Below are 72,089 nucleotides of genomic sequence, written 5' to 3'. Positions count from 1 at the left end.
AAAGCAGATGAATGTGCAGCGACGACGTATTCAAACACCGTGCAACGTCACGCAGTCCCCGTCTCGCGCATTCTTCTCGGACGTGAGCACCACTCAGCAGGAACCGACGGTGGGGGTTAGTATATGCAGGGCCGCCGAGACCCCCATCAGTTAAAATACTTAATTTCTCCGTTTTTAGAAGACAAATCAAATATTTTAAAGACTCATTAACCAGCAGAAACTGTTATTAATTTTAATATTTCAGTAGACCAAAAGGAGAGGGTTTTGTGACAATGACATAAAAACATACATACATACTATACATTGGCTGAATTGTAATATAAACAAAGTTAGGCAGTACCAATATTGTAATTTTACCTGCTGACTTTAAGGACTTTGTAATGCTATATTTATGAGCTTTTCTCACAAACTTCATTATGAGTCAATATTTTCCAATAAACAGAAATCATAGAAATATAAATTAAAAATAATAAAAATACTGTACTTACAAACTAAGTACAGGATATCTCGGCTTTTTCGAGTATAGCAGACAGCATGCGACAGGCAGGAGATCTCAGAGTGAAAAGATGTTAAACTTAATGCATGACTTGTAGCTATCTCTAAGGTCCAACCGTCCAAGCTTTTTTGGTTCCAAGGACTCCGAGCAAAAAAAAAAAAAAAAAAAAAAAAAAGGGGGGGGGGGGTAAGTAAGTGTCCTGGTCAAACATTCGGCAACTTGATTGCTGATTCGTTTAAATAGCTCCATAAAGATGTCTATACCTCCAGACCCAGTTCCTATGAAGTCCCATCCCGTAGAGTCTTCCAGAAAATATTACCCCCTTCACCTCTTGTCAGGTGGGCAGCAATAATGCATTCCGGCGCATGGGTGGAAGTTGCTGTCATCATAGACACTTATACCTCTAAACCAAAACAGGGCCAACATAATCTGCCTATGCCTGGATAGTGAATGTCAAGAAAAGGAGCAGTTTAATAATAATAAAAAAAGCTCGACAAACTAAGTTAACATGAGTTAACATCTATAAGCTTTTCCCCTCCTCCCTTCCTCATGATGAAACAAATAAACATTACCCGAAGCTCAATCCTTAAAAACGACATTAAAATATAAGCACGTGATTATTCGAAAAATAAATGTAGCAACCACCACAATTAAGCTACATATACAGCAGCATATGTTGCAGCTTCCTTGAATACAACTAGTGCACGATAAGAACGGTTCCGAGGTGGCATTTGAGGACGCATGGTGAGCAGAGATTATCTCCTAACCCGGGTGCTGCTTGAGCGACGAGGAAAAGGTCGGAGACTGGAAGGAAAGATAATGACCTGCCGGCCGATGTGTTATTGCATGGCTATGTCGTCATCTTTTTTAGCTACGGTTGTCGGAGGGCATTAACTTTCCTCCCTACCTCCTATCCACCCATCCATCTTTCACTCTAGTTTAAACTTAAATTATCTTTCTCATGCTATATAACCTCCTCTTTTTCATCCTCCTCCGGCTCCAATCTCCCTTGACACAACTGTGATCAATTTATAAGCCTACTTTCGGGACAGCAGTTTTAAAAATGTTTTAGCAATATATATATATGTCTTCTAGTTTCCTGGCTGCGATAGTATTATAGGTTAATATAGTATCAAGGATCTATACTGTCTTCGATTCAATTGATTGCATTGTTCAGATCAACTGTACCAACGAGCTATCAGTCACAACATAGGATGTGTATCGTTTATCAGTGAACACAATTCACTATCAGTCTGCGAGCGTACGGCTCACGTGCGACGTCATGCACCAAACGTAATGTCAAAGATGAAAATCGCCTTCTCGATCCTCTCCCTTTCAAAATAAGAACTCTTCCCAGGTTGAGCAGTGATATGCTCGCTGGAACCGTTACATTGAGCGTTAATTGTACAGTTGTAGACCTCTACGACGCATTCTGCTGCCTCAGCATTGTGTCTGCGCCGGATTTTTGACCGCCAACTGTCTTTCAAGCCACGGTGAGGTTATAAGGCTACACAATATCATTTCATGCGATCTCCTACATGACTGCTATCCGTCGCATGTTCTATATTACAACACAGCATAAGTATCGAGTGTTATCTTGGGTACAGCTCTAATATATGACATCACATCAAGGCAGGTGGATAGCCCACCCTGACTGCTCCGTGGCCAATTTTGAGGGCTGGTCATCTGATCGTTTTCAGATTTATAACAACTTCGTCTCCCCTGCTTAGTGCGGGTAGTGGGAGGCACCAGTGACTACGACTTCTCACCTACAAAATAACAGGTTAGAACCACTCCAACCCGTTCGTCACGGTTTGTGTCTTTGGCGCTATGCTCATCTGGAAAAGCTAAAGTCGCGCTCTTCTAAACTCCGGTACTCAAGTGTGTGATCGTCAACACACGTGTAACGTACAAGTGACGTTGAATCGAGATGGGCAGGGCATGAAAGTAGAGTGAAGACCTACTCCTAGTCTCTACCGTTGTCAATTCTATCACATGTGCAACTTAAATAGACAAATTGAGTTTGATGTAGCTGGCTGATCCTGCTGGTTTGTCCTGCCTATATATATATCTCGCAATGCTCCATAGGAATGATATCGATAATTTTTAATGTTATTATAGTATAGTAAATTAATCCACACACATACACGAGCAACTGCATGGGGTGACATTGGCAGACGTAAGCCACAAGCTCATGTGTGTGCTTGTTAGCTTTTCCTAGTTCAAGATGACCCGCTAGAGGTATACAGACGTGCGTGGGTTGGATAGTTGCCCCCACCCCTTCAAGTGCTTAAAGTTTTTTTTCCTTTGGTACGCTTAAAGTGGTAGAGCTTATCTGCTCCATTCTGATCTGTATACATTAATTATTACACGTTCTTGGACTTTGGGAATGCGTGTAATGGTTATCTGCAACTGGGAACATACACAGTATATAGTATTATTACGTACTTGACTATAATCTCCAAAAATGATAAACTTATTAATTCATTACACAGGTTTTATAAGTGTGAGCTGTGCCTCCTCTTTCCTTAGAATTCCTGCTCCTCAAGCTCGTCATCATAAAGAAACTACATAGACATTTTCTCTAACTTCTGGCGTTTAAACTGCGTTTATCTTCCCTATCGTAGTCCGCAACTCCTTCTGCATTCCAAATGCTTGATTGCTGTATGTGCATACACAGACACACGAGAGTAGAACGTGGAAGACAAGTTTTCGTTGTTTGTCACAGTTGGCGATGTATGAAAGAAAGCCTGTTGGCGAGTCTTCCAATTGTGCGAAGTTCGCTCTCAACGGGGAGACTGTTTTGACGCCTGCTGCATGCCACGCCCTGCCGTCTGCACAGGTGTAAACCCGAACACATCAGGTGCGTGAAGTACGCACATCACCTCTGAATGCACCCGTATTAACTTTGCATAACTAGTTCAACAAGCCATGGGCTTTCAATTCTCTCGGATAAGAGGCTCCTTTCCTTTACCCCGCATACCTGTATACGTAACTTGTAAGCACATTAGACAGTGACTTTCTCAGAAGTCTGTTTAATATATCACTATGCTTCACACACTCCTTAATTCGTGCTCTGTGCAGCTTTGGTGACTGCATGAGACAAATTTCTCCCACTAAGAAATTGCACCTATATATATCTCGATGCGCAGGGCACAGAGGAACTAGTGTCAGCGAGTTGCATGGGAGTCGACGGCACATCTCAACCGCCGGCTTGCTATACGCGAACAACACGAAGAAAAGGTGTAGACACCTGGAGTAGGAGTTGTCATACCGGTTATCAATGCAAAGGTGTATACATGTATATGATTAGGTTACAAGTCTTCCAGACGATACGCTAAGTGCCTTTATATTACCCCTACCGAGATGACGATAAAGGTGAATTTGAACAATCAGCATTAAACCAGCCCCACTGTGTCTTTAAATCGTGCGATTGTACCTTTAGTACCTCTCAGTCAAACATCAATTACATCGATTTGGATAACCTCCAACACGTCGAGTGCACAGTCTCTGATAAGCGCACTTGTGGCTGCCGTGCCGTTGTTGCGGCTGCCCTAGTTTTATTTCGTGCAAGTCGGTGACGTAATACCTGGCTGTATCCCTCCCTGTACCCGTGACCCAGTCAACGATAAATGCTATTTCTGGAGAATGGCTGGCTTGAGGTTCACTTGGACCCTACGACGTATAGGATTGTGAACGTTATGCTACATACCCACCTCCCCCGCAAGAAAAAGTCGATGCATTCTACATAAAGGTCGGCGCACTCTCTGCTGGACGCATTTAGTCGGTCGGATGGGGAAGGAGAAGGGAGTAAGAAGAGAGTAGGAGGCAAAGCCAACGCGCCGGTGTACACCGGTTTATCTAGAGTACAGACGTCATTGGCACATACGTTTGCTAACCCAGTAACATGTATGTGCCCTGACTACCTTACTTGGCATTTACAATACACAGGTCAGCAAGTCGTCACTGAAGGTCGTTGCCGGTGTGGTCCGAACACCTCAATGACAATTTCACGGCGGCCATTTCTACTTGTCGATTCCACTAAAATACAGTTAACAGCTGTTGCAATCTCGTTCTATGTCTCTCTCACAGAGATTTAGCAGCACACAAGGAAAGGTCTACAGAGTGACCGACAACTATAATATTGTCTTCCTGTTAATCAGGCATCTATACCCATCCCTTTACACTCACATACAGCGTGAAGAACACGTGACCATGCTGAGGGTCACATTGGCGGTTGTGCTAAAGTACATGCACTGTCACGGGGGAAAAAAAACCCGGATAGAAAGGAGTCAGGCACACACACATTTCTTACCAGAACATAACATACATTTAACTTTAAAAGCAATTCTGACAAAAGAATGTCAATGCGGGTGCCTTCACAAGACTACAAAAGGTCAAATGAAACTCATTTCATTAGGTCTCACTTTGGCATTCTTTCAATTACGAGGACCTACTGCGTGAAGTGCAACTTTGTTAAGGGGAAGCAATCTTAATTTCATTTTTGCAAAAAAAGATAACGACAGTATTTTCCCTTTAATCGGATAGTCTATGATAGTAGTGTACATGCAATACATGATCTTTTTCAGGCTTCCAGTAAATTCTTCTGCATATTGCTCAACATATCAAAAATAATGACTTTCATACCCAATGACTATCTTTCATTTTCAGAATCCATAACCTGTAAATTATTTTTCTTGAAAATTAGAACTATCCTTCACTCACTAATCTTGCAGCTGTTATACCGAAATGGAACAGTGGAGTCATCCGATTTTCAAACCATGTCAGTTTAAGATCCTCAGAAAAATTACTTCGAGAACTGAAACCTTGCAAAAAATGAAGCATATAGAGTGCATATATGAGACTGAAGAATAAAAATAATTTTACTAAAGTATGTAGCATTGACTGTTTTACTCTAATGCAAACACACACACACTCTCTCATACAGAGAGAAAATAATTAAGTTTAACTCAGAAACAAACTAGTCAGAAGAGTATTATTCTTTTGTTTGAATATACTAAAAACAATAACATATCAGACAGTATTTAATCCACAAATCTGTTTGCACACAATATCTTTGATACATTTTTATCAACCACAAACAAACAGATTTCTTTCCTGTTTTACAGTGACTGGGTGATTAACTTGACAAGCGTAACAGGACACTGGTGAAAATGTAAAAGTTTTACAATTTTGGTTTAAGTTTTCATTTTTTTAATTATTTTTTTTTTATCTTTACACATACAATCTGTGATTACATTGATGAGAATGCAAACCTTTATACTCACTGAAAGTACTAAAACATGAGGTCTCACTCACAATATGTTTGCTTCAGAAGCAGCAGCATTATCACAGTTACAGTGATAAAACATGTTTTCAGAGAGTCATGATGAATCAGTGAATTTCATCCTTAGTCTTCATGAGCTGAGAGCACTGTAACGCCACTGAATGTACAGAGCCTGGAACTTATCAAAGCCAGCCAGTACACCTGCTCCAGCAATACCTCGCAGAATATTCACACCACCTCCTTTTAACAAGGACATGAACCCCTCATTACTCAGGATCTGCTTGGCACAATCAATAGAGCCCTTGTATTTGATGGCTTCTCCAGAAGTCATCATCATACGTCGGCGGATGGTGTCCAATGGATATGTAAACAAACCACAACATACTGTAACACTATAACCCAAAATGAATGAGACAAAGAGGGAGGCATTTTCACCTAGCAGTATAGGCTTCAGAGAATCATAGAGGCCAAAGTAGAGCCCACGATATATAGCGGTAGTTATGCAAGATATTACAAAACCACGATACAAGCCTTCAATACCATCAGATTTCAGTGTCTTTATGTAGACGTCAACTAGACCATCAAACTGGCGTTGGGAAATCCTCTTTCCAGGATGAATAGTATCATTGGCCAAACGGGTACGTGCATAGTCGAGAGAGTACACAAAACATAGGGACAATGTTCCAGCTGCTGCTCCTGAAAAAATATTTTTTCCAAATGTAATTGCATAAGATTCCCCATGGGAGGACTTGAATGTGCTTTTGATGATGTCTTTAAAGGCAAAATTGAGGCCTGTGTTGGAAAGTAACGAAGACAGTTGGCCAGGTTACCACGCCAGAAGGGCAGTAATCCTTCTGCATGAAATGTGCGAACTGTACAGTCAATGGCACCATGGTAAGGCTCTGACAAACGTCCAGCCTTAATCATTTCATTCTGATTTTGCATCAGCAACTTCACACGCTCAACAGGTGCTGCAGCTGTCTTGGAGATGATGGCTGCTGCGCCTGAGAGAGTGAAGTTTTCCACAAATCCAAGTTTTACTGTCATCTGAAACACAAACATTTTAAGGTATCATATTAGAAATAATCGTATTTTACGCTGAAAAGAGTTTTGTAAAAAGTTTTCCATGTGAATAATTATGTTTCTGTATTACAGGTTTTACATAAGGCAAGTCTACTCTGTCTTTATTCTAAAGTATTTATTAAATAGTAAATTGATACATTGCTTTCAACAATTAAATGTCCTTCCACAGATGCATGATGTTTCTTTGTCATAATACTATTTTTTCTGCAGTAAGTAAGGTGTCTGAATTTCTTCTTAATAGACATCAACAGCATGCTTTAAAAAACAAATCTATTTCGGAAATACTTTCAGTTGCATTCTTCATTGAGAGCACAACACTGATTAATTTAAAGGAATTCATTTTAACACTATTTCATGCCATAAAAATGTGCAACAGACTCTGACCATCTCAGCCATTTCTAAAGGTAGTTGCAGTTAGTATCACAATCTCTTGGATTAAAGAAAGGCTGCCCCATGTTCTCATTACCCTCCCCGTAAATCTTCTCTCTTACTGAAAGTGTGCACACCATTGCATCTGGCAAATAAAACTAATTCACAAAAATTAACTACAGACAAGTGATGCTTGTCTCTGTATTTCTATTGATGATGAATATATGTAGAGGTGTGTGTGTGTCAATGATAATGAATATATGTGTACGTTCGTGTGTGTATCAGTGATAAAATATATGTATAGGTATGTACTTTAAAAACTAAAATTATATTACGCTTATTACTCTTTATATATATATATTTTCTATTTAGATTCCACTTGTGACCTTAAGGATCCAATGTCATGAATACAATTACGAAATAATTAATCATCATGGCATCAAAGGCTTAGAACGAACATAAAATAGAAGAGAGTCAACCATATTACCTTTAAAATATATGCGTACTGAGGCTCATCGCGAATTGTTATTGCAGCACGAAGGTATCATCGATATCACAATGATCTTTGATGGCTGCCAGGTTCTGTAACCGTGTTGTGAAAAAAACAAACCTCACAGTACCCGCGTTTCCACGTGTGGCTTCTGACCCGCTGACACGGAAGTACTAAACTACAATATCTGATGCAAGCATGAGAGAAGCGGGTGATCACTTCACTTTCAGTCGCCTCCTATAACTTCGCGTCATTTGTGTTGCACGTGATCTGCTTGAATTATACTTTTTATATGACATAATTATAGTACTTGCTCAGCTGTTGCCCGAATTACTCAGCAAAAGAGTTAGGTTTGATTTAATATTGTCACAACACGCACCTGCAGGCTGTACAGGTATGCCTTGTGCAAACACACGTGAAGAAAACCTATGTCTACGAGGATATTATTGCTTGAGATTTGAGTCAATGGTATTTAGATCACTACTGCATGACACAAAGATATTGTTACAGAAATTCAGTAATGTAAAGCTTATGAATATATTGGCTCATTTCTAATAGCAGTGTCAGAGGTCTCTGTGGCGCAATCGGTTAGCGCGTTCGGCTGTTAACCGAAAGGTTGGTGGTTCGAGCCCACCCAGGGACGGTTAATTTTTTTTTCTGCTGCTTGTAATAATTATTTTTTCTATTTTTCTTAGACCCACGCAAATATACTGTAGCTATCGTCATGTTGCACACAAGTTTTTACGCCTTGCAATTCGTTGTTTAACAACACAGCAGTCGTTATAACTTTACTCCCACAAGCCGCTGGATTCTGACAGTGCGTGGAAAATAATTTTCCTCGTTGAACTCTATCAAAACTTTCTATATATCATTAGGTATTAGTGGTCACACGTACTAAACCTAATGTTTTATATCTTCTGGCTTTGTGATTGCTTGTGAAAAGTTAGCTTTCCTTTTGGAAAAGATCAGCGATTGTGCAGGAGAAGGATTTGATTAGTCCCGTGCACCTTCATTTGTAATGATCAGTTGATCACTACACTTGAATTGCCGCAGCTGACGAATGTAACCATGCTCAGGTATCAGGAGAGACTTTTTTTAACGAGCAAAAAGCTATGTTTTCAATACAGTGGACGTCTTCATGAGTATCATGCAAATAAAATCATAGAGTGTCCAGAGACGAGATCCGAACCCTGATCGAGCCGCTCACTGCAGTGGTGAAAGGCGGTCGAAAAACTTCAGGTATTTTCAAAGGGCAAAGTATACATTCCTTCTAGATTTCTAAAAGGATTCGATATTTATTTTTATTTATCTATCAAGACTGTCATTATAACGCTTCTTTCATTTCAATCAATCTAGTCTTCATTTCTCCGACATTCTTCGTCTTGTTAAAGCATAGACGTACTGTATATAGATATTAGTTCGTGGTTAAAGGTACTTAACAAGAACTTTGTTCCGAAGTAGGGGAGAAAGTGCGTTTACCTCCCTTGCTACACGATACTTTTAAAGATGTCCCTCATAAGCGCTTGATGTGTACTTGTTCTCTTGAGGTGCTCACACTAACATGCTATGGGACTCCACATAAAGCTACGAGAGTAAATATATACGTGCATTTTATTCCCTTTCGTCCAACACTCCATGTGAGGCAGGATTGATAGTGATGTCCCATGGCCTAACTTGCTAGAGGCGATTAGCTCTCCATCGCTTTACTTCTGTTCCTGTTAATCTGAGCTCAAGCTTTTTGTGCAATATTGATCTGTGCATCTATAACGCAATTTCCTACATATTCCTGGATTTAATTTTGTGCCTGTGCTACTTTTCTTTTTTTTTTTCTACACCATTTTATTTTACCACCACGTAAACGCCATCTTAATAATCTTATTGTTTTTATATCAACGTTCATTATTGATGTCAGTGTGTTTTTCTTTTTTCTTTCTATTTTTTTTTTTTTTTGGTAAAGCCCTTTGAGCCTGCCTTTCATGGTGGTGTAGAGTGCTATATAAATTAACTTCTTTATTATTATTATTGTTATTGATATTATTATTATTGTTATTATTATTATTTGATAGCGATGCCCCATGGGCTAACTGTCTAGAGGGGATTAGCTCTCCATCGCTTTTCTTCTGTTCCTGTTAATCTGAGCTCAAGCTTTTTGTGCAATCTGTGCATCTATAACGCAATTTCCTACATATTCCTGGATTTAATTTTGTGCCCGTGCTACTTTTCTTCTTTTCTACACCATTTTATTTATACTGCCACGTCAGCGGCATCTTAATAATCTTATTGTTTTTATATCAACGTTCATTATTGATGTCAGTGTGTTTTTCTTTTTTCTTTCTTTTTTCTTTCTATTATTGCTTTTTGTAAGCCCTTTGAGTCTGCCTTTCATGGTGGTGTAAAGTGCTATATAAATTAACTTTATTATTATTATTATTATTATTATTGAATAAAAGATGCTGACAGTCTAATCAACGTACCTGGTATGTTTTTCACCGATTTGTTTCGCCTATATTGCACTCAGTACATACATGATTAGGGAACTGCTGCACAGGTACACAGAAACTAATTTGTACCAAAAACAGTACGCATGTTTGTTTAACATTATTAAAGTCTAATTCATTTATAACGACAATCGAAAATGGCGTATTTATGGCCGGGAAATTCCTGGGACACCTTGAAACGCTCGAAGTTCGATTCTTCTTTGTTATTTGAAAATGCAAGGCAAGCTAGTCTGTTCTTGGGATACCATCGGTTCTGTTACCAGTTTCTGGTAATAAATTACATTTTCACATTCACACACTCTGCTCTGCCTGTCTTTACCGAAGGAGGATCTTAAGTAGCGCTGCGAGAAAAGTCTTACCATTGATAAAGTCGCTTTGGAGACCAAAGTAGAAGCAGTTATTCTAGTTTTAATCATGTGAGGTGTTTTGTTAAGCCTAGCGAGCTGTGACACTCAATCTTTGAATGTTATTTATAAGTGTACAGGAAACAAGAAACGTACATCGGTCCTGTATCCTGGAAGCACACAACAGTTTTTAGTTTAAACGTACTTATGCTTTTATGCACTTGTGGAGACTAAGTACACTCACCTGCACGATTTCCCTATTTGAGATTGTTTCATGCAGTCCAGAACTGCGTTAACGCCTCTATCTCTTTTCCCCAAACATTACTTGTTACTACAAGCTTGATGGACACATTTATCTGTATATGCTTATCTATGCTTCAGACAGACAGTGTGCGTGCGTTCGTACAAGGTGAAACGGACAAACTTTTTCATTTTTCGCTCAAGAAATGTGATGGTCTTTTGAAGCAAATGGTACAGCGCATGTTATCTGCGAGCAAGTCATAGTCGTACATATAACAGTCTCAGCGTGTCATGTCAAGGCGGAACTTTGTTTTCAATCAGCAAGACCTTGACTGTTAAAACAAGTCACTAACATAATTTACTTGACAGCAACAATTTCTCACCTACACGACAGCAGCAATAAATACAAATTTGTCGTCAACACGACAGGGAAATATGAACGATAGTTTGGTGCTTTCGATATGTTGTTTTCAAAGCTAACGGCTTTCTACATGTTTACAATCTTATTTTTCTGACAGAGAGGTACTTAAGAGAGGCATTAATAAGGCCGAAGGCTGTCACATATGAACAGTGTTTACTATCATTTTGTATAACAGTGGATGGCGTCCTCACGTGTTCGTACACAACGGGTGAGCACGTCCTGATTGCCTTGTCTCAAGCCTGAAAGTATGGGCATTTCTGGTCAGCAAAAACGGACATACTACGAATGATGTGCGCATGATAGCCCAAGTCCTACGCTCTCCCGTAAAGGCCCTTCTTCAACGAGCAAATGTCGAACATTTGACCAAGTTCAGCGAAGTTGTGTATGAGCGTCACAGGAAACTAATGGTTTTTGGTAAATGTTTGGGATAGTGAAACTTTGGTCAACGTGCTACGTCGAAACCTGTTTGATAATACACTGCCAATACAATATTACTGTTGGGAACTTTGGATGTTTGACGCTTCAGCACTTTGCCCTTTTAAGAATTGCCTTTTGCTTGTGTCTCCAAATGGACTCTCATTACTGCCTTCATCTTGCACGTGTATTTTGTTTTTGTTTTTTGTCTTCAGCTACGTGTAGCATGCAAGTAGCATAGAAAATGACTTGTCTTTAGTGTGAGATCGCTGTTGGTCGCGAAATTGTCGCGCGGACTTGCCGGCGCCTTGACATACTAGTTTAACTAACATGTGGGTCGAGCTCGACGGAATAAACTCTGTGTTTACGGAAACTATTTTAAGCTGCACTTGTGCCAGCGCCGGAAACGAGTTCAAGAATGTTGAAGAACAAGGAAGGAAGTGAGACGAGACAGTATCACTGCAGGGGTTGACAATCCGGGAACTCCATACGGAAAAGTAGTGTTCCTTCTCGCAAAGTTACTATTAATTATATTGATATTACACCTTCGACCTTAAATCATCTATCTTTTAACAAAGATCAAACTAGATAATGTGTTGATCACACCCATCTGCAACCATATCGTTGTAAACACATAGATGTTCACGATGTGAGCTCCAACACCTAAAGGTATCAGAACCAAGAGTGTACTATTCAGTGTACTTCATTGTGATATATACGTAGTAAGCTAGCTGCTCATCAACACTCACCCACATTAGCATAAAACGGACCGCCTTAGTGAACTATACTGACAGCTCAAAATAGGAAATGGCCTTTGTGACCTAACTCCACAAGCTAACGGGACCAGTACCATAAGGAACGCATATGGACAACCCTGGTCTTCAGCACGATTACCTGAGATCTACCATGGACACACTAGAAAAAAATCGTTTCAAACCTCTGTACTAACCTCATGACTGAAAACATTACCATTGACAAAGATGGTATATGAATGGCGCAGACGTCATCAGTGGTACAGCCGATGGAAATTTGGAATCTTGATTAAGTTCATTAGGAGAATACTATATCTTGACCTCTTTCTGTATGTACATCGTGTACTTGTAAGCTGGTACCTCGAGAGTGAAACGGGGGTATCTTGCACGGATCTTAGCCCACTTAGCTGGAGGGGTGAAGGATGAGAAGAACCCATACATATTCCGACCTTTGAGTACGCAGAAGCCCATGATCGTTTCAAGCAATTGTTACTTTTCTTTTTCTTCACTTCTCTCTTTCCATCAGCCGTTCATGCTCGCTTACAACTCCCATTGCTGGGAGAAGAGAGAGAAAAAAGAAAAGTTTCAGTTTTGAATGTGTCCTCATAATTTGTGACTAGACCTGTTTGAGAATTCGTGTACTCAATGGCAGAGGAGCAGCAGGGCCAACGTGTCCTTGACTTGCTTACGCGTCCAGTGGCTGTGCACGTGCAGGGCGAGATGGGCGGACTATCCGGGTCCAAGGCACAGGTGACGTGTCCTTCTCTCCAATGGCTAGCGCGGGCGCCTTGAGTTGGGGGCGGGGGTATAGGGTGGGTTCCGCAGCTTGCTGCCGGATGCTGCTGCTCGGCCTACGTTTGTTTTTCTGTCCAAAACTTCACACAGTAGTGCCTGCCACCATTACGACGCAAGACCTCGCATTTTAAGGCCTCTCGGTTGACTTTGAGAAGGGTTTGATACTGATTAAAGTGAGGAAGAAAGCATTTGCAGCCTGAATTACTGCTTTTTCAAATGGATTGTGCATGCTGGTGCATTCCGGCTACACAACTTTCATCTCATTTGACAATAGACACTAATTTTGTGTTTTCTGTGTTCGTGTGTCTGTCTGTGAGCGCGTGATGCGTGTGTGTTGGTGTGTTTTGTGTGAGCTTACCCATAGGGTCAGGAAATGACGCTAAGTTCACATTTTTATTATTAAGTGTACTCCTGTGTACTTTAAAAAAAAAGTTTACCTGTCTGTTCATATGTGTAAATTAGTTTCCTTCAAACTAATCCTACATGAACTTTAAAGATAATAATTGACTGTTTCAAGGATTATAAATTTAGGATTTTCGAAGCTATGTTTCGAAAATGTCTTTGTTTATATCTAGGTTTCTCGTGACAACGGTATCTGTTAGCCTGATGTTTCTCTCTGAATCTTACTTTGTTTGCGTTTGAGGATTAGGTTATTTACTAGACTGTGGTAAGAGTTCTGTTAAGAAGATGGATTGGTATTTAGGGTATGTGGCAGACAAACAGCGGAGCATGTTGGGAACAAGCACTTTGTCCTTCTAACATGTGTCACCGTTGTACCACGTGAGCCATTTTTGCAGATGAACTCATGGTTTTGATATGCTCCTTTGCTGGTATTTTGTTGGTGTGTAACACAGCGTTGATAGATGACACATTGCTGTTTCTCCTAGTGAGGACTAATACGTGCACCTGTGAGTTGGTGTCCATCCATTACGAGTATCACGACTTGCCAGTAACAAATCACGTGTCAGTCAACACGTTTTGTTAAATACCCAGTTTACCTTAATGCAACATCTTTCTGCCTAGTCAGGTAGGTATTCATCCAAGCAACCAACTAAACAGTTATTTTCCATGATTTCACTCAATTATAAGCAGTTCGGTGTGTGTGATGCTCACACACAGGCAATCACACACAGGCAGTAAATTAACACAGAGTAACATCAGCGCACGAGTAATATGCATGTAAAATTAGGGGCGACAAAGAGAAGAACTTGAATGCTTGCGAAAAGTACTAGATGTTAATATGAACATTAGACACGATGTTCCACAACCGAATCAGAGAAAAATTCAGGATGCATAATCGAGGTTTTCGGCATCAGAAATCTACTATTGAGGTAAGTACGTTAAGGACAACAAAACAGTATGAGGTTGGGCTTGCTTCAGGACTATTCAGTCTTTTGTCACTGTCCAAAGTTGTTTTGAATGTTGTCCCTTCAGCTGGCATAATCAGTCACGCATAGAGGTAGATTATATTCATACAAAGCAACACACATAGAGCTTGAGATGTTGTGAACACGTGGAAAGGCAACAACCATAAAAATAGCCAATTACTCACGCGCTGTCAGCTCAGATTGAAAGCTGTATTAGCATATTTCATATTTCCGTTTAGCACGCTCATAATTGTGACGTCTGAACACACGACACGTCAAGTACCTGGTTACGTCAAAGCAAGCACAAGTCACGACTCAACTTTTTTTTTTTTTTTGTAAACTGACATCAACCGGACGAAGGTATTCATCCTTCTTGACCGTAGATTCCTGGTGTTCAGGAAGTCAGTGTGGTGTTACCAGTTCTAAATCCGTAATAGTACCCGAATTAATATAAGGTGTAAAACGGAAACTGAAGATAATAGCTGCGATAGCGTCGTGACACTTGACAAAACCAAGCATTCGACACACCTGGCGATTATCTAAGGTGTGTTTTTATGGTCGCAATACCCAAAGGAGAATCTTCTCAAATTATCAGTACATTCCGGTAAAGGTGGGCAACTGCACAGTCGTGTAACAGATCGCTCGGTTTTCCAGCAACTCTCTTCTTCAGAAAAAGGTAAAAGCTAGGAAGTGGGGTGGTGTATGCTGCACTTTCTCGGGACCAGCTTGTTAACCCTAACCCTAACCTTCATCAACCTTCCAAGGTCCATTCTAGACAGCATTCTTGGTTGGAGGAACGTTCTCTGCGCCACACGGGGATCGAACCGTCTCTCTTCTGGGTTGGATGCCAATGCTCTATCTACCCAGCTATCCACTTTTACTTTTCAGCGTACACACGCCCCCACAGTGATATTAAATAATAAGGTGGCTTTTCAATGAACGAAACAGATCAGATGGTTTTTGTAGTGACAGATTCCAGTAAAGCCAGCGCCGGGTTAATGATGTATACCTCAGGGAAGTTCACGCGTCATACAAATCAACCTATCAGGACACAACTTCGTTGAATTCGAGCTTCCACTGCGACAGTCGTGAGTCGCCAAGCCTTGACTTGCGTGGAGTTAATTAAGTGCCGAATGCGACTCGAACTTTTCCCAGGCTGGCGCGTGAAAACGTGAAAGGAGCTCCGCGACTCGGTAACACATCCGCCTGACACCTGGGTGCTTCATGCTCGAGCAGCATTACATCAAAATTTACCTGTGCCCCCAGGTTACGCAGGCTTCCTATCCGCATGAAGTCACGGAGAGCGAGGGTATCACCTCTTGCTTTTTCCCGAAAGTACCTTGCGATGACTGATTTGGGGAACATAAGGACAGTTTTCATATACATTCGCTCTGTACAGGTTCAGAATGTGGTCCTCTTTTACTTACGTTTCATGGAATTTATGTTCTTTTAGTAAAAAAAAAAGTAATTAACTAATGATTGTTTAAAAGTCTAGAGGTATCGTATTTCAGTATCTATCTTTAAAGATTACGAAGATACGACACAGTTCCCCCGCCCCTTACTTATTTTGTGAAGCACACATACAGCCAAATGTTTATATTAAGACATTCATTTTACAGTTTACTTCACAACGTGCTCTTATTTAACAAAAATTAAAATTGACAATAATCTGGTGTTTGTTATTTATTGGATATACGCATGACGCAGGTGAAGACCCCTTACTGTGCCTGAAAGCTTATTGAGGTTTCGTCTTTTTCTTCTGCGGAGGACGTTGAATTCGCAATTTTGCACGTACACCATACTAATAAGTCTAAGTAATACTGACAACTGTTCACAGCTACTCAGATCTTTAATAACATAAAGAGAGAGACGGAGGAGGGGAGAGAGAGAGAGAGAGAGAGATGTTTACAAAAATTTCTACTAGCAGTTTATTTTTTCTTTTCTTTATTTACCAAAGACTGCCTTCAGGTTATTCTACTCAGGGATTGGATTGTATACTTCGTAAGAAAAAAAAAATGATTATTTTTTTCTAATGCAAGAACATGCTGTAACGCAACTCTAGATTCAAACTTTAACAGTACAACTTATTTGCTGACATGCAACACAACTTGTGTTGAGGCTATAATTAATTTATGATGACGATTACAATAACTATTGCTCCTGTTACTATTGTTATACCGTTGTATAGCGTACTAACGTTGTAAACATTTTATTTTTGATTGTATATTTCCACTTTCATTATTGAAAGGGGCTCAGGGTTAGTATAACCGTACTGAGATCTGATAAATAAAAGTTTAGTCTCTTATTTTCTCTCTCATTTGATATTGAACATGTCTACTGCCTGAACCAGGAACCTTGCTTATTTAACACTTTGATTTGGTTTAATTTAGTTCTACAATTTTTTCCATTGTGCATTTGCTCATGTGTATATAACCGATGACCTCAAGGCTACGGTTCAGTACGATTCTTTAAGCTGGTATTGATGCTTTAATGGATGATGATGATGATGATGATGATGATGATGATGATGATGATGATGATGATTGTTATTGTGTTTCTTACATGATTGTACATTCAACAATTATTTTGATTATTCACGTTCCAACTTAAAGCTCCAATCTGGGAGGATGATAATGATAAAGATGTTAATAATGATTTTTGCTCAATTTCTGCTAAAAGTGGGATCAGGCCTACTCAATAAATGTTCGAGTTTAAGGGTTTTTTAAATAATTTTTTTTAATGAAATGCCATCCGCAAACCGAACTGAAACAATCCAAACTTCCAACATGTTGTTTTTCTCTTGATGGCTCCATTTCCCGCAAAGAAGACAGTTTTGTGATGGAAAAAGAAAATATTTAGACCTATGGCCTTTAAAACAGTCCGGAGGCGCCCCCTTTCCCCACCTGACATGAGATGGGCTAAAGATGAGAGGGCTTACACTTAGTCCGTATCCCTGCTTCCCTGTGCCAGAACACCCGACAGGCATGCAGCGGAAAAGGGTGCGGAGGTAACGCTTGCTGGAGGCGAACTTACTACCGGCGAGTTACTCCAATCACCAAGACAGGCGGATCGCATTCTTGATTCCATAACACTCTGTACTACAAGTCTGCTTTTAAAAACAAACTATACACGCACTATGATCTCAGAGGAGACTTAAAATAGTACCGGCGGGCGGAGGGTGCGGAAAGAAGATAAAAAAGCAATGTGCCCGGAAGGGCGAGGGAGAAACAGGTTGCTGGATAAAGGGTCAGAAACGCAAAGAAAAAGAACAAAATTCCATGCGGGAAACGCATTCTGGAGACGGCGCCTGGAATGAAAGGAATTTACATCTTGTTGAGAGAGGAATCGGAGAGGGGTGACTGACTCAGATGAGAGAATAAATGGCGGGATGGTCAGAAATGTGGGAACAAATTAAGAATCGGAGTGCAGAAGCAGATGATGTATGTCTTATGTTACGCTATACCTAGCCACCCACACCCACACCCACGCACCATATATGTGACTTCCTACCTTAATCCACTTACCTGTTTATCCTTAGTCATAGTTACACATGTTCAGACGTTTCACAGAAAAACGTATACATATTTATTTTTATCTTGCAAGTTCGCTAGTCATTGAAACTTCATTGTTTTGCTTCCGTATATTTCCTATAAAAAAAAAACTCTTTAGTATCTGGTGTAAAAAGTACGGGCCAAGGTAAATACCATTCTGACCGCAACTCCTTTCCAATGCACACCAGGTCACATGAAGCACGAAGTTAAACGCGTTATATATACATAACATTTTTTGGTCTCAATACAATCCTTTGATGATAACGTAAAAAAAAAAAAAAAAAAAGAGAAACAAATGTTCTCTCTATTCACCTGGAAATGTACCTATTGTAATGACTTCACAGACACTAATGTAAAATGTTGGTTTTGATAAAAAAAAAAAAAGTATCGAGAATGTGGGCATAGAAAGATAGCGGCAAATAACATAAGTGAACATTCTATCCCGCGTGTGTGTTTGGGGAAGGGGGAGAGATTACTAACGAACTCTCTTCTGAGGTCAGAGAACAGATAACATTAGTATCGACAGTTCGAACATTTTTATTGGTTCAGTACACAGGTAACACAAGTATCGACAGTGCGGACATTCCAGTAGGGTGGGGCGGGGCAGACGTAAGGGTGGGAAAACCTTGGGTTTGAATGACGGTTGTGTGCGATGGGATTGCTAGTAGATAGGCTTGCAATCTCATAACGGTCTCTAGTCTGTCAAAGAATGTTAACGGCGCCACTCATTCTTATCTCCGAGCCCTGGAATTTCCCAGGGAACGGAGTGTAGCGTGTGATCGAAGCTAATCGATAAACCATAACAACAAGCTAATGTGTCCTGGGAAAACAAAATCACTCGCCATAATGTCAGACGGAGAAAAGAAGAAAAAAAAAGGAGAGAGAAATACAGCCACGGTTTGTAGTTCAGCGATTTAGGAGATCCTGGTCCCTCGTGTCTCTGGTGTATGGCGGAATAGTGCTAAAAGGCGAGGTCGAACTGCCCCAGACGAGGCGGCGAATGAGTGTTGGTTTTTACATTGGCGAAGTGGAGCGATGGTGTGGGATGCGAAACGAAGCAGCAGCAACTGTGAGGATTGATATGCTTCGCAGTCAACTTGTTCTGAAAGACACGAGACTCTAGAAATTCATCAAATGAGTAGCTGGATCTTGTGAGAGCGCTTGTCAAAGATTTGCTAGAAAAGAAAAGTGTGTCTGGGTGGTGGCTCTCGCATGAGGTTAAAATGGTACTAACATGATCGCTGTCAGAAAGTCCAATCAAGACATCAAACTAGTTTAAAGTTCCAACAGTAATAAATTTTGTCGAGCTTTCTAGTACTATCTTTCAATTATTTTTAAATTAAAGGTTCTACATGGGTAAGATTACATAGTTTCATATATAGTTTATTTTATGTAACTTTATCACATACATTAAAATTTGTCCCATTCAATGTTATATTGCATTACCTCAGTAACAGTAGTAGTAGCAATAATAATAATAAATAACAAAGCTGATTTACATAGCGCTTTACCCCAGCATCAAAGGCAGGCTCAAAGTGCTGCACAGAAAGAAAACACACAGTTACTTTAAAAAGCTGACTATGAGCCTTGTTAGTGTAGCTACTAACGTTGAAAATAGGATGAATGCCAGCAAAGAACTTATATTACTGGACTGCTGGCAGACGATTTTTTCCCAGTTAACTGCTAAAACGAGGCATGAGACTACAAAGCTTCCGGTTTAGTCACATTCTTTGTTAGGGCTCGCCGCGACTAACAGCGGATCACTTCGCAAGAGGCTAAGCGTTGGTCTTGGCAGACCAATCCACCTATACATGTCCAAGCCTTGCCAAACCTTTGTAAGCGACAGCACAGTCACAGATATTGAGATCCTTTATCGTGGGATTTTGAAATAATAAACAAAACATACACGTAGATGACGCCAACGTGGACAGTCAACGACCTTCGGATTCTGAGGGAAATGGAAAGGCTGATGGAATGAATCACTCTGAAGGTCTGATGGGGAATTCCTTTGTCTTCTACCTGTCATTGAGCGTGAAGTAGTTCCTATATCACACCTGCATGACGGACTAGACACTGCTCCAAGTGACATCACCCTGGCCTGTCGCGCGATGAATACGGGAAATGTTTGCCGACTTCCTGGCCTTTTGTTTTGCGAGTCACCCGCGTGACAATCACGCGCACGTGTATTGGTGCCTACGTGGAGCACGCGCGCGTGCAGACTCAGTCTGGAAATACCTGGCATTCAGCCTCGCGAGGTTACGGTCGGCGGCCCATTCATCACGCCAGTCACCCAGATACTATCTCGACGTTTGACCAGAAGTGCCCCCTACCCCACCCGAGAGGCAGGGAGAGGTTAGCAGATGTTAAAAGGCCTATTAGCAGGTATTATACACTTCCCCCACCCAAAGCGCCTTAGAGTTTTCATTATCTGTCCTTCTAGAATCTAGACCATAGTGCTTTGGATGAAGATTTTTTTTTTTACGTCAGAAAAGAGAAGAGCAGTGCAAATACCTACCATATTTCAGTTTCTTTTTCGCGAAGGTATAAAAACTGTCGTGCTTAATGTAGCTGCGCTCCTCTTCAACTGACCTAGAAATGATATAGTTTCAGTTGCTAACTAGCGTAAGTAACCAACAAACTGCCAAAAATCTTTAGGTGTCCAATTTTTATTGTCCTAAATTGTAAGCTGATTTTTGAAGTGTTTTTCCACGTGCGTGACAAGCGAAACATAAGAGAATATTCTTATTCTATTTTTCTGAAAAAAATTGTCTATGCAATATAGCAAGGAATAGCTAGAAATTTAAGTTCATACTGCATTTGTCTCTTGTACATGTGACGGGACAAGGCGTAGATAAGGCACCCTTTTGAAAGTTTTTCGTAGTTCGAATCAGTTGCCAATGTGTATAAATTCTGCTGAAGAATAACTTGCCGAAAAGCAACATCGCCAAAATGGCCAGTAACGTCAACTACGACACACACACACACAACAAATGTTGCTGAACAGAACTCAGCTGTGAAAGAGCTAAAATTTTGTGGGCTATGATTTCGGGAATAATTCTACATCGTGTTGTAGTAACTTATCTCTAATTCTCCTCCGCACTCCCCCTCCCCAAAAGAAAAAGATAAAGAGTGTGATCTATATTGTGCGTCATCAAACCCCTAACTGAAGACAGCGCTGCTTGCATTTACCGATTGGTGGGATGAAAATGCACATCCAAAATCAGGAATAAAAGTTGCAATTAAAGCAAAACTATAAGCTGATCTAAACATTCCTGGTAATGGAATGTGTTTTGAAGGTATATATATATAGGTAGGAAGGGGGTGAGATGTTTATTAAATATTCTTGGTATTCTTCTCTGAGTAGATACGTAAGATGAAATTGTTTAGTGCTTTGTTTTTATTTCTTGATGTACAGTCGTTGCTGATGCCCTTGTTTCTCTTTTTCTTTTTTTGTCTACTTTTTAAAAAGTGAAGACAGTAATGCAAGTCGATTGTGTTTTGTTTCCTCATCTGGTTTTATCTTTCTTTTTTCTTATACTGGAAGGCACGGAGTGAAGATGCTGGTCTAGACTCCCCCCACCTCCACCCCAAGTACAGGTCTCGATCTGCCTGGTGTGACATTTCTGACGTCATCTCGACGTCACACATTTCACTGACTGAAGTGCACGCACGTCAGGAGACCACACGTGTGACGTTTGTGGCTACCATCAGTCAGGAAGCTGTCGTGGTTTGAAGGCCTCGGTCACGGACGAACAGTCGGACGTGTGTACCTGTCAATGTCAGGAGGTGCAGCTCTGGGGCAAGGTTTACGAACAAAGCAAGAGAAGCACATTCTTATGGCCTACTCAGCTCATTCGCGTGTGATGACTGAACTGAAACTTCTCTACCTGTTCCTTGTAGGAATTGTCTCCGTTCTCTTTTACTGTTCTGTCACTGGAACTATGTTCTCATCTTCTGTCTATCCCTTTTCTGTCTTTACTGAAGGTATAATCCATGAAACTATTCTCTGTAGAAATACCTTATATGAGTGAGAGTAAATATGTGTGAGTTGGGGTGTATTTCGCGCTAATCACACGAAGCAGTCATTGTCATGTACAGTATAAGGTATCAAACGCGTTTTATGCCCCTGTTCTTCTTTAATCGTTTCTTTATTAAAATAGATTTGCTACTGCAGTTCAGGTGCAGGCAATTAGGTGAAAGTACTGAACGGATAGAAAACTTTACTTTGAAAAAGAATCGATTTTAATAAGTGGTTGGATCAACGCTTTACTTGAACATGGAGATGATGAAATCAGCAGATTGGGCGACTAATCCAAATCACAAACTCAAGACGTGATCCTGAACCAGAGGAAGGGAAGGTAAGTGGTGGCTGAAGGAGAAAAACAGCCCCAAGCATGCTAGTCCAGGTAGAAGAACAGTTGTTGGCCACAGGCTCCATCACACCAGTGTAATTAGCTCTCATCGAGCCACGTCCGCCATCAGTAGTGGTGAGCTAAGGGCGTGTGTGTGAGTGTGTTTGCGTTTGTGTGTGTGTGTGTGAGAGTGAGGTCGGTGGGTGGGTGGGTGGCTCAGGTGTAGGTTGGGGGAGAGTTAGCTTTACGTAGGTACATTCCAGACGAGTCTCAAACATTGAACTTGTGCAACAGAAGCCGGGCCAACAGCAGGAGCCTTGACACCTTGGCAACGACCTTGGAGTGGAAGGGCTAACAAAACACGCACACGTGACTTGCTGGGAAGCGGGTGCCAGTGGACTGATTGATGGCCAGCAGAAGGCTTCACGATTCCAGCAATGTCTCGATCTTCAGGTGCGGTCGTGAACAATGTGACTGACCTTGAGCAGGCAGTCCAAGAGAAAAGGTTGCATCTCTTTTTGCACAATGCATCCTTAGCAGGTGGAAGGACATGAGAATAAACAATAACGTACGAGATTTGCTCTAATCTCACTTTCAGTTTTTTCCCAGATGCCAGTAGTAATTTTTCTAAATAGAAGAATGTTACAGAAATGTTATGATCAAAACAGACACTGTAGACAATTTGTCAGCATTAGATAGCAGGTCAACATCACAGCTGTAAAAAAGAAACAGCAACAGAACGGTTTCAACCAAATTTCACTAGGAATTGAAAAAGTCTTTCTCCCACTCACACAGAGAGAGAGAGAGAGAGGGGGGGGCAATAAAACAAACCAAGAGCATTTAAGACGCAATAATGAGATGACATTTTGTGACTATGAGTAGTGCTATTACCTAGGAATTTAGCAAAGTATGATGACATTAAAAGTGTCATCATCATCATCATCATCATCATCATCATCATCAACAAAAACAACAACAGGAAATCCAAAATGCGGGTTTTTTTTTCATGCACTGCTGCACGACTTTCTCATGAACAGTTTAATGTGAAACAACAGACACACAGAAACACAGACTGAGGAACAGTTAAAAAAACAACAACCAGATGTCAGCTTCTTCATTCACATCAATAAGATAACTCTCCGATGTGGCACTGGAATGTTTTCCTTATACACCATTTAGAGGCGCATGGTGAAAATGAGTGTCGTATGTGACCGGGGCGCATAGGAAAGGCATGGATGGTGGTGGTGGTGGTGGTCGGGGTGGAAAGGTGGTGCGTCTCGTGGGAGGAGAAGGGTAGACGATGTTGTGCGTCTCACTGATGCCTGGGGCACGTTACGTCCACATGAGCTCATTGACATGCGGTCTAGTCTAGCCAGAACCCTCCGGGGGCTCACCGATTTAGCATCCACCGTTCTAAATATAGCGCCGCGTGCTTAAAATGGCGCGGCGACGGAAGAAGCAGAAGCCTACTAGCAACGAAGATCCTACTGGCACAGGTGTTATGTCCTTCATTGCTGGTTGTCAAACTATAAATTAGGCAGAGAAGACAACAGGAATTTAAAAAAAATGGGTTTGCTCGTATTTCCTGAAACTGCAATTCCAACGAGGAAAAAAAGAGGAGGAGCATGACGAGGACGCCTGCAGGGTGTGCAGATGAGTGTCGTAACGAAAACCGAGAACAGTCCACACAAAGAGAAGCTGTTTAAGAACAAAAACTCTATTGTAGAGATCTTTTTGCATGCGTGGGTAGTTTTAGAGGAAGGCGGAGAAAAGGCAAAAAAGAACCTAAATCTGTGCGCTGTGTAATCATTTCTAGTTCTATTTAAAACCAAAGCATGCATATAAGGCAAGAAACTAATCACGGGACGATCACGGAATGTGGAGACGAAGGATGAGGAAAAACTAGTCTTGGTTTGAATAAAATAGCCGGCTCCATTTCTAGCTTCCTGTCAATTAAAGACGTGACAATAGCAGGTGTCAGATAACAATGAGGATTTCTGTCTTGGTGGAATGGGAAACGCACAGACAGGCAGGCAGAGACAGTGAGTTCAATTCCGGACAGTTTAACTATTTGTGGAGATGTGATACACAGATATAGGGACAAGTAATGATGCGAATGGCACCAAGGCGTTTGGAGACAAACAAAATGAACGGAAACATGATCCCTTCCTTATCAATTAAAATTAATCAGCAGTAAACAAGATGTTACAATTCTCGTCTATCACCTTTTCCCACCACCTCCCTCGCCAACGGACTTGGTTAGTATGGCGCTAGCATCTCAGATAGGAGTTTTCCTGGTATCAGATTATCAGAAGGTATCCTGGTATCAGAAGGCAACTACAACGCATTGTGGCCACTTTGTAGTCGAGGCAAACCCAAACTGGCAACCAGTCCAGCTTACGAAAAAGTTGCTTTTACTCTTACGGAAGACAAAGCTAGCGGCATTGTTGTGAGTCCCTGCGTGATTGTCGAGCAGACAATTAGGGTGAAAAGAAGCAAGAAATTGCAGTCATCAACTGCGAAAAACAACTGCAGTCGGACCCGGTTTAGGGCAGCCCCCCTCAGTTAGGCCTATGTGGTTCCGACGTCCTTTGCCTTGCTCTTTACTGTTATTTTCCAAGTCTGCTTTGGTCTCCCAACTCTCTTTCTTCCAATCAAGTGCCTGCCTGTTAATGGTGTCAGTTTGTTTGCGCAGGGTGTGTCCTATCCAGCCCCATTTGCGCTTTTTGATCTCTTGGCTAGTGGCATTCTTGATGGTTCTTTTCCACAGGCTGCTGTTGGAGATCTTTTCAGACCACCTTATTCCCAGAATATGGCGTAATCATCGGTTGGTAAATGTCTGGAACTTGTTGCTGATGGTGTTTGTCACTCTCCAGGTTTCATAACCATACAGTAGGACTGCCTTCGCATTGGTGTGGAAGATGCGCGTCTAACTGCTCGGGAGTTCCAGATGGGGTGTTGGCTGTTGAAAGCATGCCTGGCCTTGTTGATGCGGGTTTTGATGTCATCGTCCGTTTTGTTTATAGAGTACGTCGTCAGCTTGCAAACAAGTTTCTGTCGTCAGAATATAACTTTCGGTCTGTACCTCTTGTCTCTGTCTGCTTTTCCTTTAAAACAGTCAAACGCCTCGTCCAGTGCGCTGGACCAGACTGTTCTCTGTCAATACTTACATGTCAGACAAGATGCAACATCTGACCTCAGTAAACCGCCTGAAACCCACTCGACTCCCACACTCTTATTTGCATATGGCCACTCGGGAGGGCAAGCTGTCTCCCTCCCCGCCTACACCCGTTCTCTGGTTTTCTTCTCGTTTGCATATTTTGCCCGAGTACTTCATTCACACATTAAGTCTTTCCTCGAGCGCAGAGCTTACTGAATACTAAAACCAGCCTCGATTGAAGTCTGTTAGTAACCATTATAATGTCTGGTTTTCCCTTCATCTTTCTTTTTAGTCTTTCTTTCTGTCTTCCTCTCTGTCTGTTTTGCTCGCTTCATACTTATACAAAAAATATGCACTGTTTACTTCAAATTCCAAATAAATCTTAATAATGCTAATGAAGACATGAGTCAAAAATATTTGTTTTAAGAATAACTATACATTCTCTTTCATCCCCCACCTCTCTCTCACACACACACACACCTTCGCAATTCATGTATACAAACCAACATATTTACATAAGCGACATGCCCAACGGTTTCTTTCTTTTTTTCCGTTGTGCATCGCGTCTCTGAATGTTGTTTGCATACTTACATTGTTGTTCTCAGCATGGAGTCATGCATAACATCGACCCTTGATCGTAGCGAATCTGATTGCACGTGTGCACAGGTGTACACGGGGCTACAAGGAAGTAACGGTCCTTCAACATCAGGAGAAAAAGTACGGTGTATCTCGGACTAGATCTTGGACCATCTGACCCGCTACCACTTCGCAAGATGACAGTGCAGCGAAAATTATATTTTAAAAAAAACCGATATGTTTAAAGAATGTTGTCACTCTAAGGAATAAGTAGGCTTTCAACCGAAGCCACTTCTTCAAATGGCTGAGGCGACAGAATACGATCGCGAAGCACAGTACTCAGAGTTCGTTAGATATATGCGCAACAAAGGCCTCATCAGGAAAGAAAAGAAATTCACGATAAATACAAAAAGAGCGCGTGTGAAAGATTTCACATAACTTCGTGTGGTGAGACAATGCAGGCATTGAGGCATAAGGTATTAATAGAAAAGACGATGATTTTTAAACAATTAAAAGAATGCCGGTGATGATCGTAGCAAAATAAATAATAGCAAATGAACCCAGAGGAAGTACCGGACCTCTCTGCCAGTTTGATTTTCATTTTTATTTGATTGGTTGGCTAAAGAAAAGAAGGCTTACAAGGCTTTTGACGTTTTCAAAGAAACAATCCGGCCACTTTAGTTCCTTTTGTCAACAAATCCTTTGTTTTCCTGTCTTTCTTCTCCCCCACCCTCTTTCAACGCACACCCCTCATCCTTTTAACAATCAGTTCAGTCGTGACTTACAATGAAGAATGGATTCCCTTTAAACTAGCTGAGTCACAGATCCTAGTCTATTTGCATATCTCGTTTATAGCTAACCGCGATTGCCTTATCGATTTCCTTTTTTCCCCTGTTGCTTTATTTAGCAAATGCACAGATGTATACACAGATGTATACACAGATGGACTGTGTCAACGACAATGATAACGACAATGACAATGACAATTCTGTATTAAGGAGAGGTAAAGTAAGCAACAACAACAAAATTTCCCATTTAACCCTCGTCCTTTACGGGGAAAGAATAAGCTAAGTAATTAAAGCAGTTAAGTACTAAAAGAATGAGTAGTAATAAACATAAGGTAGGATATCAAAGAGGGAGTGGAAGCTGCATATGTACAAAAGTGGTGGTTAAAACGGATATTTACAAGGGTCCTGGAGTTGGAAAGTATCTCTAGAGACATCATCTAATTTTCCTGTATATATTTTGGTAATTGGCGTCGTAAGACAGGAAGGCAAGCTGACATTCAGGCTGACATAGATTAGCTGTTTGGTCACACTGTATTAAAAAATGTGAATGGGCGCTCAGGCCATGTTAAACAAGCTGGGTCTCTCATTTGAGACTGACCTTTATAAACTCCCCCGCCCCAAGTTCTCGAATTCCATCCTCTTTTGTGGATGGCAGGCAAGAAAAGGTAAGAGAAAAAAGAAGGGATCGTGTATTGGATTTTATTTTTTGGAAAATGGAGACTACAGTTTGAATCGCAGAATAAACTTTTGTTAAGCTCAATCTCCGTTCCTCCAAAATTTCACTTTTCATTTTGTTCATCCGGTGGGAGTGTTCAGAAGACGTGTTGATATCTTGTTATAAAAATGGTGCTAAATTCCTTTGTAGCGTTTTAATTCGACGTACGCTATCCCCTTGCATCAGCCAATCAGCTTGCAGAACAAAGCATTGTCTGTAGATACTCAGACGGCTCCGGATCAGCTGTTTATTTTCTTGTCCTCATAGGACACCACTGGGATTTTGTTCACACAATACCGGGAACCTTAGTTTCCTGTTCCTGCCGATTACTACTTTTACATGAAGTCACTGCAGGAGGCAACGCCAGAGAACGGTGTTAAGTGGTCGAGTGTCCAATCCGCTCCAAGGCGGATCTTTGGAGCCTTGGATACTACTGTACTCCTTACTGCGCAGACTGCAGGACGCGCCAGGTCACGTGAGTCCTCTCTCATTCAAGAAGCTCCGAGGTCACTATCAGGATATACATACTCTACTCTGTTACTCCCTCCCCGTAACACGCGTACATCTGTTGTGGTCTGTCCGCGTAATTCAATCCAAGGACAAGCGCACGATGACTGCGCATAAAACGCTGGGAGGGTGACATTAGTTTCTCTGCAATGAAGTTCACATGGTCGCTAAATCGAATAGATATATACCACGTCGGCAAAAAAGAATCAGTGTACGGAAAGGTCAACAGTTCCGGGTTGTCTTCCTGTCGGGAGAAGCACGTTTCTCGAATTACCCCTAACTGGTCGTCGTTGTCCGGGTAATTTATTGCCTTTACTTAAAGAGCAGGGCCTAATACTGCATTTCCTATATTGACCCACAAGGATACGTCGAGCTCTCAATAATATCATCTCGGTATATCTTAAGCTTAGAAACAGAGTGTGTGAAATTAAAAACGCAGATAAAACTTGTTACTAGAGGTATAATTTGTTTTTGCTCAGTCCAAGCTTGTAAAAATGGCACTCGAAACATTGTAATTATGGACAAATGCCTCCGGCTACTTGTGCTAGTATCTAAAATGTACAAATCAATCACATTCTAAAAGTTTCAGAGCAGGTCAGCGGAGGTGGGACGATAGAGAGAAAAACGTAATTTTTAGTTATAGCAGATAGGCTTTCTAGAGCATCATGGATATATATATATCATTTAAAAATAGATCATTCTTTGTCAATCCAAATAGAGCAAATTTCTCTGTTTGAACCTTTAATTTCCAGTTACACTCAGAAAAGTAGGAAACTGTTGCATTCTTCACGTCATACACCTTCATTTCAAATAAAATTCGGTATAGTCTACAGTTTCAAAGTAGTTTTTCTAAAGGTTTACTATCAGGATTGAGTAAAGCTCAGTACTATCTCTGCGCGAATTTCCCTTTTGTTTTTGAAACACAAGCCTACAAATATCATGCACAAAAAGCTCAAAAACACAGACCAGGATTGAACACGGATGCATTTACTTTTCAAGGCTTCAGCTCGTGGGAAAGCTGGGACTATATGTTAATTAGGCTTATTAAAACAATGATGACATAACCAGGTTTGATATCTTTCTGTGAACAGTATATTTTGATAACAGCAGCACTGGGAAATTTTGAATAAAATAATACTGTATTGAGTTCAATCCAGGAATATAAAGAAAAAAGTTCTGCATTGTACAAGACCTTACATTAATTACCTATGTATGCTTTAAATGCGTCACCAAGAAATCAAATGGGCCTGTTCTTCGTGCAGCTCCAAGAGGAGGATGAACTAGGTGTGAAGATCCCAAACTGGGAAAGCTCGAATGCGTCAGCAGTCTCTCGTTAGATGACACCGCACCTAAAGTTAGACAGCATTTGCCGCATCAGGCCTGATGAGGTCCGTACTTCCAATCCCCCGGCGCCAGCAACCTCAGAAAATGAAATGAAATTTTGAGCAGAACTTGTTTTGATTAGCGTCTGCACACGATTTCTGCCTGCTGAGTCACCAGTGACGTGCCTCTTTTCATCGCCGTTAAAGTCTACAAGCCTCCGATCGATGTCTTCGTGAATCACTCTTTCGACATGTTATCATTTGATTCATCCCACGTTTCTCAATGTACATTCTCCCCTTCCTCCGCCTTCTCTTTTTATGTGGGAGGGAATGGGTTTTTTTGATGAGCTTCTTGCTCTTTAGGTGAGTTTTTCGTTCTGAAAGTCTAGAAGTAGGCAATGGGCCAAGAGTATAAGGTAAAGTTATTCTAAACATTAGTACCTGTATCTTTAAAATCCGTACAATCAATATACAAACTTTACAAATTCTTTCCTCTAATCAAAAATCGGACCAAGTTAGAAAAGCCGAAAATCTGCCCAAGAAAACTTTTGTAGAACCCTGTTTAAATGCACCACAAAGACAATGTCCGGCTGAAATAGGAACATCTACATTTACTCCGTTAGTCCGTGGGGAAAAATTACTTACGCTCTTAGGCATTAACTCTCTCAACATAAAAGCTCAGTAAATCTTCTTCTGCTGGTGCATTAGGGAATCACATAACTTTTATGAAGTTATAATGAAATAGTGCGTTAAACATATAATGATACATTTCTAAGAGGACCTAAAGCCAAATCTAAATGTGCAACTGGTATGAAGAAAGAACGTGTAAAGAAACAAGGTATATATTCCCATTCTGGTAAACTGTTTTACGAATTCTTTGTGTGCTTTGGGAGACATTTTAAAAATTACCCAAGTATCTGTAGGCATTGATCCTGGCCTGAGTATCAACGACCCCCAAACCTTCTGGTCTCGCGACCAGAACCAGTATTCAGCTTCGACCACGTCGAAGATGTATGTCCACTCGTCATTAGTGCCTCGGAGCACGTAAAGCAAACAAACACAAAAAGGCCCTACTAAGCCATCGTCATATAAATATCTACATCAGTCACACACTTCAAAACAAGTGACACGCTCAGACTGAAAACCCCACACTGCTTACTAATAAAGATTATGCACCAGATGATACATTACTATGTTAAACAATATTCACCGGTAAACATTTACCAAAATATTTTGCACTCTCACAATATCGACGTTAGAATACACACGCGCTCTCATAATACCCCTAATCACCCTCTACACACACACACACGCAAGCACGCACGCAAGTACGAACGGACGCGGATAGATAGACCAACATAGACGAGGATTTGCTCTTTTAATGCATAAATAACGGTTTCCATCTGCAAGATAGGCACAACAGTAGCCTACAAATTCCAGACTGCCAGATTCCACAGCTGGAGCACGGTTTTGGAAGGACTTTGGAGATAATTACATTCGCTTACGTCACTTCCCCGTCACAAGAGCTCGGTTTGTATACAATACATCGAGCGCGCACGTCAGAGTGCAGCCTGTAAGAATAGCTGTCGAGTCAAGCGCCGTCTCCACTGAAATCTGCTTAAACGTCTCGAAAACTTGAAAGAAGAAAACAAGTCGTAGAAGACAACGTATTTAAAATCCGGGTGACGAGAATAAAATGTTACTCTATTTAGTCATTTTGAGCAGTAATAAATGTAGATAGATCGCTCGTATGTAGGTAAAACAATAAACAATAAATAAAAATCATACCGAAAATGTGGTGAGCCAATTCTTATTATAAGTAGTTTATTTGCAGCTGTTTGTTTGTTGAGATAAAAGGAAGAAACAGCAGACTGAATACAGCTCTAAAGATGGTAGCGTATTGGAGCATGGTTTTCTCAGAATTAAATATCAGAAAAATGGATGCAAGGAAGCTGTGTCATGTCCTTGTTTCAAAGCTGGAAGTAATAATTTTCAGCTGAAATTTGAGTTTGGATGGAAACACGACTGGTTAACACATGCGAATGTCAAGACGCGATTCAGAACACATAACTTCAATACTTACGCAAAACTAATTAAGAAAGAGAGGAAGAACGGTCTTCCTGTCAGTGGATATTATTGTCTGCCAAGAAGTGGAGGAGGTGAGCAGTCAGAGAAGGCAGGTGACTTATGGTGCAAAATATGAGAGATGGTGGGAAAGTAACTATGATAACATGCTCATATTTTGGCTACAGACACGTGTACCGATAATTCATCAGTCGTCCCTGACTGCTCACCGCCTCCTCACCTCTCTTCTTGATCTCCTGCCGGGGAAAAATTGGCATTTCTTATGGTACCTGGATTTAATGGATCTTTCCAGTTAGTTTTTCTTTCGAGTTATTACTATGTGTGTGTGTGTGTGTGTGTGTGTGTGTGTGTGCTCTGTGTGACATATATATCAAAAGGACAGGAGAGAGCAGAGCGGTTGTCTGTTGGTTGTGCTGTCGTTTTGCCGTGAAAGCGCCATCGGTCCGGTTAAGAGAATCAAGGTCTAGTAGGTGGGCAAAAATTATGACGACAGATTGTTCGCATAGTTTTTGCATCATCCATCATCATCATGACGTAGCTGTAAACACTGCACGGTCCTTGACCCCGTTCGAATGCTACCATTTTTTTTTTTAAGGCAAGACGAGCAAAAATATTCCTTCACAGAAAGGAATGTGTGGTGCGTGGGGATTTGCGATCATGAGCTGCAAAATGTGGTGGAGTCTATGCAAGCAGCCTCGTTCTTTGCTATGCCAACTCGCGTCTTTCGATTAATTCTGTTCCACAAAAACGGAAGGCGCCTACCTGGAATGATGCAGTCAAGGGGCATCTCCGCTCAGCAGTGAGAATGGAAGTAACCCTTGAAAACCGTGTCCTTGAAGGTGAAAGCAAGAAAAAATATTTGATTCGGGGTGGGCTGGGATGAGGCACTGTAAGAAAAGTGTCTTGACAGGTTTCAGTTAGGCGGTGCGGAGCCTGCCAAAAACTGGCTTTTAGGCAAAAGTTTTAAATGTCCAAGATGATTTTTGTTCGATATCTTACGTAAATGCGATATATGTGAACTCATAGCCACACACAACTTGTACACAAATGCTCAACAAAATGTAATCTCGTATAAATCTTTTCTATTCCACAAAAATATGCAGAACAAGTAGAAAAAGTTAGATAAGAACAGCAGAGGGTGTCAGCAAAAGTGACCTGCTTATATTCAGTTGAGAATAGTCGAGCGCTACCACTGCAGAATGAAACCTAGAAGGTTAAGCTCTCCGACCACGATTTTCAAAGAGAAAAGCCGCCGCCTGTCTCTCCTTATGTTTCTCTCATAAAGTGCCCTCAAAGTCTAACGTTGTCTAGTTTGCTTTGTTTGAATCTTTCATTTGAAGCCAAGGGCAGAATCTTTAAACGGAAAAAAATAAACGTTGAGTGTAAACGTGCTCAGTAGCAACATACACCAACCACACATAGTATATTTCCACCGACCAAAGGAGTATTCCTTCCAGATCTTGTGAGGATCGAACAAACGGTTCCTTAGGTTTCATAAAGAACCACAAACACAGTCACGTGCAGATGACTTCAAGTAAATTCAAGTCAGACCTACGTGTCGGTTCGGAGAAATTCCGCTTTGTGAAATAAACCAGTCTGGGTGTGGTTCACACGGGTTGTGACGACCACGTTTCTGTAAATAGAAAACAAACTTTCAACCACGAATTCAATATGAATTTTCCCACTGAACTGTCGGTTCATCTCCAACATAAAATGATGGCATAAAATGTAAGCCAGGAAACGAACTGACACGAAAGGCTTATAAAGGTCACCAAGGTCAGAAGGGTACCCGATCACCTCATTCCTTTGACGTGCCATTGAGAGGATGGGTGTGTCTGAACAATGTAAGGAATGCGTTACAAACTGACTTATAGATTGCACGTTTGTACCTATTTAGTTACGACAGGCAAGGTCTCGCACAAGACTCAGGTTTTGGTAATCGGTGTACGACATAGACGTCACACACAGATTCTTTACTTAAACGTCACATCTTAATAAGTACTATAGTTTTGTTTTCCTTAACTACTTTAGACTCCTAAGAAACGTCTCTGATAAGTGTTATTACAAGCGGCAATATGTAACCTTGTTTTAGCTGATGCATTCAACAACCAAAATTGCGATGAGGCTGGTATTCTATCGGCCTTATAAACGGCGCCTTACACGAAAGCGATTAGAGCAGTAGGGGATTAGACGCCAATCACCCACAGGGACAAATAGTGAGAAGTTGGTAGGCCGTCCGTCAGACGTTTTTTCTACCTGAATGTAGATTTAATCAAATAATGTCATCTCCATTCATTTCCTCTAATGGGGGTGTGAGAACGGACCTAAATACTACTAAGAGGTAAAGTCGGTCAAACTAAGAAATTTTAATGACAAGACTATTGTCGAGGATGTGACACCAGACTTCAAAGACTATGGTTATATGTAGTAGAGAGGAAAACGAACTAATAGCTAACGATATTTTACTTTGCTTTCAAACAACTGCTTACATAAAGGCTTATAAAAAGTTCGAGAGAAGAAAGAGTATATCTCTATTAACTTTTTCGTGACGTCACATCTGGGATCAGATTTCAGAATCTTCACTTCAGCAGCCAGGGACATATAATGAAAAACTCTCCCTCAACAAAAGCTCTACGGCTCGTCACCCCCGGTACGCACTGCTTCTTTGCTTACGTGCTCAATATCGGCTTTTGCTTGCGAACCTGGTTCAGACAGTGTTACGGGTTTTTTCCTACTGTATTTATTGTCCCTGTGTGCTAATGGACACTCCGAAAGTTGACATCCGCAATGGCGTAAGGTGAAGGTGACTGTCATTGTTTCTAAAGTTACGTACGCTTCCGTGGAAGACAGTCCTCCTCTTCAACAAATGACGTCACGTCCAAAGCCCTCAAACTGCCGTGAAATGCCACTAAATGTCAGCATCCCGCTGTGTTAATCGCGGTTAAAAGACAAGCGCTATGGCTCAGTGCACCAAAGTAGGATGTTTGTCGTGCTGTACTTGGAAATATAGCCTTTGGCCTATCTACAATTTTAAAAACTCTCCCACAGTGACCATGCATTAAAGCAGAACCAGCTGCAGCAAACAATTTAACAGACACGTTTTGAAAAGGATCTAGGATTTTCTTTTGTTTATTTGTGTTTGTTGATTTTATTTATTTATTTGTAACGTGCATGCATACAGTGATCCTTTAACTGGTAAAAATATTTGCATATTCTCAACAGAATACAGGAATTGAGTTTTCAGCTATTTCATTAGCAAACGTTTAAAATAAGTATCCTTCAAATTCATTTTTTTTCCTCAAGGCAGCTCGTAGCCAAAACGCTGACATTGATGTGATGAGGTGACAATTACATTTACTGTACCACAACTTTTACTGTACCAAGGTTATCCATTGAACATTTTACGTCTGGGACTACATCCGATGACTTTACAAATCTTTATTCTGCATCCCAAGGTGAGTCCAGCTGGTACTGAAGCTTTTACCCCTTCCCACCCAAAAGTATAGGTCGTGTGAAATGTCGTTGAATTGCTTTAAAACATCAAAGTAAATGATGGCAGCAGGATTTTAAAGCGCTTGGTAAATAACCAAGGTAAATTGGTAAATTAGTTTTCTTTGTAACAAATGCTTCAGTGGAGCTCCTATAACCAAACAGATGAATTTTTTTTTTAAATCTGCTTAAAAGCTAGAAAGTACTCTTTCATACGGCAAAAACAACCCGAATGAGAACCATAGACCAATGTAGTCTGCTATATTTCATCTGAAAAAGATTCGCAACCCCTCTGTCTGATGACGCTCCATAGACAAGGTGTGATGCCTAGGAAACCATAGAGCAGCCCTAGTAATTTCGAAGCTCAACCTTGCTGGCTTGCGTGGCTGAGACGAGTATGACCCACCGCATAACTTCATTCACATGATCAGGGATTGTTAAGAAGGCCACCATTAGCTGCCTCGTGATTATCAGCCAACATGTAATCAGATATCAGCCTTCCTGCTGCATTGACAGGGTTACACCTTTGAACACGATCATGTTTACACAAGTATCTTGTCACAAGAGTGCATTCCTATCATTTCAAAATCACATGGTCGTCGTCAGTTACATAGTAAAAGGGTGGGAGACAAGGACGACATCCGTTTGAACAAGTTTCTGATGCCTGCGCAAGTAAAAAAAATGTAACAGCGTAGGTCTAATCCTGATACCGACAACAATGTCTTACTTTGTCGAAAGAACGAAGACTACCACAGTTGGTTGACCTGGTTTTCATACTGTGGAATGTTCAGCTCTTGACGTGCACTTGAGTGATTTACCGTCAACTGCGTTTTCGAAATTCAGATGGACATCGTCATGTGGTTACCAAGAAGCCGATTTTACGATTATATAAAAATAGCAATTGACAACTACCGATGATTCCAGAAAACGATGGCAATATTTGCTTTCAGACCTCTTCCAGACTGCACATGCATTCAACATGCGCTAGCAAACGTAAATGTTGAAAAGAAGCCTTCCTTCTTATTGTTGTCAGCTCCTTCTTTTCAAAAAATGCATTCGAGTACTGATTAGATAATAAGACGACATGTTCGAGTTTCCGACGTGCATTGCACAAGTGTCCACATTTCCACGAGGCAAGTAGAAACACATTTTGTTCAAGGGGTGAGGGTGGAGGTGAGTGGGTGGTTGGGTGGGAAGAAAAGTCAAATCGAGTGCTTATGCAATCCGGCACTCGCTCGTTTTCTATGGGAAACTGAGTTGGAGACGTGAGGACCCTGGACCGGCAAGAGCCACTCCTTCCCACCAAGCCTTTAAAATTCCATTGAACAAACACAGATTTGTGCCGAAACTTGATTCAAAGTTTTCTAGAAGTGTCCTTTACTATTGGAAACACCGAGGTCTTCTTCGCCTGACCTCACCCATCCGCCCACCAAAGTTGGAAACATTCACTCTTACTTATCGCCGAATAGCAAGAGTTTGGAGAAATACAGTGTGTTCATCTAAAGAAATTGTGTGCACGCATGAAGAAATGGCGGGGAAGGGGGAACCAGACGAAAAAAAATTTACCAATCCATCCTTCAAAGCTGGAATCATTCACTTTTAATTATTGATTAAATAACTTTCTCAAATAGCAAGAGTTTGGAGAACTACGTGTAATGTGTGAAAGAATATGTGTAGGCACGAAGAAATGGGAAAAGACGAAACTAGATGTAGGCATCAGCTTTTTGTGCGTACACGCTTACATACACACATTGATATTTCTCTTGACTACACGGCGTGAGCCAATCAATACATTTCACTCTATGTGTGTGTGTGGTTGTTGTATACCATCGTGTGTTCTATGATATCTATAGCTGATAATGCTTGGTTTATAGCTTTCATTCATGACGATTGATGATGCACGCGGTGAACGGAACATGACGTTTGTAGACCATCTCTAGTGCATCACAACAATGCAGAAAGTTCCCTTTTTTTGTGAGAATCTGCTCTTTTTTTTTCGCTTTCACTCTTTCACTCTATTGTTTCTTCCTTCCTTCTTTATTTTCTCATTTATCTTTCTCCTGCGTTTGTTCGCTCGTTTCTGTCTTCCATCGTGATGTTACACCAGTGAACAAGACTACGGCTTCACATGGCGTTCAGCCACTAAAGAAGCACATGCAAGGACTGTCTCGCTGTCAAAATGGCGATGTCAAGTGGAGTATTTGTGGTTCAGGCGCACGGCTCTGTAAATGGTGTCCGCCAACCACAACCCTGCTGGAGAACACGCAAGACTCGGATACCGCCACTCGTAGCGTGTCCGCCACAGGAACTCCTCGTGAGGACGAGTGGTGGGGCGAGCTGTGATGTGCATGACGCCGACTCACCACGTCGGCCACGCGACTTCACGTAGTACCAGGTGGCGCTGCGGTCGCTGGCGCGTGCCTCTCATGTGACGTCGCTTCTTTCAAGCACAGCTTTACACACATGGGTGCAGCTGTTCTTAAAGTCCGATTAAAAAAAAAAAGGCTGGCCTACCCTCCACTGCATCGGCACGTACCCCTATCATATGATCTCTACTTCAGATATGATAATTCTTTACAGAATAGCTTTTATGAGCTTTGAATGATGTTTATGATGACTTTACAGCGGTATTATGAGAATCATTCCTTGACAGGACATGACAAATAAGAATCCATAAATAATTTAGAAATACATAAAATAATCCAGAGTAAATAAACAAAAATAAGGCGTAAAAATATTATACGGGAGTACACTTTGTCGTGGAGTCATAGAAACGGTAAAGAAGAAGAAGCAAAAAGGAAAAGAAGAAAGCTTCGGGTATACAGCAAGTTAGCTTACGCTGGTCAAGGCACAGCAGATTTGTTCGTCGCGCAGTGCTATGTTAATATATATATACTGTCGAAGAGAAAAGTTCAGACTGGTTGGATGCATGGACAATTATCTGTCAAAGATATATTTGTAGTGCGTTTAATCAATAAAGCAATCAAAGCAAAGTGGACGGGTACCCTTCTTCGTCAAAAACATCCATCACCATTGGAACCTTTTTGTGAAAGATTCGTATAAGGCTATTCTCTGCTAAAGACTATAAGTGAGACTGTATAGCTTGTGTCTGTTCTCACAACGTGGGGGTAACATAAATACTCCACGTTTCTAGGCGGAATACAAAATCTACTTGTCGTAACATCTGGGATACATCACGCTGTCTTTCTCGCTGCTTGAACGGAAGGTAACACTGACCGACTGAGTCGTTTCATCACACGGATAATAGACTGCAGTCAGCGTGTCTGCAGCTTATTTCATTTAAATCATTCCCTCACGTAACAAAAACAGAAGATTAAACACTCTCGGATAATAAGTCGTAAAAGACTTGACAGCCCACGCCCTTACCAAGGGAGATCTCCTACCTTCCTTACCTTTGCTGCCATCACTATAGAATCCGCGGTGGTAACACAGAAATGTCCTAGACCGCATTAGTTGCTGTGTCATTGTAAAGAGAACTCTTGAAAAGATTGGGAATAGTAAGAGTTTGACGAAGCAAAAGGCTGTTGCAGGTTGTTACGCAAGAATGACGTAAGACTATGTAGAAGTTTGAAGTTAGGAGCCGTTACTGTGGTGGGACTGAACTAGTGCTGAGGTCATGCCGTCACGCTCTGATACTCGAGCAATGGACGTGGCCTGTTAGGACTGTTCCGCGAAGCGGAGAATCCCGTGTCACATGATAGGGCACGTCAGTCTGTGCCACGTGGATCAGTCATTTTCCCCATACCTTCGGCAAAGAGAGAACGAGAGTAGTGAATGTGTGTGCGAATGCGCGTGTGTGGACACTGCGAAAAGGGTGGGGTGGGGTGTAGTTTCTTTGACATACACTCACAGAGATGCACGAACTGCCTGCTTTATGTGTCCTCGCGTATTTGACTCTTTCATTCACAGACTCACCCAAGGAGTGAGTACCCGCTGGTTGTAACCCGTCCTTTCGCTCACGCACGCACGCATTGTAACTTTTAGTCTTCCACACTGTGTTTTGGGGACTCAAACACATCTTCTGTGAAACTTCGCTTAAAAGATATACCTGAAAAAACTGACGCAATATCATACAAGCAGCATGATTTGTCATGTTGCTTATCGGATAAAAGCACAGTGAATGAAAGAGGTCATTCTACCATTATGCTACTAATATTTCCGGCGGAGAGGGGCTCATGGTCACTTTTAACATCAAAGGGGAAAAATATTAAGGTCGCGAGGTCGCTTCGCCATTTGACAAGGACAGCAAGGGGGGGGGAAAAATGCAAAGAAAACATGGACTGGCTGATAAAAAAAATTGAATGCGATGCAAATTTTACAGCCAGCAGTTCTGGTAAACAGCGTAGTTTCGGATCCGGAAGACTGTGATCTTTTGTATGATTTTGTGGGCCTTCAAAACAAGTGGAACTCACGATTTGCGTGTATTGGGGACGGAAGGGGTGATGGGAGAGGTGTGGGGACTGCGCTGCGGTTAAAAATGGCAGGATGCGTTATTTTATGGGATTTTTTTTACGGGAAAGGGGGTAGTGTATAAGAAGATATTTCAAAACATTTTAAAATCTTAAAAACAATCTTTAGGAAAACAAAACTATTCGCTTCGAATAAACTTTCTTCAACTTTCTCCTTTTTGACATAGTCTGCACATACTACTCAACAAATGCCGATTTATGGTGCTAAAGAACAAAAAGAAGTGAAGGGTGTGATCTGCTCTGCAATAAAAAAAAAGGGGTTTGACGTCTTTCAAGTAAGAAGCAAAAGGTATAGCGTTCACATTTCTATCTATAGGAACAGGCATCATGCAGGATTTTTACCCCCTTTCCTTACTGGTCTCCCATGTTATTTCATAAAAACGCATTCACGAATCTGCATCGAGAGGCAGGCCTATCCCACGGTGTCATATTCCTATGGGTGAACTTAAAATCAAAACGCCGTCACAAGCTTGTGCCCTTTCTATGTCATCTGTCTTCCATGGTGCAATAAGAGTGTGTGTGTGTGATTATGGTTCTGAGTGATTGTTACTGTGGTTGGAATCGTTGGGACCCAGCATACAAAACGGAGATCTCACGCAAAGGGAGGTGCATTGCTTCCGTCAAACTAAAACCAACATTGACAAGCGAAGCAGTCGGCCAACAGTTTGCTCAGGTGAGCTGACTTCAAATGTCAGCGGCTTCTCAGGGCTAATCGCTGTCCACCTCCGACGAGGTGCTGAAGTGCGTCCGGCCGACGTAAGTTGGGTCGCAACGCCTCGTGCCGTCTACGGCAGCGGGTCACTTCCGCGTACCTGGCGCACGGTCTTCAGTCTGACCTTCTATACCCCCATCAAGAGGCTTGCCTTAACGTGGGAAATTATGAGAGCGGGTCATGCATGCTGTGTCCACACTCGTGTCGTCACTCTCCCCTTCAGAAAGCACGACCTGTCTCTTGCTCTCGACTTTCTCTCTCTCCATCCCTCTCCTGTGGGCGTATGCGTTTGTACTTCGTTCGTCTGCCTGCGCATCTTTTTACTCATCAAAGCGTTCCCGCCTATCTTTTGTATAGTTCCACAAACCAAACCCCACTCATACTTCGAAAATAATAGCTTGCATTTGCGGATTCACAAATGATAAAGGAAATGATTAAGTTGAAGGAAAGCTATATTCCTCGAACCACTTGATTTTTTTTTCTCCCCACGCCAGGCGGGTCAAGCGCCCAGTATGCACTGGGCGTGCACGCTGTATAAATAGATATCACCGGGTCGGATACGCTTGCGCCTTATTTGTCTTTTAGGTGTGTTTATGTTTCCACTTAGGGCTTCCTTCACGCAAGGTTTTCACATCGTACCTATCCCAAGTAAATTCCGAGTCGGTTCCGGTCGGCATACTTCTCACTGCATCCAGTTATGGAAAGTATATTGTTTTGGAATGGCGCAGACTCACTCCGCACAATCGCTGAAACCCCAATGATGAACTCGGAGCGGGGGCCACAGGCGCGCCTGGAACTGGCCTAACTGGGAGGACTGGAGGGACAAGGTGAGGCGCAGCGCGCTTCGTGACGAAGTCGAGTGGCGGGTAACCACGCTCGAGCTGCCTGCGAGACTCGAACAGCCGCCTGCGGTTCGCACGGGATAGAGGGGCGGGAGCTAGGGGTGGGCCTTGTCCTATGACGCCATCACATTTCCTTTTCAGTCCGTTTAGGCCATTGGCTGACTATATGGGTCACGCAGATACTAACATGTATAAATATACCTGCCTGAGGGATCTGCAAAACCAGATTCCATAAGAAACAGCTAGCAGACAGCCTCCTGTGCCAGACCGCCTACCTTTCAATATCGATCCCAACGTTCGGTCTCACTTCTGTTCAAGTGTCGCAGATCCCCATACCTCAGTAACGGAATCTAGTACAATGGCTTTAATCTTTACAACTGATTCCAAACGGGCATGTGAGGTGTCCATACACCCCAGTTCTGTCAGTTTTCTCTACCACAAAAGCTCTGGGAAACAAGTTTTAGGTGAGTATTTATATTTTTATTAATTTACCTGTCCTATGATAATGCTATGCTCGGCTATGTGAGTAATTATACAGTCCTAATATTTCCATTTTAATTAAGTAATTAATACTGAAGCAAACAACGCTTCTGGTAAAAACATAGGGAAAAATCGACCCTTCAATGTACTTGATGGACTGCCTCATAAATAAAGCGATGCAGTTTACATAAACGAAAATAATGAAGCCGGACGCTGCTGTCCATTCTACAAGTCAGTCTGCTTCTACCAACTTTTATTATCGGAGGATAGTATCATTCCCCCGTCTCTTTCCCCTCCTGAATGCTCACGGGCAAGTTGCATCATGCAGGTGCAAAAGTTTTCCCAGTACCTGTCCTGGGTCGAGTACTTGGTGCGGGAATGCCCCACGTGTTGATAAGATACTCTGACCTTCTAATGATGACAGCGTGGGTCGACACGCAAAGAATGATGAACTCGGCCATATTTAGCACCCACCCGACAATCCCTCCCACAAGAAACAGATACTTGAGATGGGTGGGGTGGGTGGGTTTACAGGTGTACTGCTAGATATTACCTGCTTTAAAAAAAAGAGAGAAAAAGATAGCACACTTTATGGACAGTGTCTATTTGGGTTCTCTCCCAGACCGTTTTAGCGCCCGCGTGCCGTGTGATGCAGCATAATCTAGATACAGCATCTGTCGCTAACATCGCGATGCACCAGAGATACATCTTGTCGTGGCTGAACGTGCCACTTAAAGGTCTCATGACGAAAGGCCCGGCAGGGTTTCACGTAACGCGGGGGACACACTGACTCCCCTCCCTACTTCCACGTGACACCACGGCTGTCTTCCATAAACACGTTAACTGCCTTGTGATAGAGTACAACGTAGAGAGAGAGAGCCACTCGCCGCTCGCTCCCCGTTTACTCGCGCTGAGTCGTGATGCAGCTATTTTCGTCTGCCTTGTATCTTGTAATCGAGCAGAAAGAGCGCGTCTCAACATCTAGGAGTGGATCCTCATTAATTATTATCCACACGGAAGCAAGACTAATGAAATCTTGACCCTGTAGCTGAACACTCTTGCCCGCAGCGCTCACGACTTTTGGAAAAAGAGGGTTTATTTTGAAATAGTGAAAAGCCAGGAGGTAATGTTTACTGCGTATCATACCTGTCGTTGCTCCAGGTGTATTGGCTTTCATTCCTGTGGTATACAGGCTATATAGCAAAGTGAACTTGAATAAGTATGTAGCTCGAGGAGCTCCGCTACGCTACAAGCGTTTCATATCGTTCAGCCTTATGCTGAATGTTTTCTGTCTTGTAACTTCTAAGGATTAAATTTGCCTGAAAAGTGCAACTGTTTGGTCTAATAGAAAATCTGTAGCCTGTGAAAGTCTAAGTACAGCTTAGTCTTTATCGAAGTAGCAAACCATGACAACAAAAGTACTGCTAGTCCTTAACAGAAACCATAAGGCAATACTAATTTATGTGTCATTTTCTTTTCAGTTGATGTTCCGTACAGTTACTTGCTGGCTGTGGACGATAAAAGCCTCTACAATAAAGACGATGGCTGCAGCCAGCATTCTGTGGTGGTCCACTACGTCATAGCAGTGGTCAACAGACGGCTTTGCCTCAAGTTCTGACCCTTTCGTCTGACCGAGCTACCTGTCAGACTTTGGTGGATGCTCTAAAGGACGAACTGAGAGGTAAGATTGAAATCAAATCTGTTATTTCTCATTCTTCTTCCTTACAGTGAAGAAAAAAAATGGTTGTCCGTCACTAAACATTGATGTTTACGCTACAATGTGAGCTTGTACTGTATGTGATGTTAGGAATAGCAGAACTTCCCAGGGAAACAAGTTTTATTTACCAGTGCACTGAGTCAGGGACAACAAACTGTCAACCTGAATAGAGAAAAATATCTCACCGAAGTTGACATCAAATATCCAAGAACGTCCTTCGCCATAGTTCCGGCTGGAACACCATTTCATTATAAAAACTCAAAATGTATAGCGGTCAGTTGAATAATTTGTGTCTACTGGCGCGTAAAGAATGGGGCTGTTGCGACCCGGACAAAGTTTAGGAGGTTAGAGATCGGTTGAAAAGCTACCAGCTCATGTTAGCTAAGTACATACATTCGCTATTGTCGAAAGCCTACTAACTGAAGAACATTTAACCTCATATCATGTCTATCTTGAGAGAAGAATGGAAAAGTTCAGTAATTTTCATGCTCGATTTTTTCCCCCATGTAGCAGATCGATAGACGTTGAAGCTATAGATACATGTCAGTGCACTTTTCTAAAGACAACTCATAAACAGTCTGGTAACCGTGTGCTTTGTTTATTAAACAAAACATCCATTGCGGCGCAACAGGGCGTCATAACAGATCGAAGCAGTTGTACATAAAAGTGGGCGGAACGGAAGGCGCGCAAAATAACACTTAGAAAGGGAACGTGGGAGGAGGGGAGATTCTTTTCAAGACGTGACGCGGCGGCTTCCCCCGAGAAGACGGTGGAGGATATTGTAACGCACACAATGCACGCGTTGTTAATCAGCGTGCCTGTCGGTCACATTCTTTAGCAGGTTACGTTCTTTCTCTCTGTTGTGTGTCCCCAACCCCCTCGCCCCACTGCCACCCGAGTGTCCAGAAGTCAATCGAACTCCTTAGCTTCGTCGCTGCGCACGCGTGCGTCGCGGGCCTCGGGTTGCTACCCATTCTACCCTGCTTGGTGTGACGTGTCACTACAATATCTTGTGTTTGTTTCTGTTTGTTGTAGCGACGGACCGCCCCAAGCGACTGGTGGTTATCGTTAATCCCAACAGCGGCAAGAAGCAGGCCGAAAAAGTTTTCAACAAAAAGATTAAACCCATCTTTCGCCTCTGTAACATCGAGACTACAGTCTATGGTAAGTTACTCACCCATTGTGGCGAAGGGTCATAGTACTTTGAACCTAGACAGAAATACAATATAAGAAGAACGGAATGTGGGGTGGAAGGGTAATACATTAAAATTTTAAATTGTTGGAAGAGGAAAATAAAATCGACAGACGAGCACAAAACCGCATGCATATTGAGATAAAGGCGAGTAAATCTTAAGCAGAGCAATTTAGGGGAATTCCATAAGATACATTAACGTTAAAAGCACTCCACTCAAGTCACGAAGGCAGACTGAGACACATACATGAAAGTTCTGGAGAGGGTCTAAGATACATTCGAATTAAAAGTGTAAAGTTTCTTTAATTGCGTGTATCCAAAATGGATGAAATATTGACCGTTGTTATTGTTTGTGTCTACAGTTACCAAGGCTCCTAAACAAGCTTACGATTTACTGGACAAACTGGATTTGAAGGGCGTCGACGGGTAAGTTTGTTTATTTGTTGTTGTTGTTGTTGTTGTTGTTGTTGTTGTTGTTGTTGTTGTTGTTGTTTTGGCTAACAGAACATGTTAAATAAACCCTAGTCATCCAAATAACTTTTATAAGAAGTCAGCTGTTTCGCAACTAGATTCAAGACATCTATCGGGGAAAGTCGTCTCACTGATCTTTAGCTATTCTTTAAAATTAAAGAAAGATATTGCATTTGTTTCTCGTTACGACGTACCTCAAAGTAAAATAAAGCAGCAGAGAGAACACAATAAATGATGATTTAATTCTTGTGGGTTCTGTAGGATCATCACAGTGGGTGGTGATGGAATCTACTGTGAAGTGATGAACGCCCTCATTGTGCGCACGCAGAAAGATCACGGAGTGAACGTTCACGATCCCGACGCCCGCATCGTCCCTTCCACAATTCCTGTGGGCATCATCCCTGCAGGCACCGGCGACTGCGTGGCTCAGTACCTGCATGGCACACGTGACGTCATTACAGCAGCGCTGCATATAGTGCTGGGCAACACGACTCCGTCAAATGCCGTCAGCGTGCATCAAGGGGGCAAGCTGTCTGCTTACGCCGGCCTCGTTCTGGGCTTTGGGCTGCAAGGCGATATGATGTACGACTGTGAGAAGTTTCGCTGGATGGGCCAGAGCCGATACAATGGTAAGTTTTGGACCTTACATTTAATGTTCATGATTAATATCGTCATCCATAACCGAATATTTGAGACTAGAAAAGTATCACAGGAAAAGATCGATGTTTTCCATTTCAAATATTTTTTTTTTAAAGCTGAAGTCCGTTCAGTAGATATTTCAGAAATTTGTTTTGAATTGTTTCTTTCAAATTTGTCACTGTGCCCAAGATATATCTCACGGCATCTTTGATCTGTGCTGTCTACAGTGGTTCCTATTACTAACGTACTCAACCGTCGTACCTTTGAAATCGATGTGGAGTATGTGGACAACGATTCCGGAGAAACGAAGAAGATCTCCGATACTATGTATAGTGTTGACACCTACGTCATCTCCAAGGCCGAACGGGGGGATAAACTAGTTCCAAAGTTTGGAGACCTCGTCCTGTCCGCTTACACGACCAGTAAATGCAACCTGGGAAAGCATGTACAGCAGCTTTCAAAGCTACAGGACGGCACGGCAGGATGCGTAAGTTTTGATGAAATTTTGTTTTTCGCGGCCACATTAGAAGACACTATTCTATGCAATAATAAATTTAAAAGAAATTCAAATAGGAAACCCCCTTACGAAAAAATAGCTAAATGCATCATGCGATAAAGAAGTTGCTATTCTTGTTGATTTTCTGTGGATATTTTCAATTAAATAACTTTTTCCTTGACAATTAATTAAATTGGAGTATGTTCTAATTTGTGTTTTTTTTATGATTTCAGTTTGACTACGATTTCGTAAAAGAAATTCGAACACAAGGCTACAAAGTGCGCTTCCCCCGTGCTGCAGTGATCTCCAATAACGGTGGAAGTGACCCTGAAGGATAAGTACTATATCAACTGTGACGGTGACGTTCTTCAGGTCGTCAAGCCAGAGTTTGAAGTCAGGCTACACAGCCAGGTCATGCAGCTGTTCGGGGAAGCTGTATGAAGCACGCTCCACACAACTGTCTGAGCGCAAAGAGGCAAACGTCCAGACAATTTCTTGACCTACCTCAGCGTCATCTGCAGGATGGCGGCTTCCGATCCACGAGTGAGTTCACACGCAGGTGTGAGGAGAGTTGACTGGATCCGACGTCCCGTTTGGACCGCACCTAGATTGTGCTTTTCCAGCTCGGCATGACGTGCCACGAGAACGAGAGACGTCACAGCGCTGTAGAGCGGTGCTGTGACACTCACACGTTCCCGCGGCGTCAGATAAACTGCACCAGGCAGTCTCAGCGACTGTTCAAGTTTGTGACTGCGACTGAAAACAAGTCCCTGGTGATTGTTGTTAAACACTTGGCTGTAAGTAACAGCAACAACTGTATGCATGGCCGGTATATACGGCTGTGATTTCGAAAGTAGGTAGAATTGTTTCTACCAGATGCTACCATGTATCGGCAGTCTCTCAGCTAGTAACAAGCTCTCTATGTACATAAACTGTCACGTTTTCCACTATCTTCCTTGCATAATCAGCAACTGTTTTGCAGGCGATGTAAATATACTAGGTCGGTGAGCGAGTAGTACGGGATATGATATAATGATTACGAGATTGACGATGATATCAGTTTGAAACAATCACTAGTCAGCATGACACCAATGGAGTCATTGCATTATCTTTACTCTTTCATCCCATGTCTGAATGGAACTTCGGATAGCGTGTCATTAATTAAAACATTCTGAGCATCTGTTTTGATTGGAATGTCGAATGTCTAATCATCTCTCTGAAACATCCATTTTTTCTGAAAAACCTTATGAAACCAAGCAAATACGCTTTCAAAGCGATTGTTAAAGTGGTGCAATTTAAAAATGTACAACGCCTGCCTTATATGTACAGAACCGTAAATAAAAATGTGAATTTCACTCCTCAGTATTTTATTGTTTCCTGCATTTCAACAGTGGAAAGGGGAAAAGTTTTGTGCTGAGCATGTCAGATCTTGTGTAAGATTTTTATGCGTGAAAGAATCGCACTAAAAAGGACAAAGAGCATAAGCAAGAGTGTATGAGTATCTAAGGAGCGACTGCTGCGTTTGACTATAGATATGATACCGATTACAGACAAGATACAGATTGCAGACATAGGACAGATTGCATACATGGTACAGGTTACAGACGAATACAAGATTAATCACAAGAAAAAGACAACAAATCAGCGAGGCACACAGCATATACCAGTTGGTTACAATTTATCGCGATGAGGTGAGCGTTCATATTGACGACATACACCTATCTCACCAGTTTGTGAACCCGCATGCCTACCTGATTCATACTGCTTGCCGCATTATACACCTACATTTGACTCATAGTCTGCCTGTCACTCACTCACTCGCACACGCGCGCGCGCACACATAGAGGATGTATTAATAGACATGTAAGAACTGTGTTCTAGTTCATTCTTTTCTCCGTCAAGTCACGACAGTGAGCCTATGGCTTTCTAGAATTTCATTTTGTATTTTGCTTTGATATTGAGCCTTTCATCACACTGTGCGTGCCCCATATTTTCTTTTATTGGCCACCTTCTGTTTGCAAGCCTCTCACAGTTCTTCTTCAAAACACCGTACACGGTAATTTAGCCCAAGTAAGCCTTTCGTTATCTTGCATGCCATCGCGAGTGAGTGTGCGCAAGTGAAAGAACATGTTTTACATAGAAAGTTAAAGCGATGTTCCCTGCTATTACCGTATTATTTCAACACATGTGTAGAGAGGCCAACAAATTTCTCGCTCTTTCACTATATCTTAATGTTTTCTGGAATTCAGCGCAAGCCAGTCAAACATGTCAGAGTCGCAAAAGCATGATGAAGAAAACGGATCTGGGAAAAGACAAATTGTGCAAGTATTATTGTCTCATACTAAAACGCCAAGATTTCATAACACAGTTTTATTTAACATTTGATGATGGTAGAGATGGTGAGGGTATGTACATCTGTCATCGTTTGTGCAGTTTTCTCTCCGTGGGTAAAGAGATGAGCATGAACACACAGTTATTGTGAAAAATGAGCACTTAGGCACGAGGGTCCCCGAGTAACACCTCTAAGATCGAGCGCGTGGTCCTTGCTTTAATCAAAAGCTGCTAATAACCGACAGTCTATACTAAACAGACTTTGCGGTCCCGAAAAACATGATCCTGCTTTATTTAGAAGGAGAGACTTTATTGTTGATGGATGATTGATGCTCACATCCCGAGCTCACCATACTGCACTATGTTGTCACAAAGACGATATAAATTGTCGGTCACTCTTGCTTATTCACAAGATTGCTAAAGGAAGTCTTTCTGATCTACACCTCAGTTTTAGGTTCGCACGATGTGCAGGAAGGAGCTACTGGATGCAAAGACTATTGTCGTCAACTAAATAAGAGAACTGGGTATGAGCCCCGTTTCATCATGTACGGCCCATGAAGCAAGTATCTCGGACCATCACTAGGGATTTTTCTGTTTTGTTTTGTTCTTGAAACCAACAAATATTTAAGGGGCAGTCATAAAACAGATTTCAATTTTCGCAAGGCCAAAAGTAAATTTAGAGCATTTTCATCAACTTCTTTGACAATGCTTTTGCCCGGCCCATTAAACTGTTTCTTTTTATGCTTTTTTCTAAACCGATAGAAGGATTTGAAAGCAATTCAGCCTAGCAGACAGACACGCTGATACAGGTTCTACTACTACTGTACTGGAACAAGAAGTCTGACGTTTTCATCAAACCTAAAAATACTTGCCGGCAGAGTGAACCAGTCAGGGGTATTGCAGTCAGGATATGGATGGACAGAAAGAAGAGAGAGAGAGAAATAATATCGGGTCAAAACCACGAGGGGAAGAAATGAGATTCATATCAATTCTAGAACTTTACGACCACAAAACAAATAGTGAGTGATATAAATGTCTGAGAGTACCGACACAACTGACGTTGGTACAAAATTGTACATTTCTTCATCATCGCTTACTAACCGAGGTGGCTTTCTAGACTGTAGAAAGAAAAGCAAATCCTTTTGTTTTGAATCTTTTCGTAAAGATTTACAGTTTAAGGTGTACATAATAACCATTTAAACTCTTATTATTTAATGACTATCCTTGAAGCAAAAATAAAGACTTGCAAGAGACAAAAAAGTTAAACTTCCTTTCGTTGTTACTATTAGAAGTAATGATACACGATCAGCAAGCTCGCAGTTTTAGTCGGCTCAACGATCAACGATCTGTTTTTTCCTTCTCTTTCTTCACACCACCACCCCAATATATATATATAAGATACCCTTATTAAATGTAGTACAATATTTATAGGCGTTTGCTATTGTCACAAAATATTTCTTGTTGCTCTTATTCTTCGAATCCAAAGGATACACTCAAATTACATAATGGCTTAACAGACGATTATTACTCCTCCATTCAGGCAACAAAGATGCACACATAATGCAAGAACAAAAAGTAAAAAAGAAGCCTCAGAACTTTACTTACTCAGTTAATCCACTCTACAAATAAAACTGTCAATGAAAATAATTTGATTACTGCAAAACAACCAGCATACTGTACATATTCTGAAAGAATCCGTGCCTGTTGCTAGTGAATGTGATGTTCTAAACAATGGGAGAGGACTTGTACCTCAGCAAGCATAAATACTTGGACCATTACTCACACTCATCCTCTGTAGGGTAAGAGCGTCATCGCGCACCTGACTACGTCACCCTGATAATGAAGTGTGGTGTCTGCGGTTGCTGTCTTCTTATGTAAGTAGTACCTACCTTCTCTGTGAGTCACAGTTTGAACGACTCTCTCGAACGAACGATTTTATTTGTCTTGTATTTTCCCTTCTGTTGTATCAGGATACACAGTGTTGTCCATAGGAATGGGAATCCCATGGGAATCCCATGGGAAACGTCCCATGGGACGGGATGGGACGGGACAGCACACACTTGTATTTCCCATGGTAGTCGATACTTGATATTGCAAAATAAATTTACTGTTATTTCATTCATCAAGGATTTAAATCTTTCCTCTGAATCATCTATTGTATGTGAAGTAGCAGGAATTATAGAACAAAAGCCGAAAAGTGGTTTTCAGTGTTGTCCATAGGATTGTTAATACCATGGGAATCCCATGGGAAACATCCCGTGGGATGGGACGGGATGGGACAGGCATAAATTGCCATGGGACGGGATGGGACGGGATAGAAAAATATGTCCCATGGACAACCCTGAGGATACACAAGCACACCAAGAGGGACAGAGAGGGTGAAATGGACAGAACACGAAGTGTGTGTGTGCAGTTTAATTACCTAACGCAATGCTATAGTGCTTAGTAAGAGCCGTATCTAATCTTGCATAAGAATCCCTCTGGCTGATTGAGTATGAGTAACACAGCTCCTTCTCCATCCAAATATGGGCACTGTGAGTCTAGTGTTATCGCAGGAGGCCGCGGTGACACCTTAAATGGACGAACAGAAGGACGCAAAGACAAGGAAACAGCTAAACAGGTCAGTAAGGTCAGAATAAAATAATTCAGCAAAAAAAAAATCTGCCCTACTTTCTATTTAAAATATACGAATACATAAAATTTCACGATTTATGTGTGTGTGTGCAGGCCTCTTACAATTTTGCTGGTAATATAAAGCTTGAAGTTAACGCAGTCAAACATTTCTTTAACAGTTCTTTGCTCAAAATGTAAAAAGTGTCCATGAACTGTCACAGAAATCTCAAGAATGAATAATACTTCAATGGCAATACCAAGTTTCGAAAGTTTTGATGCTAAAATAGGAACGGTGTTTGGTTGAAAGTGATAAAGGCAGCATCGATGAAAGAACTTTTTTGAATCTTCTATATTCTAAATGTTGGGTAAAGAATGTTGAGATGATCATTTACGGCGATAGTTAAAGCAGCACTAATATTATATCTTGATAAGAGAGTTTCATGTTCGGTGATTTAGACCTTTTCCATCTTGACTGTGTAGCAAATGCAGTTTTTGTAGAGTGGTGTTTTTTTAAACCGTTGCCCATTTTAACATCTCTGTGAACTGGGCAGGATTTTAGCAGACATTAATAAACTGATGAGGGCAAGATCTTCCTGTATCCAAAAAGTAGGGGATGCCGGGCGCACCTTAGACATTAGGTGGAAATTCCGTAGTTGCTGGACTTGATGGCGCCGAGATACCGTGACAAAAAGGAATCGAGTTTCGTGGATCTAGCATGTGGCAAAGACTGCAACACACCTAAAGATAGAATTACGGTTGCTCGGGTTCGTATTTCATTTTGAAAAATTGTCTTGAAGAAAGAAAGTCTTGTTTGTATCTCGTACTTTGTTTATAAATAGTAGACAAGGCTTCACGCTTTATCAAACTTTACCTAAATTGGTGTCTATGGAAATCAGTTGCATTATTTTTTATCGTCATGCCCTCAATTTCTTCAGGAAATTTATAGGCATTGCATTTCATACGAATAAATGAAATTCGTTAATTTTTGCATTTTATTGCTTAGGAAAATGTACTCGACCTACATGCCTCTGTGCACTGGTGCCAGGCACAAAGGACTGATTATGAAGGCTTATTTGACTCTATTTCCGAGACGGTCGTTAATATTAACTTTTGCGATCATCAGAACTGACAACAAAAAGAAGAATATACTCTTTTTACGTTAAGTAAATAGATAACAACGGGGAAAAACTGATGTTCCGAAAAAAAGAAAAAGATTCAAATCTCGATGCTAACTGAAAAAGAATAGGGTTTACTATTCTAAATTCATGTGTCCCGGACATGGTACGGAAAGTACCAGCTTCGTTTTTCACGAAGAATAACTTTCCAACGATATATGCACACACTCTCACACACATGCGAACAAGCATACAATTTGTTCGTGTGTGTATTCCTTTGTACACGTATTTTGGACTTAGTGCCAACACGCACACGTATTGTCTTTAGGACGTTTAGGTCAAGAAGATGTGTTTTGCATCTCTGCGCAAATGTGTAATCTTGTTTGCGGAGTATTCCAGCGCTTGACTGTGTACTTGAACGTGCAAGCATGTACGTGACGTGTCTACTTTGCAAGTATATGTCACACGTATGCATAATGTGTTATTCGCTATGTTGCTATGCATGGTGCGTGACATTTATGTCTCAGGCGGGGGTGCGTGCTCCCACGGAGATAACATTTATCAACAAGAAGTAATCTTTCATCCTTCTATTCCAATGAATGCATAGCATAGAGATAAAATTGCTGAACCACGTCAAGCATGACCACCGAGTGTAAGCGAAACCCTAGCTTTGTAATCAAAAGGCCTCGACTTTCTGTTATTCGGTGTGGCTTGACTCTTGTGTGCAGACACTATGCATGTTGCATACACGCACGGTCGCCAGTACTCAAAAGGCTGTTGCCACAGAGGTCTTCAGGGTGGGGCCCGGTGTTGACAATCAGGCCAGCTTACCAGGACGCCGCCCAGCATGGAGAACTTTATACAGCGCAGCTCCAGCACGTGAGGTGAGGTGAAGAATGGTTCTAAATATTTACTGATTTCACTGTCGCTATGTGTTTAATCCCGTAACACTTCGTCGGGCAGGTTTGTCTCACAACACCTCAATCGCGTGATAGAATCTTAACAGTTGACTGAAAGACAGACTGCAGCTCAAGGGTGGTACGCAAAACAAGAATGTTAAAGACTATATTTCAGTGTGGCAGAATCGTTCCAGTGTTGCCAATGAATCTCTAGAAAAGGAAGCCACATCTCAGTCAGCCCGTAACCTGTGACGCTTTACCTGTGACGTAACTCTACGTGTTTAATTAACCCGCGGGTAGAGAGCAAAGGCCTACGACGAGATCGTGAGCGCCAGCGCGCGGTGACCCCGGTGACCCTTCTCGGTGGTCGTGTTACTTTGCACGCCCTCCATGGGAGAGCTGTCCGCTCGAACGTCTACGTGATTACTCTCGCACTTTCAACGCTGATGACGTGTGAAGCTGGCTTTTCAGATGAACCAGCGCGACTCAGGCACGTTATATATGCTTGTACTTTGTTCGGTACATGCGCGCCTGATGTGCTCTTTGATGAAGCGTCACGTGTCACGTGTCACTGGTCTTTGAAGGCGACGAAGCGTGTAGTTTGCTCTCTTTGGCTCATCTTTTACTGCAGGGCGAGGCGCAACGCACATCTCAGTGCTGTGCGACCGTCACCTGTCCTTAAACTTTTGCATACTCTTTTAGGTAACAATATTTTTATTTGTTCTTTTTATTGCCACTGAAAAGATTTACTGTCTTGTAAACTTATTCCCTTCAAAAGAGTTAGTGAAAGTTTGTGCAACCGAGCTTTATGTTTTATTGATCTGTTTCTTCCAATTCTTCCCGATAATATTTTCTCCCCTATATCCGTCTATTTTTTTCCAGTGATCTTTTAATGCGTCTTTTTTTCGCCCTTTTCATTTATTTCTCTGTTTCTTTCTGTCCTGTTCTTTCTCGTTTGCCATCCCCTTTAGTATTTATGCTTTTCTGTATTTCTCAATATTAGGCTCCTCTCTGGCGATATTTTTCTAGAGGTCAGTGGCAGATTCACACAAATGGAGGAGAATGCTTATGGGTTCAGGAAATAATGTGGGTGGGGTGACTACAATGCGAGAGTGTTCTTATACATGTACTCACATCCCAAGTACACCAAGGTTGATGCTGCAAGGGCACAGTCTCTATAAATACGTCTCCCTCTTCATTCTCTGCACTCCTTTGTTTACAAGGCACGATAAGCCTGCTTTCTGTGGAATCTAACAGGCGTTCCTCTTTAAGGATCGAAAGGAAGAATTCAGAAAAGGTGCTAGGCAATGGAAACATGCGGAAGTGTATTGTACAAATTATTTACATACAGTCTCGGTACTGGAGGCAGCCAGAAATAACCTTCGGTTGTGGGCGTTTTGGGTTGCCAGACGGGAGGATGTTCTCGTACATTGACGTTTGTCATGACTAGTTCCAACGAGAAAGAGAGGCAAGAAACGAAAGGCGATAAAAGAATGCAAGGAAGAAGACATTCGCATTCTTCCAGAACTGTAAACTCCCCTAGAATATCCTCAGGAATGTGCATCTTACTTAATACTTGAGCCAAGTACATTGTTTATAGATGGCAAGCTGCTCAAAGCTGGTAGAACGGCTCGAATGCGGTTTTAAATAGTTGTACCTCTAACAACAGAACATACTAACTTACGCAAGACCCCTTGCACAAGGTTTGTTTTTCAGTAGGTCATTATAAACAAAAATGCGAATACAGTATGAAAACACTCTTTGAAGAGAATATAATTATATAACACTAAACTATAAAGACAGGCACAAACATTCTCTTTCGGTTCAGCTGCAGTGGTTTAAACATGAAGTCTTACTGACTGGAGGCATCATACACACATCCCGTAATATAAATTTATCTCTACATATTTACAGACACATAAAAATAAAACAATTTATGCTGTAATATCATGTAAATAAACAGTTATGTCTCGTGCTTTTCCTTCTCTTTTTCTTTCTTTCTTTCTTTCTTTCTTTCTTTCTTTCTTCCTTCCTTCCTTCTTGAGGGCCACCATAACGCCCTACGTCAACATAAGGCTCTGCGGATGAAAGGGTTCTTGACCGATATATTCGCGATTGCTTGCCATTCACATAATCTTGGGAAAACCCGTTGCTCAATACCGATGAGCATAGAAGCAACCATTCATATGTTTATGTTGACTCGGTATTGTGCTGACGTCATACATCAGGAGATGAAGAAGCTACATTAACATTAAACACAAGCGCCAATGACCGCTTATTGTAAGCTGATTATAAGCCCCATTTGCACATCATATAAGACGCACGCATGTTAACGTATTTAACAGAAAGTAATGTATCTGAGGCACTGTTTCCAACATTTCCTTGCACAGATATAAGAGAAAAATGAACAATATCTGGGTTTCGTTACAGTAACAAAGTACCACGATGACATATTCTGCGGTGTAACTCCTGAGACATTTCACCTTGTGGGATAAATAGGAGCAAAGGTTTATTAAAATGATTGTTATCTAATCATTGTTTTGATGCTAGCCGTTAAACGCAAAATTTGTTTGAGGAATGGACCACGTACCAGATCTCGTACACAAACATTCAAGAAGAAGTACGCACATACAGACTTTGTCCCCCCCCCCCAATAAACTTTTATTATAATTAATGAAACACTTCATTGCTTCCTGACATGTTTAGAGACAGTTTGCGACTGTCTTCCTTTCGGGACTGGGCATCTCTCCAGCACTTGGCCATGCCAACGCACCGCGGACCGAGATGGCGCCAAAGTGGCCTCAGGTGCATCACAAACCAGAATCAGGTTCAAGTATATACATTTTGACTCTGACAGGGTTATTCTCGTGCTGTTCTGAACTTCAAATCGGCTAGTCAAACAAACGTCTCAAATTAGACCAAACTCATTTCCGTTTTCTATTGCCGTCGGAAATACATGTGCCCGCCTCTTAAGGTTCTGGAACGCACTAAAAGATGTGATAGTGCGCCATACTTCATACGAGGTTTGGTCTAAGCCAGTGGGATACAACCTGTCTTTGAAGTGGGACTGTCGCTCATGTGTGAATCTTCATTTTCCACCTAAAAGTATCACATTTTAAGTCTTAAACTTTCACACTGTCCCACGTATCAGACTGGAAAAGTCTGGCCTACCCTGACTGTTCATTTCTCCATCATATTCCTTCATATTCCTGTCTCTGCGTTATAACTGTGCATGTTAACGTATGTTCCGCTTGATTATGATGTCTGTCTCTATCACACAGCCTCAATTCCTATTGCTCTCATGTAAAGCACATCGAGTTCGCCTCCGTGTAGAAAAATGAGCTACATAATCCTATTATTATCATTAATATTATTATTGATTATTAAAATATTCTGTTTATTGCACAAAGCACGGCTATTCTTCTGTCTACTAACTAAAAATCATAGAGATAACATCATGAATGGATAAAATATATAACAAGAGGATTGGTATGGTTTTGTGCGAAAAATAAATGTACACAAAAAAATCTGTCTTACACACATCTACTTTACATTCGAAAGTACAAAAGCTACTCGTGAAACTGAAAGTTATTTCTGTATGGGGGTGGCAAAGGAGGGAAGAGTAGTTGGGTGAGGGCAACCGATTTTCTTCAGGTGAGGGATACTTCTGACTTTCAGTCGTCCTTGGCGCAGAACATTTTCACTCAACTGACTCACGCGCGTGGGCGCTGGAATAGATGCAAACCAATTCGCGGTTCTGTCTCTGACTTTCTCTCTGATATTGTAACAATGACGTGTTTAGAAAGGTCTGTCATCCTGAGTCAAACGTGCGACTGTCAGGCAACCCCACCAGAGAAAAGGCAGATGAATTTATGGCACTCCCAGGATATCAAGAGCATTTCTCCGTTAAATCAGACTGTTTTTCGAGCATAATGCTACTAACTGATGCTTGTACGGCTGAGAGTAGTAGGTAGCAAGCATTTCTGTGTAAAAATCCTGCGGGTCTATTCTACGGATAATGGTGTTTCTCCACACAAAGAGGGGCGTTAACTTTTACTAGATGGGTGTAGGCTTTATTTTTAAGCTGTTACTTGTGAACACCGTGCTCAGGTCGGTGAGGACGAATTGTCTCCACGTAAAGAAACAAGCGCTTCAACAAGGGGACACTTCCGAAACCCTGCAGGTCCAGAGAGGCCTATGTGCGTTTCTTAAACAGGACTAAATCTAAATTACCCTGAAATATATAGCATTTTTTTTTTACTCGTCTGCCTTATCTGCTAAGTCCATGCAAGAAAACGTAACTCCAGCGGCAACTCTCGGCCCCGGAATGGCGATCGAGTAAGCACTGATCACACTTAATTCCTCTCCTTTCTGACAAAGCTGTAACTTTGATGTACAACACGAGGATATATCACAGCCACTGAGTGCTTGACGGGGAACATACGTGATTTACCCTCCGATACTTTCAGAAGTATCGCAAAGACATGTTGTTTCGCGAGAGTATGATTAAGTCCAGATAAGCATCGACGTATTCAAGTGCATCACAACCAAACAGTTTGCACATGTCGTCGCTGTGTAAGTTAAAGTCAAAATGCTCGTTCCTTTATCAGAAGTCGTATTCACTGTAAATCGTTTTCGCGGAATTCATCAGCTACGTGCCTACTTCGAGGTTTAGAGGAATGCGATTTGTAATGTCTTAGTTCACTATTTTGTAATTTCGGTGAATTTTTTTCTTCGTCAGGGTAGACAAAAATCTTTTCCCATAAATATATTGAATCTAATTTCTCAAAGTTGGTTTCTTACAGCACGGATAAAAGGAAATTCATTCAGAAGTTTTGGAAGTAACATGACTATTTTTTCTTGAAGAGTACAGTAGATACACACAGGAAGGACTAATGCTAGAGCAGGAAAGAGAAATATAGAAGCAGAAAATACTATCCGGAAAAGAGAAATGTGTGTGTGTGAGAGAGAGAGAGCGGCTGGTGTTATAATGATAATTTAGTCCTCAAACACATTCGGGATTATGGAGAGTAAATCTGATTGTTTCTTATCACCACCCTTCTAGCACTGGCAATGATTTTGTTGATTATTAAATGATTAGACAAGGTCCAAATTATTGTACAAATTATTGTCATTATTAAGTGATTAGATAAGGTACAAATATTCTGCAGTCGGATAAAAGCATGACATAAAAAATGTACAGTATATAACACCTGCAAATGATAAGTATATTTGTGTAAGTACACTTTAAGAGGTGCATAACGAGCATTTTTCAGAACGTATCTCCGTTAAGTGATTCATAGCTGTAAATAACAACAATGTAAACAGTAACTGCATAAATTAACTGTGAGAAAAATATTACACAGGGGCTGGTATTATATCGTTGCTCACCTGCAACCTAGCTACGGGCTGCAAAAGACACAAAGACGACCAATTGTTTCTCTTCCTTTTCTCTTTCAGTGGGTGCTTAGTACACAGGGGACGGAAACTAAGTTCTCTATTTAGAATGTGGAAATAATCAAAACAGTTCCTCAATCACAAAACTCTCAATATAAAAACTTTTGCGTTGTCAAAGCACACGTCGCACACCTTCTATGAGAACGGATGTTTTCCCTGCGAAAGGCTGTCACGTTCACGTTTTTACAAGTTCATTCTTGACGAAATTCCGTACTTGGAAGTAATATTATCCTTTATGCAGTTTGAAATAAACATAGCCCAGAAGGAAATCAAATCCGGGATGTCAGCCTGCACTAATGTGTGACCTCGCAGCCCCAGTCACAAGCCACCAATGAGGAAAGGGGAGACGTCGCCCATCGTAAATCGTTGTGTATGGTGCTACCCACATTCTAGAGTACCCTAGTATTTGAAAGGCCGCAATTTAAGACAATTTAACACTGACATATTTATTACGGACGAGTGCTTCCGCAAGCACCGGCGGATAGTAGCAGCTCAACATGCATGTTCTACAACATAATGGCTCACGAAAATCAAAACAACCTTTCAGGGCCTTATTCTATTCACTGTCACATCCGTTCAGTCGAGAAGATATAATATAATAAACACAAGGCTGAAGGTCACAAAACTGACAACCTCGTGGCCCCCGACAGTCCGCCCCCCCCCCACTTCAACGCCTCCCTCCTCAACAAAACAAATAAACAAAAACAATCAGTTGGAGCTGGAGCTGTATCAGCTTCTAATGCCGGAATACAATAAAAAAAACTTCTGCCGTTGTTTACATGCGCTGTGCCTAGAGAAAACCTACTTTGATTCACTTGTTTTTGTCCCTGTTGGTTGTGCAGGTGGTACTGATAGTTTGAGGCAAATCTAAGTTGCTTAGCTAAAATTTGGATTGAGTTTTTGTCTACTCTTTTTTTTTCGTTTTCCCTTTCTTCTGTGATTGTGTATGTTTTAAGAGATTTGTCTGTTATAGGGCTTGCTATTACTCTCTGTCATGACCTGCAAATATAGATAAAGTTAAGAAAGGAATGTGTCCTCTCTGTTACTTTTGAAAAGAATTTCATATCTCCACCTTCCTTTGTTCATAAGAAGCTGATTAAGTTGTTTACATTTCTATGAATGAGAGCTATCACTGCGCAGATGCAACAAGTAAGCGTTTGTTTGTCCACGCTGACCACTCGTAGTATTCTTATGTGTCTTGTCCGAAAAATGGTGACCCAATAAGTGTCAGACGCTAACAGCAACACTCGTATTGGTTATAACTGTTATATTTTATATGGAGCAGAACGAGGCGGATCTTGATATAAGAGACACAGATAACCATTTTTCTTCTTCGTGTTTACGATCCAACAGCAATGCTTGACTTGCCTACTCTCATTCTTCCACACAGCCCTCGTAAACATTTGTTGGAGTGAATGTCAAGCATTACAAAGTGCACCGTCGCGCGATACCGGTGATAAGGTGGTAGGGCAATTAACATCACCGCAGGTACTCGTCCCTCGTACGGATGTCATCAGTATGCGAATAATTCCATCTGCACATTCCTGGCATTCCTGACCATTGTCCGCGCCGACTAGGGGTTGTTGGAGACTAGCGTCAGGTCCGTCGATCTTATCAACTTCCGATATCCCAGTACACCACACGTGAACTTGAAGGAGCAGCTGCCAAGTGGTGCGAGTTCAAATACGACATAGGGGCTGCCTCCTCTTTCCCTCCTCATGTTTGCACGCCCTTTTCCTGCGCCGTGACGCGACCTTCCCCGGCTCTGACCACTCCAGTAGCGAAAGGGCCTGTTCGTTCACTTGCCTCTCCGCCTATTGACGTGGGCGTAAGAGTCGTTACGTCTCACGTAACTAGCTTCTCTGTACAGTCGCCCTCCCCTGTACCACAGCACACGTCTTACAAGTCTTCCTAAAATTTGTATTGCTACGCAAAAAGCCAAAATAATATTATTTACTATTAATATGATGCAGCACTGTTTTACCAAACTTCTGATTATATTGTTGAAATTGGACATACATAGCCTGTTACCTTCCAGATTCATAGAGAAATCTTTGAAAAAGCTATAAAAGTGTCAGTGAATCTAGTCATCGCCACTCGGACTCCAGAGTTCCATATAAAGAGAAGATGCATGTACAGTTTTTTTCAGCTGGACTAACGATATTATGTAAATTATCTAACAATATTAGATTAAACATTGTCTTTACCGTCGGTAGCTTTTTATTTAAAAAAAACTATGCATGCAGACAGGAACAGCGATAAAGAGCGATGGAACAAGGCTGCACTTAACACTTGTAAGTTAGTGTTGGCACTTATCCCCTGCTTACACCAAACTACGGTGAAATCAAATGTAATATATATTTCCAAGATATATTTTCCACAATTTCATTATTTTCATTATTTAAGTCATTCCACGGCTTATAGCACAGCATTTGCAGTTCAAGCACCACACTGTCAAATCGTACGGTTAGGAGCAATACTGCTTCGGCATTCAAAGCATAACAACACAACGTGTAGGTATGTCCAGTTAAGCCGGTTATAAATAGCGTTACTGGCTTCCTTTTGTTCAAATATCTTACGAGTCGGTTCATCACTGTAGATCAGGCTTTTAACACCATTTAGTTCACAAGCAAAACACCTCCACAGAAACACGTCCGTCAGGCTTTATTTGCCAAGGGTTTGTGACCTCATATGCCCTGGCGTTCCACCCAGTCGCGCTAACGGAGGCTATTTTCGGCGCTCGACTTTCAATATAGCTTTTCTCGAGAACATAAAATCTTTTCTCCAAGTAGAACCCCTTAAATTCAGGTGGGACTGATTTCTTTATTTAACTATGGATATAGCGCATTATATGGCCTATATAGGGCAGGACGAGGACCTATCAATATGACGGCGTCCTTTACTTTTCCTTCCCTTCCTACTGAACGTACTGCGTGCACAGACGTAGGCGTTTATTTCTTGGGCTAAGGATTTCAGTCTAAGCCACAACCTAAGCTTTTTCTCATTTGCGCGTTAATATAGACTTTGGACAAAGCTTTTAATCGTTAGATAAACTTCTACAGTCTGTTTTAGAAAAAGCTTGCGTTACACTATAGAGTGCAAAACAAGTTTATTTTACATGATAAATTGATACTCATAGTAACATCTAAGGGAAAAAGAACCAAAAGAACTCGGCAACCACTAATTTTATAATAATTTCCGTTGATGGAAGAGTTTTTGCCAAGGTCTGGTGGTGATCACTTATATTGTCTTGTGAGAGGGAGAAATTCAAGGGGGACCTTCCCCGGAGAACTTCTTAAAAAAACAATTTAAACTTCGTTGTCGACAAACATGAAAATCGAGTGCGCCTTTCAGAAGCTACTTCATAGGGGAAAGACGAAATAAACAAACTAGGTCTGATGTCCCTTTTATTTTTGTGCATTTGACGAAGCAAATACCAAGAAAACAGCACGATCATATTCAAAATCTTTGGCAAGTTAAAATTACAAGGAAACTGATAGTTTGGGAACATTCTGGTCTGTGCATCAGTTGCAGGATACGAAAGCAAACTTCAGCATCCACAACATCCACATGCAAACAAGCAGGCGCAAGGATGGAAAAAATCAGACAAAACGAAGATAAATAAAGATAAAACAGAAGAAAACAAAAACAAGAAAATACCTGCACTAGTGGACACGCGCGTGTGCACACAATTGAAAGCATCAGTACACGCTGCAGACACACACTAACAATGATAAAGACAGAGAAATTTGCACATCCAAACTCACACACATGTGCATTTAATTTCCTATGCTGTCTGTTCACAGACAAATCGAGCTATTCGTGAATGTGCATAATATTATTGCAATTTGTCTGACTTGTCCATTGAATGATACTTGACTTTTCGCACAAACTGACATATAAACTGCTTACAGCATTGTAGGTGTAATATATAACTAAATGATGGGCAGCTATTATCCAAATGTATATTTATTTCGATTGAAATATATGTATAAATACGTGTGTGTAAGTGCAATCATCCCAATCCAGTTACACCGTTTTGTTGAAAACGTCTATAGTGTGGGCGGCTGCCTGCATGAGATGACGCGTGCGGTTGCTGTATCCGTATCGCAGCGGCAATTGTGAGGAAGGTCTGTCGCAGCGACAGACACGCCTAGAAACAAATGTTCAACGTGCTAACATTCACGCCGCCGGTGCAACCGCGAACGTGTCTGGTCTACATCATGCACGCGAGATCCGTACATCCTTCCTTTCTCTGCTTCTGTCCACCCACGCTTTCCTCACACCTCCTAGCACCAGTGTTTAGTTATACCAAGTCGGCTTTTCTCCCATGTGTACAAGACCTAACCATCACCCGCTTCTTCCTCCCTCCCTCTCCTTTCTCTGTCTCCGCCCACTTTTCAACTTTTGTCAATTAGCCAACCTTTTGTCAATTAGGTGTTATCCCAGCCGTTTTCCCCACCTTCTTCTCAAACTCCCCAAGATGCTTTGTTAGAGTTTTTGGCAATTTGTAAGGGCATCAGCGCAGACGAGATTCCCGTGCATGGTAAATGTGCTCTTCCTACAGAAATTGAAAAAAAAGCTGATTTTGAGCTCTTTCCACATCAAGAAAGCTTGGCCAGTGGCATTACTGGGTGAGACGGAGTGACCAGACTGGCGGACCAACCAATCGCGCCTGAAGTCACAAGTGAGCTGAGAGTATAATAAAGAGCGTGACAAGACAATAGAACACAATTGTCAGTGGCAAAAAAGCAGCAACAAGACTGACAAGTCTTTATTTTTACACTTTTTCTTGGTTCTGAAAGTGACAATCATTTCTACATTTCATGCAGGGCTGTCTTAGAGAAGCCAATTAGACAACTGCAGGAGAGGAGAACATGAAGAAAATTCAGGCAAGCGTTTTGAATATTCTTTCTTGGGGAAAAAGTTATCTTTGCTAAGAATTCAGGCACATGTATGGTTAAAAACCTTGGCGCTTTCTAGTGAACTGTTTGTGAAAACTTTGAGCTGTTTTAGTTTAATACACATGAAAATCGGTATTTGCGTGCGAGGCAATGCGGATTTGCACACAATCAAAAATTAGTCCACACACACTAAAGACCGCAAAGTATAAAGTATGTGTACCTACACAGTAACATCCCCGCACTCACCCAACCATCACCCGTCTCTCTCTCTCTCTCTACATGTAATCCACCATCAGATTGTTTCCTAGCCACCCTCTTAACAACTTACGAATGTCTGTAAAGACTGCACATCGAACAGAATGAAAAAAAATCTACAAAGCATCAACAGCTTTGTCCGTATCGCGATTACATTTCAATCAAGAGATTAGCGTTAGTGCGACTGTCGCTGACGCCCAAGTGATCCGTCAGAGCCGAGAAACGCGGGCAAATCTGTCACTTCACGTAACGTTGAGGGGCCAGGTTCACAGCACATTGCTAGGCACAGGTGGATGACCAGTTTGTGGTATTAAAAGCACTGCGCCAAAGCAAAAGATTTATTGCTGTGGCCAGAAATTCTTCTGTGCAGTTATGCACAAAGCAGAGGTCATGCTCTGCTCTTCCGGGGTGGGTTGCCTGTTGTAAAGGCTTGTAAATCTGCTATCACCCTCTAAAACCAATTTAAGCTCGTATATTTTTATGTGGTTCATAATCATGTCCGGTCTAAGACTAATGCTAAACAAACATAAAATGCATGATGTTTTGGAGAGGAGGGGTGAGGGGATCAAGATTTTCTACGACGTAAGCCTTGTTTTCATCGGGGCGTTGATTGTATAAACGTAAGGTGCACAATCTAAGTTTGCTCGTGTATTCGTTGGTGTAACCTGATGAGTAAATGTTTGTGAATGCACTTAGGATCACTTGATCCTAAATTGATCATAAATCAATGCATTACGTTAATTTCTGCTCTGCTGCTGATTCTTGATTTTTTTCTCATTAAGTGTTGGAGAAGAGATGGACATCATCAAGCGTAAAGCCCAAAGACAGGATCATGACCAGCCAAAGTAGGCAAGGCTTCATGCTTGATCAGTTGCCCTGGTCAAGGAAAACCTCGCACCCCTTCGAAAGGGGAAAACGTAAAAGGATACCAATAGAACCAGATCGCCTACAGTTGCGCTAAGAGAATGAGCATCCATCGGCACGTGAACGAGCTCACCCATGCGTTGAAATTATAAAACGTGAGATATTTTGGGACTGGAAGAAGTCAGATGGACGGGCTTTGGAGAAACAGCAACTGACGAAGGCCACAAACTCTGGTACAGCGGGGAGGAAACCAAATGCGAGTAGGACGTGGGCGTCCTCTTACGGAAGAAAGTGATAGGAGCATTCATCAGCTGTTCACCTATCTCCGGCAGAGCGATCTCAATTCGAATCTCTGTCTGGCTTACAATGTCACCATTATCAAGGTTTACGCTCCGAATTCCACGCACAACGATCATGAAGGGGAAGAATTCTATGAACAGCTGGAATGAGTCCAAAGATGAATTTTCTCGTAGTGTTTGGCGGCTGCAACGTGTCGGCCTGAACTCGTAAATTCGGTATAGAAAAACTTAATCTCAGAGCCCTAAGGTTCCTAGAGTTTGCACAGACTTTCCCTAGCCAATAGCTTTCATTCCCATAAAACATCGAGTAATGCGACCTGGCGATCCCCAGATGGTCCAGTCTATAACTATATCAACTGCCTAGATGTTTCAAATCTATCATCAGTCAGGTCAAAAACGAGCGACCACAACCTTTTCTTAAGAAGCCTGTAGTTGAAGCTGAAGGTGAATCGCCGTAATCCAACCCCCAAATTTGCTTTGACCTCTTAAGGTGCGAGACACAAACGAAGAAGAAACAACCTGTGTGACCAAAGACTCTCATCGAAGCTGGTCAGCAAAATAGGTCAATCATCGATGACAACAATGGTCACCTTCCATATGAAAAGGCTGTACTAAACCGATGGACTAATTATTATACAGGTTCTCTTTGAGGACAGATGCTAACAATCTCCAAGGCAACCAAACTGCGACCAGTGACCCTGCAGACCCCGGGGTTGAGAACGTCCCAGTGGAGTTGATCAAACGTGGCTGGGAAGAAAAAGTGAATATTTACCACGCTGTGATGGCAGGCATCAGCAGGGAGTTACAGGACCACACAAACAGGCTGAGAGACAACGCCAGTGTATACCGGATGGAGATCAGCACGGACAAGAGTAAAGTGATGTAAACACCACCGGGCACTGCAGAGCGGACATCTACATAATCAAAGTAGAGGCGGAGGAGGTAACAGCTTCAAGTGCATGTGTGCTACGCTTTCCAAAAATGGCAGCTGAGCAGCTGACGTCGCCTCAGGACAACAGCGACTGCAGCAATGGCCAAGCTGAACAAAATACAGGGGAGAAAATTATCCTGCTGTACAGGCTGTGAGACGTAAGCTCTGTTTAGTGAGACGGAAAGACGGATCCAAGAATTCAATATCAAATACTTGAGAAAACTGCTATTAATCTGTTACGGAGAACACAAAACCACTGATTTCGTATGGAGTGCGATAGCCACCATTGCGGGTCCTCATGAAACTCTGCTCACAAAAGTGAAACGGCACCAGTTGTTTTGCTTTGGTGATGTCGTCCTACCCTACACTCCAGGGCTCCGTGAAAGGTGGCTGCCCTCAAAGAAGACAGAATAAACCTGCACGGCGAACAAAAAGGAGTTAACGGGTCGCTTTACACGGGATCTAAACACTGCCGTTACAGGTGGCGCACCGTTGCCACTTCTGCCACGGCCACTGGTCCCCCGACTCTCGGCACCGGCAGGTCAGTTCCACTGGCAGGCCAGCTTATCTGATGAGCAGCTGGCACCAGCCAAGGGAAGGATGAAGATGATTTTCTATATGCCACGTGTTGTTGACAGTACGATGCTGAGATATAGCAAGTGTTGTGTTATTTTTTTCTTTCATCAGTAATGCTTCAGTTTAAGATTCAGTTAATAAATAAAGAAAGGAAGAGAGAAATAAACAACAACAAACCCCAAAGTAACGGTGTGAATATACGAGAGTGCATATATCCGTGTCTCATGGTCAACTGCCATGCGTACGTTTGTAAATTAAAATTCGAGTAAAGTCTCACGCAGTCAAACTGTTCTAAGGTTTTGCCATCTTTGCTAAAGAATTCCTGATGAAAATCCAACAATGTGAACAAAGTATAATGAAATATATTACGATTATATAAAAATAGCGTTCACTTGTAAAGCGTGATCTCAACAGACAAGATCATTTCGCTGTGCGTGTCACAGTAATTTACCACAGTGACCCTTAACCCTTAAAGCGTTGACAGAAACTTGACTGTTAACAAATAAGCTCTATTTTCTGCCCTTTAGTTACATATGAGAGAAAACTGAGGGGTACAGAAAGGCTTTTACTAGTAACCTCCTTTCTGTTTGCTTATATTTTTACTTTGTCCTAAATGTTGCTTTCACATTTAAAAAAATAAGCGGGGGACAGCAAATCATTTGCTGCGGAAATCATAAAAAGAGCGTAGTATGCGATCATAAAGCATAAGTAAAACAGTTTAAACTATTATTTTAAACACACAACTACAATAACATTTGAAAGATCTTCCTTGAAAGGAAAAGACAGCTGTAAGAAACAAAACGGCTTGCTGTTTGTAAACACGATGTTTGTCCGATAAAGGAGAACGAGATGGAATATAGACGGGGGTTCCCTGATACTATATCAATGCATCAGTTTTAAGAAAACACTGTGACAAGAAGGTTACGCACTTGATCCCGAATAACCGCATTACCAGGTGCTCCAGCTATGGCTATAAACACCCGGGATTATTACTAAGAATCATTTTATAACCTGTTTTTCTTCGTTACAAGTGCACGTTTCTGTATCGGTACACGGAGTGGTATATACGTTTAATGATGGACGTAATGTTTTTATCTAATTCATTTTTTTTTATAACTTTAGAACCCAATTTTTATGGGTTTTCCTTCCTTTGCTAAGAATGATACATATTGAAATTAAATAATGCTTTACTTTATAATGTTCTGTTTCCTTATGCGTAATATGCTAAATACTAATAATATCAATGTTGCCTGAAGATGTGTGTGTATTTCTATTCATAATTATGGAATATGCAGGGGAACAAAAGATAAGTGAGAACTATAATGCCAGCACTCCCACTGCACAGATAAGAAAACGACTTGACACTGTTTTCTTCTTATAAGAATTGAGAATTTTATAAATAAAGCAGAATGTGGCTATATATATATATACTTACACAAATATGCTGTTATGTGCAAAATAACTGTTTCCTATATTTTCATTTAGTCAAAACTCTCTTGTGCTAAATTTGTGGTTAATTTTACTGTCATTTCCTTTTCTTGAGGCTTTTGCATCCCCACCGAAAATGCTGAAGATTTATACCCACTCTTTCTTTTCCCTCTCCCCATGCTTTCTCTATTTAGGCATACGACGATCCCTCACCCATTACCAAGGAATTGTAGTCAGCGAAGTAAATAAAATAACTGCTCAGTTTACTTGCACTAGTGTTTCTTAACATGATTACCAAGGGCTCCACAAACAGCTCGTGATGCAATGTACGGCGCTCTGTTGCGCAACAACCTGCAGGTTGGAGGCAGATGTGAGATGCGATTAACTCAAGTAGCTTTCGACATCTTCAGCCATCCCCTTTAGGTAACCTCTATCGCTGTCTTGTGAAATAATAGCTTAGTCCATAATACCGCGGCATTTGGAGCCAGCTTCCTGCTTACGAAAACAGGATCTACACCTGCACGAGTAGTCGTGAAAGCAAGCTGATAAACTCACTAACCTTTATAAATGATTCATAAATAAACCCCGAAATAATATTTTGTCAGAGATATCTGAAAGACATAAAGTTTTAGAACACTTTAGGTACCACACACATGGAGTGTTTATGAGAACGGTTTTGATTTTCTTAATAATAAAAGTAATAAAATATCTCATACCTCCCAAGTCCACATATATTCGTATGGTAACGACACAGTAAAGACTGAATGCACTGTTAATTCATGAGAGTATTTGAGCGATATAATACATGATTCATACATACGGACAAAGAAAACTGGATTGCAAAAGGAAAGTAACAACCATAGAAATGTTTCAGGGTAGAACGAAGGGTAAAGCCCTAAACGAAGCAAACTCTAAACTTTGTTTATTGACACTTAATACCATTTCAATATTGTGATGAATCTAAAAGCGAGTTATCATTAAAACTCATTTTATTTCTGAAATTTTGGCTCCTAATCTTTGACAGAATGTAAGGGTATAGGTATGGTTCACGGAGAACATAGCAAAAGGCTAAGCGTCGGTCTCGGTAGACAGACAGCAGTCCACTTATACACGTCCGTAATTTGAGAAACCTAAACGAAAGCAGACGACAGTTTTAACAAACTGCAACGTCAGTGGAAAACACAGTGGAAGACACGACTTAAGTCCCTGACTTTTTAACGAATAGATCTATCAAAAAAAAAAAACAAAAAAAAAAACAAGCGTGCTTTTGCCCCATCATACACACACGACATGAACGTATGACAGGCTAAATTTAGGTAAAAAATTGTTGGCTATTATAAATATAACACATGGTGCATTTTGAAACTGACGGGAAACTGAGAAGGGCGACCTACCTGACCCGAATCCCTGGCTTGAGATTGTCTTCACGCCTCTCTCAGATTACGAAGCTTGAATCTTCAAACAACACTTGATGCACAAGGAAAATGTTGGGTGTTCTTCGCTAGAATTGTCTTTCGGTATCTGTGATCTCGTACTTAGTCCTTAATTTGCAAATATCCACGTCTGCTGCTATCGTCTGCTGAAGTGTGAAGTGTCTCTGGAGTAGCTTCCCTTTGATAAAACAGCGTGTCGTGAAGCACTAAACGAAAATAAATAAACAAATAACTTACCTTTTTTAAAAAAATAAAAATATATATATATCGATGTTGTATAAGCTGACGAAAATATGTTTACAGAATTACAAAGCAGTCTAAATATTTGTTACCGACACCACTTGTCATTGCTGTTAGCGCTAAAACGCCTTGTGCTTGACAGTCAACTGTTGCCCAGTGTTCCCGTCTGTTACTTTATAAGTAGTACAATTAATTGCCGCGAAATATGATAAGCACGTATAAAAGACTGAGAAAATCTGATGAAAATCTACATTTCTTTATTAACATCCTTCGTTCTAATAAACATTCAGAATCTCCACGAACTTATTTCCTAAACATTCACGAGTTTGTTCAGTTTCCCTGTAGTTTGGAAATGGTAGAAAGGTTTAACATGCTGTAATCAAAAGCTCACTGTCAGTTCCTGTACACACGTATGCTTGTGTAACGTGAGGATAAATTGGGAACAGGGCAGATAAAAAAAAAATGCTTCTAAAAAATACATGTCATCTGCACAGCAGCTCTGATATCGTTTGCGAGCTCCGTCTCTCTCTCACACACACACATATGAACGAATTAATATTCCCTCCTAAATTCTCATTCCAGTGAGACAAGAAGGAAAAGAGAAAGAAGATGAGAGAACAAGCAAAAAAAGCGTTCGAATGCTACACGGAAAACTGAAAAGAATTAAATGTGTGTGTGTGTGTGTGTTCGTGTATGAGAGAGAGCATGTAAAAAAAGAAAAAGGGGAGAGAGAAGTTTTACTCACACAGACACACAGACATGCATTCTCAAAATAATATTTGTCAGCTTTCGTGAGTGACATATGGTAATAATTTTAGCTTTGTTTCAGGCTCATTTGATAATTTTCTGAGATATTTTTTTGTACCACAGCATAGTCTCGCGCTCCATTATTCAATGCTTCATGAAATGTAGATCTATAAAAGTTTGGTGTTCTAGCAAATTTTTTTTTAAGCTGAACAAGACAAGAACGGCGACGACAAAAGAACAAACCGTACAAGATAACTGAGGTGTATCAGGAATTCATCGTGTTGCGACACCATAATAAACCTCTTGACCTGACCCGGAAGGTTGACAGGTGACAATCGCGGCAGTACTACAACAGAATTAAATGGGTTTTTACCTGGGCCTAAATCCTCCTCTTCCATGATTACTACGAACAGAGCTTATCACGGGTGCTTATCATGTTACCACCGCAGTTTTGAGTAGGTTTACTTGATACTGTTCCGGGTCTGCTTTGGAAAAAACGAAAATGACAAAAATAAACAGTAGTTAATGATGTTCCGGGTTCACTACTTTGAAGACCTTGACCAATCTTCTTACTCAGTTTCAATATTATTAGTGTCCTACTTTTAGAGGCGAGTAAACACATCATATTACGGAAAATCTATGAGGTAGAGAATTATATTCCAGTAAGTCTGAAAAGAATATTAAAAAAAAAACAACAAAAGATATAAGCTAGACATATAATTCCTTAACTTGTACCTTCCATTTCTATTGCTCTTTCTAATTAAACCGGGATAAGAATCGACAATATCCTTGATGTATGTTTGTTTGTTTTGTGTATATATATATGTCACTTGCCCATTTTTTCCCCTTCATTTGCTAATATTCTTCGCTGTTGACATCTTTTAACGTTGCACCTTGCAACAAACTTCAATTCTTATTTTTATATCCAACTTTTACTTTTGTAACTAGAGCACCTTCCCATGTTCCAATTGCCCACTGGGACAAATGAAGTTGGTCATCGTCATTGTCATGTCATGATAGATGACTTCGACCCGAGTGAGAATTTATCATTGTTTCAGTTGTGCTAATGTCATTCTAAATGCTCAACCAAAAACATTACTAAAAGCTTTGAAGTACCTAAGCCAAGATGTTAGCTTAACGTAGACATAAACGTGTAAAAATAAACACTGATCAAGGACAGTATACAGTATGGACTGCTGGCAAACGACTTACCGAGCTGACTTCTAGAAATACGCCTAGAGAACGAGCTTCCCGTTTTTCTATAAGCTTGAAGAAGAGCGGACGATGCGAGCTCTCCTGTTGATGGAGTACAACATCTCAAGCTTTATGATCTGTTATGTTTTAGATTTATTAGTGCCAAGCCAGAAGTAGATTAGGCTTTTTGGCCCCTCCCCCGAAAAAAATCATGAAGTAACTATAAGTAAAAAAATGTATGGTAAATATTCTGTTGACAAAGCAGCACCACCCAGACTCGTGTGCGAGTGCTAAAAAGACGGGTGCTAAGTAGGGTATCACCTACTTGTTTATCTAGAAAAATTCATCTATAGCTTTTTTTTTTTTCACTTTCGTGAAATATGTCTCCTACGGGGTCAGAATAAAGGACCGTTTCCAAGTTTATCACAGTCTCGTCTGCCATGTGCAGGCTGAGCATACGATGACGATGACGTTGACTGATCGTGTTGGTCCTGTAAACAACGCTAGATACACATTGCTGTGCTTTGATTCCTCGTTTTAATGACAAAAGTAGCCTTTCGGAACCTTTCTCCCTTAGGTAGTGTTAGAGACTGCGCTTATTTCAGGCCAGTTTGTTTTATTCCTCCTTCCCTTCACTTGCATCCCAACCTCTCAAAGCTACTA

At 41.3% G+C, this 72,089-nt stretch overlaps 3 protein-coding genes and 1 non-coding gene across 5 annotated transcripts; 3 read left to right on the top strand and 1 right to left on the bottom strand.

Annotated features, from left to right (window-relative positions):
- Positions 1-5,017: 5,017 nt before the first annotated feature.
- Positions 5,018-9,679, bottom strand: LOC112573374 (ADP,ATP carrier protein 3, mitochondrial-like). Its single transcript, XM_025253673.1, is given in 3 exon segments — positions 5,018-6,575; positions 6,578-6,830; positions 7,723-9,679. Coding segments are annotated over 2 exon segments (915 nt in total). The 5' UTR covers positions 7,723-9,679; the 3' UTR covers positions 5,018-5,913.
- Trnan-guu lies at positions 8,295-8,368 on the top strand. Its single transcript has one exon. It is a non-coding gene; the product is annotated as a tRNA-Asn (tRNA).
- Positions 9,680-38,666: 28,987 nt separating the features above from the next.
- LOC112573727 (ceramide kinase-like) lies at positions 38,667-47,495 on the top strand. Its single transcript, XM_025254309.1, has 7 exons — positions 38,667-38,671; positions 43,164-43,306; positions 44,378-44,506; positions 44,897-44,960; positions 45,267-45,634; positions 45,872-46,131; positions 46,374-47,495. Exons 1-7 carry the CDS (start codon positions 38,667-38,669, stop codon positions 46,476-46,478), a joined length of 1,074 nt encoding a protein of 357 aa, XP_025110094.1. The 3' UTR covers positions 46,479-47,495.
- Positions 47,496-50,795: 3,300 nt separating this feature from the next.
- Positions 50,796-68,453, top strand: LOC112573375. Of its 2 annotated transcripts, XM_025253674.1 has the most exons (3): positions 50,796-51,091; positions 52,928-53,083; positions 63,388-63,692. In XM_025253674.1, the coding sequence occupies exons 1-3, from the start codon at positions 50,966-50,968 to the stop codon at positions 63,409-63,411; spliced, it is 306 nt and encodes a 101-aa protein (XP_025109459.1). In that variant the 5' UTR covers positions 50,796-50,965; the 3' UTR covers positions 63,412-63,692. The 2 variants fall into 2 exon arrangements, 1 of the variants encoding a protein (XP_025109459.1); XR_003101216.1 differs by lacking the exons at positions 50,796-51,091; positions 63,388-63,692 and adding an exon at positions 64,497-68,453 and having other exon boundaries at positions 52,777-53,083.
- The last annotated feature ends 3,636 nt before the right edge of the window (positions 68,454-72,089 follow it).

Source organism: Pomacea canaliculata, linkage group LG10 (assembly GCF_003073045.1).
Source record: "Pomacea canaliculata isolate SZHN2017 linkage group LG10, ASM307304v1, whole genome shotgun sequence".
Classification (NCBI taxonomy): domain Eukaryota; kingdom Metazoa; phylum Mollusca; class Gastropoda; order Architaenioglossa; family Ampullariidae; genus Pomacea; species Pomacea canaliculata.
This window is presented reverse-complemented; position numbering and strand designations above follow the sequence as displayed.

Coding starts and splice junctions, on each gene's coding strand:
- LOC112573727 (XM_025254309.1), top strand. Junction 43,307..44,377: donor TCTAAAGGACGAACTGAGAG/GTAAGATTGAAA, acceptor TGTTTGTTGTAG/CGACGGACCGCCCCAAGCGA. Junction 46,132..46,373: donor AGGACGGCACGGCAGGATGC/GTAAGTTTTGAT, acceptor TTATGATTTCAG/TTTGACTACGATTTCGTAAA.
- LOC112573375 (XM_025253674.1), top strand. CDS start 50,966: ATGAGTAACACAGCTCCTTCTCCATCCAAATATGGGCACTGTGAGTCT. Junction 51,092..52,927: donor ACAAGGAAACAGCTAAACAG/GTCAGTAAGGTC, acceptor TCTTGTGTGCAG/ACACTATGCATGTTGCATAC. Junction 53,084..63,387: donor GCGCAGCTCCAGCACGTGAG/GTGAGGTGAAGA, acceptor CATTTCATGCAG/GGCTGTCTTAGAGAAGCCAA.